This window comes from Lactuca saligna, chromosome 2 (genome assembly GCF_052625555.1).
Source record: "Lactuca saligna cultivar CGN05327 chromosome 2, ASM5262555v1, whole genome shotgun sequence".
NCBI lineage: Eukaryota > Viridiplantae > Streptophyta > Magnoliopsida > Asterales > Asteraceae > Lactuca > Lactuca saligna.
The window spans coordinates 122,151,160-122,223,248 of NC_136418.1; the positions used below are offsets into that span (position 1 = coordinate 122,151,160).

General features: G+C 35.8%; 4 protein-coding genes across 4 annotated transcripts; 3 read left to right on the forward strand and 1 right to left on the reverse strand.

Moving 5' to 3' along the window:
- The first annotated feature begins 15,085 nt into the window (after positions 1–15,085).
- On the forward strand, positions 15,086–16,264 carry LOC145031464 (excitatory amino acid transporter). The gene is made up of 3 exons (XM_078980021.1): positions 15,086–15,234; positions 15,308–15,445; positions 16,030–16,264. Exons 1-3 carry the CDS (start codon positions 15,144–15,146, stop codon positions 16,044–16,046), a joined length of 246 nt encoding a protein of 81 aa, XP_078836147.1. The 5' UTR covers positions 15,086–15,143; the 3' UTR covers positions 16,047–16,264.
- Positions 16,265–16,838: 574 nt separating this feature from the next.
- GSO1 (Leucine-rich repeat transmembrane protein kinase) lies at positions 16,839–21,294 on the reverse strand. Its single transcript, XM_078980022.1, has 2 exons — positions 17,464–21,294; positions 16,839–17,363 (listed from the first exon to the last, which is right to left on the reverse strand). Exons 1-2 carry the CDS (start codon positions 20,870–20,872, stop codon positions 16,993–16,995), a joined length of 3,780 nt encoding a protein of 1,259 aa, XP_078836148.1. The 5' UTR covers positions 20,873–21,294; the 3' UTR covers positions 16,839–16,992.
- A 27,040-nt stretch (positions 21,295–48,334) lies between these two features.
- Positions 48,335–49,021, forward strand: LOC145030040 (uncharacterized). Its single transcript, XM_078978476.1, has 2 exons — positions 48,335–48,593; positions 48,756–49,021. The coding sequence occupies exons 1-2, from the start codon at positions 48,335–48,337 to the stop codon at positions 49,019–49,021; spliced, it is 525 nt and encodes a 174-aa protein (XP_078834602.1).
- A 10,404-nt stretch (positions 49,022–59,425) lies between these two features.
- LOC145029045 (Peroxidase superfamily protein) lies at positions 59,426–60,860 on the forward strand. Its single transcript, XM_078977692.1, has 3 exons — positions 59,426–59,709; positions 59,821–60,163; positions 60,316–60,860. The coding sequence occupies exons 1-3, from the start codon at positions 59,443–59,445 to the stop codon at positions 60,720–60,722; spliced, it is 1,017 nt and encodes a 338-aa protein (XP_078833818.1). The 5' UTR covers positions 59,426–59,442; the 3' UTR covers positions 60,723–60,860.
- The last annotated feature ends 11,229 nt before the right edge of the window (positions 60,861–72,089 follow it).

The window sequence follows — 72,089 nt, forward strand, 5'->3', positions numbered from 1 at the left end:
AGCGTGGGTCTAATCCAATACAAATCTTATTTTAGGAGCATTCATGAACACCGCATCAAACATGTGTTATGTCTAAACGCTTTAGAGAATCTACAGTCGCATTCATGACAGTCTTACCCCATTACCTACTTCCAAAGTATGATTGACTGTGGATGGTTTGAATAATCTTATTATTCTGGAAGTCAAAACATGCGAAGTGAAACACAAGAATAATCGAATCCAATATGGCCTCAAACTTGTGAGTATAAATAAAACACATTTTATTTAGTCACCATATTGATTACACATTATCCATTGTATAATGTTTCGAGTAATCAGCTTAATACTTGAATTGAAAAACAATAGTCATCCCCATGCTCCAAGCATGTATACTATGTTAACCTATGGTCCTTACTTTGTGAAATAGATCAATTGAATGCATTTCCAATGATACTCATTTCATAATTCCTAAATTCCTATCATAAGTGTACGAATACCAAATTCTTGCTACTATCATAATGTGTTAGATTCTAACATTTTATGCAATGATCATTCTGGTCCTTTTTCCCTGTTAATGCCCTAGGCATATAGAAAATTGGAATGGTTGAATATTACAACATATGTTATCGATCCTATACCCAAAGCGTATATGATATGATACATAAAGACTTGATACTTTACCAGTCTCTTGCTGTAATATCTTGATATATATATAATTCCTCTATGTTGAATCCTTTCAACATACCATTCATATATGTTCTTTGACTAAATCTGATTAAAACTTCTTGATCTAAAATTTTAGATTTGAAATGAATTATAAGTTCCTCTCCCTTAATTATAGAAAAAAAATTTTCAACCTTTGCAACTTTGCGAATTGAAACTTTTTGTTTTTCTATAATTAATATTGCTAACTTCCAACATAATAATCATGCTCCCACAAACATGATGATTATATCTTTACCAGCATAACACTTATGCTCCCACTAGCTTTGACATGTATTCAGAAAACAACTAGACTTCTAGAAATCAACACCTATTGAATTTCCTTCCAAGGTTCATAATTCTGATACGCGATGATTCGATAAAACTTTATCTAAGCTCATACAACTTTTATTAGAAATCTCATGTATGTGTCTAAACTATTTCAGAATTTATATCAATAAGTTCCAAATGTTCAAACTAATTACCAATCTCACAATTCGAACTATGAAGAGGGATGTCATAATCATAATCGAATTTGAGAATGCAATTTACACAATCACAATCTCCTTAAATCTTCCTAGTGAAAGCATTTCCTCACAATCATTTTCATGAAGGAGAGAAACCTTATGTCACTTAGATTTTATGGCGAATATGTTCCTATCCATGTGAATTTTTCATAACCATAATCATAAGACAAGGTTTGTGGAAAATCCAAACTCATATGGACTGAACTTGTTCAATCTTTATTTCTTGCCATCTGGCAGCACAAGGGCCTACCATGTCTTCCAGGTAATCAAACAGCTCACCCATACATATCAATTTACATTCACCAATCAATATGCTTTGCTTTATGCAAATAATTGAGAACTCTTAGAACTCACATGCATAGTTAAATTCACTGGAATGACATAAGAATATGTCAACACGATAAGTAATAAAGCTCAAGTCATGTGCTAGTTATGAACGACTAGGTTTATTCTTGATTTGTTATTGAAACTTTTTCAAGATCATTAAGACTCCCACTGACCTCTTGACATATAAGATTCTCTTGTCAAGAAACATTCCTTGACAAACAAATATTCAAGAGTTAGTGTGGATTCTTATCAATACACACACTTAACAAAATTGGTCCTAGTTGGTCTTTTCCTATCCAAGACATCGCAACTTACCAATTTCAAATGTGCATAAGTAAGAAACATTTCTGCTCCACATTTGATGATGTGTTATAAACCTAATTATGACATTTCACTCAATACACAATCTTAGAGTACGACTCTAAGAATTGATTTTGGAACGAAGTATGATTCTCATTAATTGATTTAACCATTTTAACAATTTTCAATTCCTCTTCTTAGCCATACAAATGCACTAAGGCATCCTTAGAGGATCAATTGAGACACGGTTTCATAATCACTAGGTTAATCATAAAATATGATAATTAGGTACTCTCCCTTTTTTTCAGATTGGAGAAACTTTTATCTTTCTACCTGATTGATTCTTCCTATTCGTTCTGCTTTACATTGAAACTTTTTCAATGATTCTGAATCAAACTTAATCTTGTAAGTATAACCATGTTTACTAAAATTTTAGTAAATCACGATGAATAGTCTTATTGTTCTTTGTGGTGGACCTGACCAATGAACAATCTTGTGTACTGGACCCTTTAGTTCTTCACTTGACTCACATACTTGTGTGAACAAGGAATTAGTCTTAAGTTTCCAAAAGATGAAGGTTCTCATTCATCATACAATACAAGTCGTATAATTCCATGTTTCTTTCCAATTGAAACTTGGGTGATGAGAATCATTCCCTATTTGGTAAATTTTCAACACTACCACAAATAACATAACTAAGAATCACATCCACTTTGCTATTAGAAACATACTAACATCAATTTTCACAAAATTCATTTCAAGGATATATAAATAAGACAAAAATCAAAATTTATTTTATTTATAAAAATGCGGAAAAACATTTCCTTACAATGCAATTACAAATGAAAACTATGTTACTAAAATGTTCCTAAGCAATCTATCATAACTCCTATACAGCAGCTCAAAAATCTGATCATCGAACCATGCAATCGAAATCCATCTCTTCGTGATCAGACTAACCTCACTCTTCCTTTTAAGCTTCCTTTCTTTTCTTCTATCCTACAATGCATCAAAATGTAATCTTATCAAATCATGTATTAATAATCTACAAATAGGAACTTAATAGAGTTAGATAGTGAATTTACCTGAAGCAGATTCATACATCTTGACTATCCCATCCTTACGATCTTTCATGTATATATGGTAGCTTCGCATCCAATGCCCATTCTCTTGGCAGTAGAAACAAACAGACTCTTTTCGAACAACACATGGGATAATTTCAGATTTAGCCTTTTTCTTTACCATTTGATCAAACGGTTTGACCGTGGCCAATCCCTTTCCATTAAGAAGAGAAGACTTTACTAGACTTCCAATGTTGCCATTATCAATGTCCATGGAAGTTTGGGAGGTTGATCTTCCTAAGAAATTTTCTTGACCAGTGTGCCAAATCATTGTTGATTCAACAACACTAAGCAAATAGGTCAGATCAATGAGGGTCTCATCATGGTCCATCATATAGTACTCTCTAATGAACTCACTATATGATTCGGCAAGTGATTGAAGAACCAAGTCAACAACCAACTTTTTTGATACAATGATACCCAACATTCCCAGCTTGTCAATGTGTGAATTCATCTCCAAGATGTATGCACACACAAACTTTCATTTTCATGTTTACTTGCCAATAAGGCTTGAGTAACCTTGAACTTTTCAAGTGTTTGAATACGTGGGTCAGGGAGAATTATTGGAGGAGGTGGAAGTGAAGCATGATTTGCATTTCCATGATTCAATCGCGGAACATCATCTTCATGTGGAAAGCCTTTTCCAAAGGATTCAGGAAGACCATGGTTGTTAGATTTTAACATCTACAAAACGGGAGAAAATTCAAGTTAGTTAATAAGAATCCTTGATATAACACCCAAATGAAATATCAAGTCTAGGATCCAACACAATAGTTTGCAATTAGGAAGAGGGATGCCATAATCCAATTGCAAAATATTTGAAGGAAGGTAAATGAGAATTTACCAATTTCCACCATGAAAAACAAAAAGAAAATTTAGGTTTTAAATGTTTTGAAGCTCTTAAATCTTTTGAGATTCATTGAAATTTTCAATGGCATGTTTAATCTTGATTATGCCCTTCAATTTTTTGACTGGGATACCGAGGATCACAAACAAGGTGTGGATAATCATGCAAATTAGCCTAGTACTCTCGATGTTGATCACCACCCAATCAATGTGCCGGTTAACCACACATGCTCCACTGATCAATGATAATCTTACGAGAAACCCATTACCATCCTTCATTGGTCCTATATTAGTTTGTCGGTTAACCACACATGCTCCACTAACGACCAACAAGGTGCAATGTGCAATTTCATGGATTAGCACCAATTCTACATTTTTCCTAAAGTACCTAAAATTTGGGAATTTGTAAAAGTGTTTAGTTACTTCGTATTTCATTATACTTATAATGGAAGGTTGTGTCCTATCTTACCCGTTCGGATAACGACCCTCCACTAGTTAAGAGTGCGGTGGATAAGAGTGGATACCTAATGACAGTCATTTTACAGGCCGCTTCCTTAAACACCCTTTATAGACCAGCTTTGTGAATGAGGCCTACTAACGGTAGGACTGACATTTACTTATACATATATAATATTAAATTGTTAATTCTATATAGTATAAGGGTGTATTTTATACTTTTAAAATACTAGGTGGTTTAATCTATTAACAAATTATACTTTTAATTTGATTAACCTTTGAACCATATTATTATGGATTTATTAATTCTCTCTTTTAATTAAACTCTTAGTTAATTTAATAAAATCCATAAGGGTGTAATTTAAACAATTCAAAATACTAGGGTTCTAGAATTTAATATTTCAAAATTAATACATTTAAATTTAAATTTTAAATTCCAAAACTTGAGGACAAATTTTGAAACTTTTCAAAATATTAGGGTTTAACTATTTAAATTTCAAAAAACTAAAACTTTTAAGCTTAATTTTAAACTATAAAACCTAAAGGGTGTACTACACACCATACACATAATCATGCTACTGAGAGATACATGCCCCGCCTACACTCAAGGAGATACGGGCCCCGCCCACACTCCGCTAACTAGGAGATACAGACCCCACCCACACTCTACTGACTAGGAGATGCGGACCCCACCCACACCCCGCTGACTATGAGATACGGTCCCTGCCCACACTCAAATAATCATGAGATACGAGCCTGCCCACACTCGAATAATAATGTGGTACGGACCGCACCCACACTCATATACATAAACATACACATACAAGTATCACACAGACAACAAGTACACAACCTACCATTATACCAATAACCATACTCAAGTAATGATAAGATATGGGCCCCGCCCACATTCAATTAATGAAGAGATATGGGCCCCATCCACACTCAAATAATAATGAGATAGGGCCCTGCCCACACTCACATACATAAACAAACACATACAAGTATCACACGAACAACAAGTATAGCAATCTAACAATCTGATTGAAATCTATACTCCGATAATAATGAGATACAGGCCCCGTCCACACTCAGATACTAACATATCACATATACGGGCCGACCTTGGTGCCTTAGGCCCATTCCTACTGAAGGAAACTCACCTCGCACTGCTGAAGTCCCACGAATAAATCTCGGGCTGCTGGCTGACATATCCCCAAGTTGTCAACATCAAACAAAACCCAATTAACCATCTGGGCTTCCTATGCATAACTCTAAAAATCCCCACTTGGGGTAAAAGGACCATTTTACCCCTAACCTAACTTGGTCCAAGATTAAGGCCCAAACTCATAACCTGAAGGCCCAAAAGTCAAATAATCAACCAAGGCCCAACTGTAGCCCAATTTTCCAAATTGGGCCCAAACCCCTACATGGTCTTCCTTAAGGCCTAACCATTTATTCTGGTCCAAACACTTGGCAATCCAATGGTCCAATTCCTCATAATCATCAAGGCCCAGTTATGGCCCATCTATGACCCAATTTTCCCAATTAGGCCCAAGCCTATCTAATGGGCCTTATCTTAAAGCCCAATCCACATATTTTAGTCCTTATACTTGCTAATAATTGGCCCATCAAGAGTCTAGATATCTAGGCCCAACAGAAAGACCCAACTCAAAACCCCACACGATTAGGGTTTTCACATGAAATGAAGATTTAGATTAATTAGAACACTTAACCCATTAAGGACTTAATCCATTAAGTCTATCAATCTACTAGTTCAATCATACAATGTAATTAGGTATAATTTAAATTTCAATTCTAATGGCCCATAACGCGGGCCCCGATAGGTCCAAACCAACAAATCCAAAATTAGGGTTTTCTAAACCCTAATTTGGGTTTCTAGCCCAACCACCATCCAACCAAGTCCAAAATTAAGCTTTTAGGTCCATTAGGGTTCCACTAGGTCGGGCACCATCCACTGCCACCTCGGGCAGTGGTGGTCGGCGGTGGCAGGCGCCGATAGCCACCATTTCCAATGATGGTAGTGGTTCCTGCCAAAAAATTACATAAATAACTTCACACATAATACACACACAGCCACCTACTACGGTGACTGGTGGCGGCCAAGGGAGGCAGAAAAACGACAAGGGGTGGCAGTAGGTTTTCCAGCCACAAAAACGCACACAATTGCAAAAAATACATTAACAACATATACCATCGAACACCTAACCATCCAGTCACATCCTAAATGGCTGGCGTCGCCAGAAACGATGACTATAGCAACCCAAAAGCCATTAGCGGTGACAATGACATCCAAGACATCAACATCGAGAGGGACGACATATAGGAGAAGAGAGAAACAGTTAACCTTACCGATGACTTCCTAGTCGCACATGACCCAAGCATAACGAGCATGGTTGTGAGCTCCCTCAATGGTTCTCTGGTTATCCACGACATCCCGCAGCAAGGTGTAGTGGCAGCTCTTCGATGACAATGCAACAGATGGAAGGGTGGCGGTCACCAGCGAGGCAGCAGGGGGTATGCGGTGGCGGATGAAGAGGGTTCACATGGTGGTGATAGCTGGAGAATATGATATAGGTTTAAGGTTTTCCTTGAGATGCATTAGCAGCCGAGTAGGGAAATGACGAGTCTTAATTTCCATTCCATAATAAAGCTTTGCCCAAACTGACACATTCAACCCCTCATCCACAATTCATTGCAACATAACTCTAATATTTATAATTTAACCCTTTACCTTCAAAATCCTTTCATAATAAGTCTAAACAAATTACCAATCATACCCTAACTTCTTAAACTCTTTTCAAATTAAATCCATTCTTTACCAAACAACTCTCAACCTTCAATTTCTTTACAAACTAGTCCGAAAATTACATTTTAAATCCCTGAATAATCCAAATTATAACATTTGGCCCCCAATACCAACATCCCAATGAATATTATGGATTTTAGGGCTACTATTCATTCATAAATTTTATCTATTTATTTATTAAATAAACGAGATGTTATAATGCTGAAAAAGATGGCGATCGAGGATGAGATGATTTAGTTTTGATTGAGGATATTGACGCAAAGTAGATGGGATCAAAGGAAGGAGGCATCATGTGCGAGGACTTTGACGATTCAACATTGACCATTAAAAGGAGCCAACGATTCAACTAATCAATTTTGAGTATTCCAATTGCCACCTATGTCTGATGTATTCTGCCATTAGCACACACACACACACACACACACACACACATATATATATATATATATATATATATATATATATATATATATATATATATATAAAAGAAGAGCATGAATTTGAATAGTTTCGGTTTACCGGTCATTTTATCCCCACTCCTGTAGGTAATCGATCTTCCAGTTTCTTCCTTCCACCCTTCCTTATCCAAACATTTTGTTCTTTTCATCACCACAACCATCCAATCCACCGACTCCACTTCCTGCACCGATAATCATCATTCATTTCTTCAAGATTGGAGTTGTCTCCCCCCACCGATACTTTTAATGGCTGTTCCCGACAACGAATAAGGTTGGAAATGGTTTATATTTTAGTGCTTTTCAAGGAGAACCCGTCAGACTGACAATAGCGAGTGTTGCTGAGGAATCGATAATCGTGTCAGGAGTTTTTTTCCTTGAATCGACATGCTTCAACGAAACTGACCTCCACTGCGGCCCTCCGCCTTCCGTCTGCGTCGCCTTGGTAAGTTCCATTTGTTTCTACTTTTTTTTATTTTTGTATAAAGACCTAAACCAATACTTTATGCGTGTTTCAGACCATGTAGACCATGTCATAACCTATTTCTATTAATGAACTAAGTCCGTGATGCGTTTAGGGAAGTTGCAGGGGTTAGTTTTTTTTTGTAGATTTGGCAATGGTCGGTTCTCACGAAAGGATCCTTGCCTCCCCTACGCCTGATGCTTAGCGATTGTGGCCAAGAACTTCCCGATTTCAACCCAGAAAGTCTAGCAAAAACTTTGTTGAAACCTTGGTATGTTCCTTACAAAATTTTCCTTTCCTTTATTCAATTTGGCATCATTATCTCTGACTAATTTTTTAACACCAAGATTCAAATTAATTCACATTTTTTATTCATTTTTTGATGCTCTTAGGTGATAAGCACAAGGTAAGAAATTGGTCTAATGGACTCTAAAAGTGGCAAGTACTTTCAACTTCCTTTCTATCTATGTCTATCTTGCATCTCCACCAGTTTTGAAACTTCCCTAATTTCCTGTCTAATTTTGTCCAGAGCTTAAAGAGAAGTTGCATACAGATTTGGGAAATGGAATGGCTTACCTATACCCCTATGTGGGTTGTCGTTTGATTAAGAAAAAGCAGACGGGGGAACAAATTGAAAATTTCCTTCTTCTTATTTGACTATTAGTTTCGTTCTCACATCTTACACTTCTGGTGGATTGCTAATATTTGATATTATTTGATATTAATGGTATTCCAGCAATACATCAATATCGTTAAGAGGACAACACAAAATTTGTAGGTCAAATGAAACAAGAAAGTCAACCCTTGCCTAATCAACTGCAAATAAAGGCAAATGAAAACATATTCCAGATTATTTAAGTAAGCTGGTGGTTTGACATTAAGATTTAAAAGATGTTATTGTTTATTTTTAGTCTTTCAAACATGATTGCTTCTTAAAATGGGTGGTCAAATATGTGGTCAGTTCTTTTTTTTTTTTTTGACAATTCCATACTCCAATATAGGTAACCAAAATATGGTTAACATGTTTCTATTTTAGATGCATATGAAGTGTTCTATGAAATGCCCAAATGAACCTTCTGTTCATAAAAGTATTTTTGAAGTCTTAAGAAAAGACATCATGTAGTGGCATTTGAGAAAAGACATCGTTAACTTTGTATCATATTGTTGGTTGTTTGTCTCGATCACAAAGCTTCTGATCCACTTTCTCTCAAATGCAGAATCTCGTGTCACATATTCCCGAGCCATTTGTTTTTTTATATAGAAAACATTTTTATATCTGGAACATTTTTTTAATTTGTAATTTATCTGATGATACTCAATTGAGTTAGGATAAATAGCTTGCAAGAGCATTACAGGAAAGTCTGAAAGTTGAGTTACTATCTAGAAATAAACCTGTAAATGGAAATGGGAGCGGAAATAGGAATGGAAATATTTTTCAACCTATAACCTTCCTGTATTCAATAGGATTTATGTAGCTTTTGTTATTTTATTTTTGTAATTTCGTTTTTTTTTTTTTTTAAATCCTTCTACCCTTATATACCCTTACTTTTTGTGTGTGTGTGTGTGTGCAGGTTTTGCTCATCACTCTGCCAAATGCACCAACAGGTATGTATTGGTATGATCTGGAGTTATTTATAGAGGTATCTCAATCTACGAAATAGAGTTCTTATATATTATGTCCCAAAAAAATGGTGAAAGCTAACATCTAGGTTTGTTTAATTTGTTATGGACAACCTTGAAGGGAACTTCAAATGTGGCTTTTGATGGTACTTCAATAGTGGCATTTCAGGTCAATTATGAAGTTTGGATATTAGGGATTTTAAGGACTTTTTTTGAAGAGAACAAGATTAAGGTTTGTTGTTGGTAATGGATGCTGCAAATAGAGAATGCTTGACAGAATTGACCAACTATGGTATATTTCATTTTTGAGGTTTTCTTGCTTAAACATTAGATGGGTTAGGTCATTAGCTGTTTGAAGCTTCAGTTTTTGAAAGGCTAAATAGCTTAGAACAGATTCAACACATGTCACTTCTATTTCATTTTGATTTTGAGTTTTAACGATGTTGTAAGAATTTTGTAGGATAACTTGGAAGCAGTTCATCAACCATGATTGTTCTTTGCATTTCGACGCTGAAAGATTTCACAGAGGATAAAAGGATTTTCAAAGCATACTATGGGATTTCGATTGATGTATTCGAATGGTAGAATACCTAGATACAAATTGTATTTGGATATCAACATGCAATTACATTTGTCTTCTAATCATGAAAAGCAATCACCATCTCAAAATGATGTTGGGTAACTTGAAGGTCTGCTTACCGAATTCCTTCCACAGACTCCATCTTAAATATATCAACTCCATTACATATTTTAAAATTATTGTAAAGTTAAATACTAAATATTAAAACGTTAACTATAACAACAAATTTTAAATGGTAAAACTAAATGTATATATTATGTTTTATATATACTGTATCTCATAAAAAGATTAAAAGCTTTTATTAGATTAAGTAATTTGATTTTTTTAAAACTTTAATTCTATATTCTAAACAGCTAACTAATGAGTATATATACTGAAGTATAAGATCTAAAGTTAAGGTGCCTCCATGCCACTAACTAAAAGAAAGAATTAAAACTTCTATTCAAAAATCATTTACATTTACAAAGGATTAAAACTTCAGTTAAAAAAATCATATACACTTAAGGATTAAAAAAAAAAAAAAAAAAAAACACCAGGTACCCGAAACCGGAACCAGTTCCAGCGGTTCCAAGATCGGCTCCAAGATATTAAGAATCGGTATAACCGGTTCTGATTCTGGTTCGAACGTTCTTGTAACATCCCGTTTATTGAGTAAATGAGTAGAAAAAGATTTATAAATGAATAATAATCCTAGAATAAATAATATTTAGCAGGGTGTTGGTGTTGGGGAGCTAATTGATATAATTTTTGGAGCTTAGGGTTAAAAGAGTAAGTTATGGATTCAAATTGAGAAGGGTTTCAGAAGTCAGGATGTGTATGGTAAGTTTTGGACCTGATTTGAAAGGAGTTTATAGAATCAGGGGTTAAAGGGTAACTTTTGGAATTACATTGAAAATAAATTAGTGGGGAGGGACCAAAAGAGTTTAATTTGCATCATAGTTTGGGAGGAACACGGGTTAATCCCGTATACTTGTTTTCCTTTTGTTCGGATGAGATTAGGAACCCTAGCACTACACTATTGCATATCGGCCACCACCATGCCTTTGAAGCACCTTCAGCTAGGGATGTTATTCGGGTCGGAACCGAATAAACCGAAAACCGAATAAGGCTAATTGTATGAACCGAAAACCGGACCAAATAAGCAATACGGGTTCGATTCGGTTCGGGTATTATTCGATTCGATTCGGTTCCGACCCGAATAACCCAAATAACCTGTGCAAGATGATTAAGGAGTCGAATAACCCGAATATTTTGTAGTCGAATAACCCAAATAACCCTAATAGCCCGAATAACCTGAATAACCCGAATAACCCAAATATTTTGTATTACTTTTGAATCTTATGATTTCATAAATATATAACCCGAATAACCCGAATAACCCGAATATTTTGTAGTCGAATAACCTGAATAATCCTAATAGCCCGAATAACCCGAATATATTACGATTCTGGTGTAATTGGCGATCAAACAAATTAAATGTCGACAGCAAGAAGTAGAAGTCGGCACTTGGCAGCAAGAAGTAGAATGTTCTTCGATTCGGCAGCAAGAAATTTTCAATGTTCGGCTATTAGAATCAGTCGAATGTTGATCAAAGAAATCGGCAGCAAGAAATTTTCAATGTTCTTCGATTCGGTGTAATTGTGTTCGTCGGTTCGATTTGGTGTAATTGTGTTTGGTTTACCCGCTATTAGGATTAGGGAATCGAATGGGAGAATCGTTGAGACGTCGACTGTGAGAGGGAGTCGTATAGGATAATCGATTCACGGCTCACGCAATTGAAAATAGACGCTTCATATTCGGTTCGGTTTTTTGGACCGAATAAGTCCTTATTCGGGTAACCCGGACCGAATAACCCGAAAACTAAATAAGCCATATACAGATACCCGAAAACCGAATCGAATTGCTTATTCGGGTCTTATTCGGTTCGGTTCGGTTCGGTTCGGGTTTTCGGCCCAATTTCTCATCCCTAATTTGAACTCGGGTCTCCTCCTAAAAGATGGTGGAGAGGCTTGCGTTGTACTAACCGCCAGTTCCAAAAAAAATGTAATGAACAAATCAACAACTTTTATGGATTTAATGAATCCAGATTGCAAATTGGTTATTGGCGAATGTGTCATTGTGCCCATTGTCAATATCCTCATTTATTTTATAAGAGATAAGAAATACAAAAGAACTTGCTGAAAATATTTGAGGTATTAAAAGGAGAGAATTTATGCAAATGTTTTGAAGTACGAATTTTGGTTTCTAAAGGTGAATTTATTTCGTTACACGAGAATATCAAGGGTGGCCAACTAAAGTTGAACTGATTATGAAATGAGATCACATATATTTCATCTATTACGTTCTTTATAACTTATTCAACAATGGGTTTTGCTTTTAAGGTTCTAGTTGCAGGGTAAAGTGTCATTTTTTGGTGATAAACAATATTTTAATAAACACAACATTCGTGGAAAGATGTTGGTAATTTTGGACTTGAAGACTTGGTACCCGATGAAAGTCACATTCCATATCGCGTAGATTATATGTAAACATCATGCGATTTGGTTTTGACATGTAAAATAGGTTCCAAAGTTCAAAGTGGTACCACATTTTTGACATGAAGGATGGCATCATAAAACACACCATGTCTAGTGTCCCGTATGCCTATGAAAAAAATCACATGATTTGTCGCTCGACTTGCAATTCTCATATTATCTACTAGTTGTTACACCCATGTATTACATGAGTCTATTTAAAAAAAAAAAAAAAAAAAAAAAAAGAACCGTGAAGATCTAAAATATAGAAAATTTAAATTTATAAGAAAAAAATAAAATATTAATTATTAAACTGAAAGTACTTATTTATTTTTTAAATTTAAACTAATAATTTAAATAAATAAACAACTAAAATAATTGGATTCAATTTAGAAATTTAGAAATTATAAGGAAAGTTATGTTAAGGAACTCGATATATAATTATTATTACATTTAAATATTATATTAAATTTAATTAAATGGAAAAAACAATAAAATAGCATATAAATATAATTTAATTTAAAATTACCACAAAATAACATGTGATATAACACATAAGAATATTACAATTAACAAAATTATTTTCATTTATAAAGATTTACGAGGAAGGAATGTGAGTAAAATGTTTAAAATTAGGCTTGTTTCATTAGCGACAAAATTGCAAAAATGGTCCCTATGGTTGGTAAATTTATGTAATTTTGGTCCAAAACGATATATTGGTGCACCACTAGTCTAATTTTGGATATTTTTATTGTTTTTGGTCCTAATCTTAAAAAGACGATTATGCCGTTATAATTTATATTATTCATTTTTTTAATTGTTGAAATACATAAATTAAATTATTTATATTTTTTATTTATATTTTGTTTGTCTTTTCTTTCTCAAACACACACACACACATACAAGAAATATATCACCCCTAATAGATGCCATCATAACCACCGACTGCAACCACTAACAACTACCACTGTCCGCTACCATCACCGTTGGCTGCCATCATTGATAGCTACCACCGTTCGCCACCATCACCACCGACTACCACCATCGTCTACTGCAAACATCTAATCCCACCATCACCCTATCTTTCTTTCCTCAGACCTCGATGAAATTTCCCCATCGGCACCACCCTTCTGATCGGAGTTGTCCCTACCTAAATACCGCCACCTCGATCTTTCAATGATTTGGGTTTTTAGCCGCCACCACCACCGTCACATAAGATGACGCCATCGTCATTTACCATCATCGCCGTTCTCCACCACTATTCGCCGACAACCACCTCCATCTCACCCCACCCTCAACTTTTCTTCCTTAACGAGATGATCCTTCACCACCGACCACCAAACATCGTTCATCAGACTTATTTTCCAACTGCCTCTCCCTCCAAGAAGACCTAAAACACCAGACAATCAATGGTTTATAAAAGACGAATTCGATTTGAAGGGTTTTATCACCTCTCTCTTCTTCCTCGGGTTTAAATTTGTAGATCGACATGTTTAAAGAACAGATCAAGTATGATGCTCTCGTTTTCAGATCTGGAAACGAATATCTAGAGCTACCATAGAAGACAAAGGGGTGGTGGTAAGTAGGCAACGTCACTTGAATTTACATCTGGGTCACAATCCATCGTCACGGTAGTTTGCTAAGGGTAGGAGGTTTTGCACAAGCACGGGGTGGAGAGAGGCATGTTGGTCTTCGATTATCAGGAGCGGGTTAAAGTTTGAGAAAGATTGATGAAGACGGGTGGTGGGTTCTATGGAGATTTGAATATGGAGAAGAAGGGGTTGCTTCTGATTCGTAAACACTAAACAAATTCCAAATCCAAAATTGGCAAAAAAAATTCATTCACATTTCTGTACTCAAAACGACTGTAGTTTGGGAACAAGGATATGGGTCGTGGGTGTGAAGAACATAATAACAAGGGAGAGAGAGAGAGAGAGAGAGAGAGAGAGAGAGAGAGAGAGAGAGAGAGAGAGAGAAAAGCTCCAGACGGAAGGGATAAGAGGGGTGGTTTGGGGTTTTTTTTTAATTAGAATAATCAGAAAAGAAATTAAATTAAATTGAAAAGAAAATTATTTAAGGATAGATTTGTCATTTCAGTTGGAGTATGGACCAAAACTACATATAAATGTCAACAACTATAGGATCAAAACCACACAAAATATCCGAAATTGAACCGCTGATACACCACTAAACTTTTTTGGACCAAAACTGCAGAAATTTGACAACCACAGGGACCATTTTTGCAATTTTGTCTTCATTAGCTCTTCATTCTCCATACGTACTTCAAGGGCTCTTTTGTTATGTTTGAAAGTTAGAGGGGGCTTTTATGATTTTTGACAAAATTATTAGTTACAAATATCGTCAAACCGAGAGGTAAAATCAGAACGAAGAGAGAGGGAGACAACGCAAGAGAGAAATAGAGAGATGCCGGCGTCAGCGACGATGATCGGAGCTTTACTGGGTTTGGGCACCCAGATGTACTCCAACGCCCTACGAAAACTCCCCTATATGCGGCGTAAGTTGTTAATTTCTCTTTGATTCGTAATCAAATCAATCGAATGAGTCCTTTCAATTCAAATCTGTTACAGATCCATGGGAGCATGTCCTGGGAATGGGTTTAGGTGTGGTGTTCGCTAACCAGCTAGTGAAATGGGACGTTCAGCTTCAAGAAGACCTCGATAAAATGCTCGATAAAGCCAAAGCCGCTAATGAGCGCCGTTACTTCGGTATTAAACCTAACCCTAACCTAATTTGTCTATCTGATCACCATCTGTACAATTACATCTGTGGATTTTATAATATCATGTATTTCGATTCTGCATTCGAGTTTGGAAAGACGTTATTCATTTATCTGTTCACATTTGCAAACAAACATAGCCCTATGCTCTCCTATCAGTTATGTTTAAGGGGGCATATTAAAAACAAAAGCCCCCAATTAAGAGAGTAGAATTTGTTCGAGTTTAGAGTACTGAATTCCATGAAATGGGTTAATCATATTCTTTACAGAGAGTTTCCTTCTTTCTTACAATGTTTTTCTTTCATTTTATAAGTTCTGCAACTGCTGTTACTTATTGCTCCTTTATTCAGTGAACATGTTACAATAAGAGAGTAGATTACTTCATTACCCTAGGGACAATCTTGGTAGAGGATAATGATTTGTTCAATTGATGTTTTGCTTTCTGCACACAAGAAAAATGAGAACATAGAAGTAATATATATTTAAATACTAGTTGAAAATAAGTGACATTTAATTTAAAGCTTCTTATTTCTTGTTGCAAACATCTAATATATCCAAATCTCTTACACACAGATGAAGATGATGAGTAGCATGATGAAGAATCTTTGGAGTCCGGTCTCTTTAGAGTGCAGTTTTCATTATAAAGTTTGTGTTTCATGACATTCTTCTTCTCTACTTAATTCTGTGCTTTTGTGATTGTAAGAATAAATCATTGTACTTTGACACACATGGCTTTGCCTTGAGAAGTTGTCATACACATTTTATTATTTTTGATATGTTGAAATCCATCAAAAGATGCAGCTCTTAATGCACATGAGTCATAATATTATATATTTTTGAAAAAAAATGCTTTACAATAGATGATCACAAAACCCAACAAAATGGACCTTAGAAGCTTTAGATACATGTCATCAAATATAAATCATCAGTTAAGTGTCAAAACACACGAATGTTTGATTGACTAGAAAGAATGAGATAAAATGTTTGTTATCAATAAATAGAAAACTAAACCGAGTAAAATTGATAAATAAAGAAAAGAATGTTCATTTATAATAATAAATTTTAATAAATAAAGATTTATTGTTCAATAGATTGCATATAGGCGTATTTAATTTCGTTCAAGATACATGGCCTATGGTTTGCAAATAGTTAAGAATTATTTGTGGTCTATAAAGATTTACAAAGTATATGGAAATAGATACCGTTAAGTTTTAAAATATTGTTATAAGAAAAATTAATTTATTATTATTTATTTAAATAAAGTTTTTAAAAATGTAACACGACTTTTATAAATGTATGGATTCCTAGCCTCTTAGACAATATGGTGAAAAAATTAGTTTAGAAACAAGTATAATTTTCGGTAACTATAAACAATATACAAGTGACATTGCTAATCCTTTATCATCCAATAGAAGTGATTTTTTAATGATGTACACTCGTTGCTTATGATATTACTCAACAAAATAAACCTTTCATATAATCTACAATCAGTCAAAACTCAAAACACACCCATTTTCATTAAAATTCACTACCAAACTACACATAAGGTTCACGACTCATTTTTTCAGCATTCGAAACTCCATCCTTAACTACATGCATAATAAGATCACAAACATGTCTTGAAGATGGCCTTTCACTAGGAACAGTTTTAGTACACTGAAGCCCAATCTCAAGAACTTGAAAAGCAGCATTTTCTTCATGAGGAAGTAACGGTTTCAGCCCCTCATCTATCAGTTCTTCACGTTTTGGTCCCTCCATTTCGATTCGCGACTCCACCCACCTCACCATATCCACATTTTCACCAAACGTCCCCCCTGTCGGCATCCTCCCACTCACCAACTCCATCAACACAATCCCCAAACTGTACACATCACTCTTCTCAGTCGCCTTAAAAGAATACGCGTATTCTGTTAAAAAAACACATTGTCAGTATACTGTATATAACTGTATAATACTTCAGTCATCTGATATCAAACGTTATAGAAGTAGAGATATTTATTGTAATACCTGGAGCAATGTATCCATAAGACCCTGCAAACCACAAGGAATCGTTAGTGGAAGACTCATGGTTCTCGTGAATAGCTTTTGCAAGCCCGAAATCGCCTAAATGGGCATCCATGTTTACATCAAGAAGAACATTAGCTGATTTTATATCTCTATGAATGATTTTAGGGACACAATCATGGTGAAGATACTCCACACCTTGGGCTAACCCAACTGCGATGTTTAACCTCGTGTCCCAATCAAGGGTCTTCTTTTTCTTGATGTTTTGTGGTTCATGGTGCAACCAATCATAAACCGAACCATTCTCCATGTACTCATAAATCAATAGGTTCGACCCTGCTCCTCGGTTGCTACAATACCCGAGTAATTTCACTAATCGTCTGTGTTTTATCCGACCGATCGTGTTCAATTCTCTTGCAAAACTCTTATCAAGAAACACATCGTCTTTCCACGGTATCCGTTTAATGGCCACAGTCTCACCGGATAAAAGCTCGGCCCTATAAATTGTCCCCGACCCGCCCGAACCGATTATGAACTCGTCACTTAGGTTATTCGTGGCCTCCATTAGGTCATCCCATCTAAAATTCTGCTTCGTGGAGCCTCGTTTGAAAAAATGCGTTCTTCTTTGCACGCGTGATGAAACCGACGAAGAATAGTCTGTACTGCTACACCCATCTCCAGCTTTTACAAAGCCGGACCGGTTTCTTCTGAAGAATAACAAGGCTGCGAGAAACATCAGTGCAATCGCGACTATTGTGGAAATAGCCGAGATTGTGATCACTGCTGCTTCACTCAGCCCTGGTTGCCGGTTTCTTGGAAACCGACAACCGTCAAGAGGCGGCCCACAAAGACCGTGGTTTCCAATGAAAACATCGGCCGGTAAGTCTGAATACCCGTCGTCTAGTTTTCCATTGAGATTGTTGTAAGAGAGGTTGAGTTTTCCCAAGCTACTCATTGTACCGAGTTCAGGCGGAATGGTCCCGGTCAACTCATTGTGGGACAGGTCTAGCACCTCGAGTTTCGATAATGTCCCGATTGACCCCGGGATTGTTCCCGTTAAGTTATTGTAACTCAAGTCCAAAACACTTTGTAGATTCTTGAGGTTTGCAATTTCAACCGGGATTTCACCGGAGAAATTGTTTCCGGAGAGGCGGATTTCATACAGCTTGCTTAAGCTCCCGATGGAATCCGGGATTTCGCCGGAAAGTTGATTGTTGTTCAAGTTGAGGACATTGATGGACGAAAGCTTGCTGATTTCTTTAGGCAGTATTCCGGTGATGGAATTGGAATCAAGCAAAAGGACTAAAAGATCGGAACAGTTGAATAAACTCAACGGAATCGAGCCTGTAAACTTGTTGGATGAGAGCTTCAATTCCCCTAACAATGGTAAGTCTCCGAGCCATACCGGAATTGGACCCGAAAGAAGGTTGTTATTTAGATCGATGTGAGTTAAGTTTTTACACTTCGATAACTCATGTGGTAAAGATCCTGTAAGTAAATTACTAGACAAATCCAAGAGGGACAACTCTTTAATTTTTCCCAATTCCGAAGGGATTCGCCCTGTGAACCGATTCCGTCCCAGCCGTATCCTCTGAAGGAATCGTGAATTCCCAAATTCCGCCGGAATCTCGCCGGAAAACTCGTTGTTGGTGACGTCAAATGAGAGAAACGAACTCGAACTACACAAAGGAGAAATGCTTCCGTTGAATTTGTTGTTTATGATGTTTATTCTAGTCAAATTTGTAAGGCTGGTTAGCTCTAAAGGAAGATTGCCTTGAAGAGAGTTGTTATAGAGCATGAGCTGTTCTAACGATCGCAGGTACCCAAAGGTGGCCGGAATTCCGCCGGAGAGACTGTTGTCGGCGAGGTCTATAATGGTGAGGAGATGACAGTTACCAAACGTGGCAGGGATTTCGCCGGAGAGGTCGTTTTGTCTCAGGTGGAGAAAGTTTAACTGGCTGAGCCGCCCGAATGTCACCGGAATTTCACCATTGAAATGGTTCCCATAGAAATCAACCATTTGTAAGCTCGAGCAGTTTCCGATCTCCAGTGGGATTCTTCCTGAAAATTGATTCTCGTACAGGAATATAATCTGGAGCTTCTGAAGCATCCCGATTTCCTTTGGTAATTCGCCATTGAATTTGTTTTGAAACAGAGATATTGTTTCGAGATTGGAGAGATTAGCTATGGCGGGAGGAATAGAACCTGTGAGCGTATTGTTATTGAGCCAGATGTCTGTCAAATTGGTTAATTTGAAAAGTTCGATCGGAATTGTTCCGTTGAGTGTGTTGTTGGAGAAGTCGATTTGTTTCAGAGCAATGCAATCTCCCAATTCTTTGGGTATTTCACCGGAAAACATGTTCTGTGAAATCATCAGGTGTTCCATGGTGGTGCTGGTGTTGGAACATATCGTCGTCGGAATACCACCGGAAAGACTGTTGTTTGAGAGGACAAGGTATTGGAGTCGACCCATGTTCCCTACGTCTCCGGGAACTTCACCAGAAAGCTTGTTCGCGGATAAATCAAGATTCCATACATTCCCGAGCAGACCCACCGACTTCGGAATTTCCCCTTCGAGCTGATTCCCGAGCAAATTCAAATATTCCAACTGATTCATCTCGCCGATTCTTCTCGGAATCTCCCCGGATAACGAATTATTTGCCAAGTTCAAAGTTTGGAGGTTTTTCAAATCACATAACTCATCTGGGATTGAACCGTTAAGGTGGTTAACGGCGGCGGTGAACGCTACTAAGCTCGAACAGTTACCAATCTCCGGCGGGATGGGTCCTTCCAGTTCGTTGTTTTGTATAACCAGATTCTCGAGGCTCGTGAGCTTTCCTAGCTCCGGTGGTATTTCCCCGGAAAGATAACACGACGCCAAACCGAGAACCGTTAGATTCTGGAGGCCACCGAGGGAAGGTGGGATAGGGCCGGTGAGGCGGTTGTCACCGATACGGAGTACCACAAGGTTAGAGAGAGAACCGAGCTCCGGCGGAATGTGGCCGGAGAGTTGATTGGAGAAGAGGAGGAGAGAGGACAAGGAGCTGAGAGTGGAGATATTAGGTGGGATGGGACCAGAGAGCTGGTTTGACGAAAGATCAAGGTGGAGCAGGTTCTGTAAAAGTGAAATCGACGGCGAGATTCCGCCGCCCAATGATGCACCGGAGAGGTTGAGCCCCACCACCTGAGATAACTTCCCGGCGCAGGTAACACCATACCAGTTACAGAAACTCTGGTTTTTCTTCGACCAATCTTTAAGAACACTCCCCGGGTCTTCAGTGAACGATCGTTTAACCTCTAAAAGAATTCCAAAACTCGTAGCGGAATCCAAATTCACACACTCAACATATCCAAACGACAGAAGAAAACCAACGAAAAACAGAGCAAGAAATTTCAACACCTGTTTCGCCATGGAATTCGAGTTGCACAAAGGTTATGGTGATGGACGCTCGTTTTTATTCATGAAGCTCGGTGAGTGCGTTAATGGCGGAAGAAAAGTCATAAGGTGTCAGAAAACCAGTGCATGGAGATATGATTTTACGTTTTTTGGTAATTGAAGAGGTATAAAAGCAAGAGATAAGAAAGAAAGAGAGAGAGAGAGAAATGGAGGTGTCAGAACTCCGAAGCATCATTAATGGCCACCGTATCGATTACCCATTCCCCACACAGCAGAAATCGTTGGGTGAAGTGATGATAATTAAATGGTTTTACAGAATGTGTAAAGGGTTTAAATTGAAGTTGCAGAAAAAAGGTCAACGATTGCAGTTGTTGAAGAAGAAGAAGAAGAAGAAAAAGGAAGAGGAGTGAGTGAGTATGGTTTTGTTTCGATAAAAACTATCGAAAGTGATTGGTTGAGTTTCCATAATCTGCATGTTTTGGATTTTAAATTTGAACAGTTTTACAAAGTCAAAATAGGGTCCACTTTCGAGTTTCCATTCTCCAGTCTATATAATTTTGTACAATTTTAATATATATATATATATTCGAGAATTATGGATATTTATTCTATAATCTATATATAAAATTATGGTCCTTTATGGTACATGATTAGTTGATTAGATAGAGATTAGTTTGCTAAAGTGTTATATTCCATTTGTGTTATTGGGGTTGAGCCAACAAATCCTATTGTCCTTTTTAAACTCCATCGACACCTTACCAAAATCCAAAACTTTATCCTTTTGTTTAATTAAGTTCGTTCTTTTATCCAAAGTCACCTAATAATTGTAGTAATTAAACTTTTACTACTTCTTTGGTATGGAAATTAACAAACATTTGATTTTATATTAGACGCATTTGTCAAAATTAGCTAGAATATGATAATTTATAGTTTGACATGTAGTTTTTTATTGATATATGTTTAAAAGATTTTTAAAATATCCAAAATTAAATAAAAGAACATCTCTTTTATATATTTGGATAACTCTCAAATTGATTAAAAAAACTCAATTATTTAATCTTAAATGCTAGATGGAGTAACTTTTAAACTTTGAACTTTTTTTTTAAACGTTATTATTAGTTACAAACCAAACATTTTGTTTAAAACAATTTTTTTATTAAAATGTAAAAGTTGTACTCTCAAACGCTCGCTGCAAAGACGTATTATATTCAATATTATTTGGTTTAAAGGTTTTTGTAACATTTGTCATAACTATACAAGAATGTTACAAAATATTATCCAAACTTATTTAAAAATGGTTTTTTCAAACGATTATTTGAATAAGGTCTAATTCGTAGGTATTAACGTTAACTAAAAAGTCCAGTCAAGAAAAAAAAAGTTACGATGATGCATGTAATTACAAAATGTTAAAACTTGCAATAATACATATGAGTTTTAAAATATGAATCACTTTTCTTGGGATGATTAAATAGCTAATAAACAAGATACCTTTACCCACACTCCAAATGAATATGACAATTACCTACCATTATTATAAAAAACTTATTCCAACCCTAAGAATTAAATCTATTCTTTCACATAATATATATATTTGGGTTGTTTGGATATAATATTTTGAGGCAGATAGTTCCAATTCTTGGGATAAAATGTCTAAGAATGCAGCCAATTTTGTCAAATTATTCATCCAAACAATCTTTGCTGTCTTGTACAAGTCTCATCATCATGATATTAAAATATTCTTACTTATCTTGAGTCTTCAACATGACTCAAACATACCCAACGGAGTCAAGAGTTTTGCTTACGTACTTCTAGATTCGATATCACCATAACCATGTGACTGATAACAAAATAGAAGAAGGGTTTATCATAAGTAGTAATGAGAATCATAGTTGATAGAAAAAGGTTGATCCTGCTACTGTAAGTGTGTATGCATGTTACCCTTGGTCATTCATCACTGTGGTCCACCACTTGCATGGGTAGGATGTTAATTACTCTTAACCAGTAGTTTGACAAGAACTAATTAATACATGGGGTAATAGACTTATGAAATATCGCATTTAAATGCATAAGTAACGTTTTATATAATCAAGCCGTATATTGATTAGTTGCACCATGATAAACCACAAAAAATGAGCGAAGGTAAGGCAAACCGAAAATATCATGTCCACATTTGTTTGGATTTACTTGGATGATGTAAATAATTAAATATGAATTTCGTGCAATGTGAAAATTATGAAACGCTGATCGAGTAGGAACATAGCTCCCACTTGGTAAAATCAGCCCGTGTCGTGGATGGTGGTTGTGTAGGGTAGGAATCAACAAAACTTCAAAATTTTGACATCTTTACGAAACCATACTAAACTCTTCGTGGGTGTATATATATATATATATATATATATATATATATATATATATATATATATATATATATATATATATATATATATATATATATATATATATATATATATATATATATATATATATATGGTTAAGTTCATGTGAGACGACTTAATTTTATGAAACCGTGAGACGCAATCTTAGTTACTCATTTATGAGATAAAACAAAAACATTTTTAAAATGCAAAATATTTGAAAATTTTCGAATTTTTTTTCCAATATTATTTTCGGAATATATATTTTCCAAAAATAAATAAAAAATAAATACAAAAAAATACATTTTTTACATATTTTAGTAGAATATTTAGAATATTTTATATATCTGGCAATCTAGTAGAATATTCAAAACATTCTAAAAATCATATTAGAATATATACAGTGTAATATTCTATTAGAATATTTCACGTATTTTTCAAAAAAACGGTATTTTTTTTATTTTTTATTTTTTATTTTTAGTTAAATAAAGTTTCGAAAATAATAATTAAAAAAAAAATTTGGATTTTTCTTTTTATTTTGCATTTTAAAATTATTTTTAGATTTGATCTGAATGGTCTCACAAAATTAATATGGTCTTGAATGAACCCGAACATATATATATATATATATATATATATATATATATATATATATATATATATATATATATATATATATAGAAAGAGAGAGAGCTAGGTTCAAATGTTTCTAACAAATATTATGTGCATATATGCACCAATGAGAATTCAAGAAATAATTAATTATTAAATAAATTAAAAAATGGTATAATGGTAAACTTAGTATATCTAATTATGGTAAACAAAAAAATTCAATTAATTTATCCTTAATTAGTTAAACCCTACAAAACCATATCCCTGGTCAATCACAAAATCATTTCGTCTCAAAACCCTAAACCCCTCCTTCGAATGTCTGAAATTATAGAGGTGTTGCGATCTCCATCTTCAACGCCTCCTTCCCAATCGCAGACCACCATTGCCACCTAATACCACCACCAAGTACTAAAATTGAAAGGATGTGTTTGCAGTGACGAGAGGTGGTTCTTTTTCTACATCTGCATTTGAAATGAAGATATCAATCCCCATTAGATCAGAGAGTCCTTTAGTATTGTTCTTGGTGGGTTTGAATATTTGTTTGAGCACATAGAGATCTCTGGATTTGGTAACTAGGCAAAGCTTTAGAAGTTGGTCGAGAAGCCATGATGATTATCGAGAAGCCATGAGAGAATGGTGGATCTAAACCCATAAACTGTTGAGGTATTTTGATGGATTCAGATTCCCCTAATTTATTCTTGACCTTCAAATATCAGTCTGGTCCCCCATAATGATTTTTCTTGATTTCAATGATTTATGTAATCTTTTTTTTATCTCCTACAGTGTCGATTTGGGGGAAATTGATCATTAACTCTCGCATTTGTTCTTATGTTTCGCTTCAGTAATGTCAGTAATCCCTCCATCGATACCCTCATATCGATCATACCATGGAGCATGAACAATCATAAACAGTCATGGTGTTTTACTCCGCCAGAACCACCGAACCACTACAAGAACCACTGTAACACCGCCAGAACCACCAGACTGTCGCATCTACACTCCAGATATTCTTGTTCACCACCTTTCCTTCATCTACCTCCACTCATCCCGAACCATCACCTAATCTTGCTACATCGACCACTGTCACCGAATCTCATCTAGTAGCCATCATATCTCGTTTCGATGGATCTAATCGGATCTGAAGTAGAAATCATTCAACTCATCACTAAACTTGTTTGTCAAAAGGCTTTTGTCTTCATTTATGATAGTCTGAATGATAGTCTAGCAGGTGAGAATGGAAGGAGGATAGAGGACTTGAATATATGAATATGAGCTTTGAATTCACAGAAACAAAAACACATTTACATGTTAATCAGTCGCCTCCGATGAGATATCTCCACTCGATATCATATTTCACAATATCATTTCACTGACGACCAGGTTTCTACCGGATCTGAAGTAGAAGGCTAGCATTTTCCAATCACGTTCACTGGATATGAAGAAGGCGACAAGATCTGGTTTCACCGACCGCCGCCATCGAATCTGCCGACGACAAACTCTTATCAAAAATCATGGAGTTATCACCGTTTCGCTGACCGTTGCCGCCGCCTTCGTTCTCTGCTAGGCTTCGTGATTTTCAGCAACAATCAGCTCCTTTCTCCTGGTAGCACTCTCTCCCTCTCTCTGAAACGACCCAAAAACACAACCCAAAAATTTTCGTTTTTCAATATAATCAAACCCATAATATAAGTATCATAGCATAAAACATACGCGATGAATCCCCAAAACGTAATAAAATATTGTGCGGAAAACTGTATCATACTACATCAATCCAAAACATCAAAAGACATCCCCAGGATAAAAGCTATGCTGTGGTGTGTGCGATGCTGTCACCCCGAGCTCTTCCCTCTGCTTGCGGAAGTACCTGAAACCAAACTGAAACTATAAGCACGAAGCTTAGTGAGCTCCCCCAAACTACCACATACCATACAATAACATATAAACACATATTGGGCCTTGCCCACTGCATCGGGCCGAAGCCCGGAAACTGCATCGGACCGAAGTCCGGAACTGATTGGGACCTTGTCCCCTGCATCGGACCGAAGTCCGGAACTAACTGCATCGGACCGAAGTCCGGAACTGACTGGGACCTTGTCCCCTGCATCGGACCGAAGTCCGGAACTAACTGCATCGGACTGAAGTCCGGAACTGACTGGGACCCTGTCCCCTGCATCGGACCGAAGTCCGGAACTAACTGCATCGAACCGAAGTCCGGAACTGACTGGCTGAACATGGCATAGCATAACACATCAACTAGCATAACACATATACGACATGCTACATCGGCCCGTGGCCCGGAACACATAACACATAAAACATAGCACACAAATCCTGTTCGAACCACGAAGGCATCGAACATACTAACTACTGCATCGGACCTAAATCCGGAAACTACTGCTAACTGAACGGGCCGGCATTGTGGCCTTAGACCCGTTCCTACTGGAAGGAAACTCACCTCGTAAGCTGGCTGCTGAGTGTGTGGCTCGGAAAGCTAACGGCGGCTACTCCTGAATCTCCTCGGCTACAAGTCCATAAACACACTCAATCAAATACTAAACACTGCGCTTGGGGTAAAATGACTCTTTTACCCTAGGTCAAAGTCAACTCTCCTTTGGGATGACTCGCCGAGTTGGGCCACCCAACTCGCCGAGTCCTACTCTCACTTTTCACTTTTACTCACTGCTACTCGTCGAGTCTGGCATCGACTCGACGAGTACCCCCTTGATCCAAGAACTCAGACAATCTTCATCCGACTCGCCGAGTCGTATGAACAGACTCGACGAGTTGTTCTTGATCCCAAGAAGATTGCCTTGGACTCGCCGAGTTGATGAACAACTCGCCGAGTCCCTCCATCACTGAGTTCACCCTCAACTCGCTGAGTCCACTCTCTAACTCACCTCGTCCACTCGACACTGATAAAACTGAAGAACTCGGGACTCGCGACCCAACTCGTCGAGTCGTTCTTCCGACTCGCCGAGTTGCCGCCATGCAACTGATTTTTACTTGATTTTGTTTGAATCCAACATATACAATTGATAGATCTGGGTCCAATAAGCTGATTTACCACGTAAAGTTTCCAACTTTACGTGTACAACCTCATGAATAAGGGAAATAAGGCTAAAAGATGCACAAAATGGGTAGATCTATGGTTATCATGCAATATAACTCCAAAAAGACAGTAGATCTGGGCTCTACAACACCCCAACATTCAGATCCATAGATATTTCGACTTAATAAGACGTTCATGCAAGTGCAAGGCTTGGAACAAGCATCAACTAGCTCTTAGGAGAGCTCTAATGGAAGTTTAAAGCATATAACAAGATGGAACTCCGAAAATACCTCAATTAACTCTGATTTGGCCTTGGATCTTTGCACTACAACACTTCTCCTTGCTTCTTCCTTCTTCTCCTTCTTCACACCTTCACAAAATGGCACCAAAACACATATAAGCTCTTCAAGGGAGGATTAGGGTTCTCTCACTGTGTTCTCAGGGTGAGGGAGGCGAGGATGGGGGCTATAAGGTGGTATAAATAGTGGGCAACCCGGGAAATTTAGGGTTTCACCCAGACAGATGGACTCGCCGAGTCAGGGATATGGACTCGCCGAGTCCCCGGCTCACGCGTGCCCTCAGGCGCGACCCTACTCGGCGAGTCAGGCTAGAACTCGCCGAGTCCCTCTTGAAAAACTCACTACAATTACCAATAAATCAACATACCGGGAACGGGTCGTTACACTCTCTCTCTCTCTCTCTCTCTCTCTCTATATATATATATATATATATATATATATATATATATATATATATATATATATATATATATATATATATATATATATATATATATATATATATATATATATATATATATCTTTGTCTGTGTATGTTTTTCTCTTCCTCTAACTATGTCGAATTCGGTCTATCATCATCATCCTACTTACTATCATCTTTATCAGATTTACACTTCACGTTTGGAGCCAAAATTATGTGAATGATCTTCAACAAATTATGAATAAAGCAATCAAGCATCTCAACCCCATTTCCCTTCAATTTAGCCTCGAATTCATCCACTGTTGTGTACTTCCTGCCTATCTCAGTAAGAAAATGCGCCAAAGCTTTATCCACAAACAAAAGGTGAGATTCAAGCTCAATACAAACCTTACATACCATCGAAAGATATTCTAGTTTTTTTTTCAAACTCGGTTCCTTCGTCTATGATTCAATGGGAATTAAAAAATACACATATATGTGGAAAGATAGTTTGATAGATTAAAGAGATGAAACGTTGGATTTAGGCATCGTGACTCGTGAAGCAACCTTTGCCGTTCAAAAAGAAATAGGTTAAAGAGATAAGAAAATTTGAATTTAAAAAGCCATTTAATTACTTTGTGAGTTTGACTTTTTATTTTAATAAAAAAACAAAACATATCAAATTTTATAATTTTTTTCCTTTTAGTTAACCATTATCGTTGTAACTATTTTTTTGGTAATCATAAATAAAATTTAACAATGATTATAAAAATCAATTTTATTCAATATTTATATTAAAAATGTTGATTTTTTTTTATAATTTTAAAATAATAAAAACATATTATACAAAATATAATTAAATAAATTTTTGGCTTAGATTGGATTATTATTAAGTGTAAAAATTAGATTTAGTTAGATTGAATGGGTGGAAGATAGAAAAAATAAATTTTTAATATATAACTGTATTGAATTTACTTGTTGATAAAAAAAAATTCTAAATTACACAAGAAAAATTAATGAGCCAAAAATAGGAAAACAAATATTATCTATATTAATCATATATGATAAACTACATAGAACCACATGTGATTATATACATAGAACATTATTAAATCGAGAATGCAAAAAAAAATATATATTTAATGGAAATGCGAAAATAAATCTTGTTCCTATAAATAATTTGTGATTGTATACATATAATCAGATATGATTAAGTAAATGAACATAACTTTTGAATCGAGTAAGAAAAAAATGAATTTTGTCCATATAGATCACATGTGATTAAATACGTTGGATTAACTATTTAATTCGGAAATTCGAAAATAAATATTGTCCACATAAATCATATGTGATTATATATGTATACATATAAAAGCAATTATTCAATCAAAACAGCAAAAATAAATATTGTTCGCATATATCATATGTGATTAAACGTATATAATCACATGTGATTACATGTATCTAATCACATAGAATTTATGTGGAAAATATTCATTTTTACATTCTCGTTCAATAGTTGTTCTTGTACATTTAGTCACATATGATTTCTATACACAATATTCTTTTTCATGTTTTGATCCAATTGTTTTTCTTTTTCCACATTAATCATATATGATTAATACATACAATCGCATATGATTAAATACATAAGAAAAAAAAATATTGAATCAAAAATGCGAAAACGAATATTATCAATAGAAAACTCATATGTAATTTGATACATATTATCACATGTGATTTAGTATATTAGTACAACTATCGAATTCAGAAAGAAATAATAAATCTTGTCCACATAAGTCATATGTGATTAAGTACATATAATCACATGTGATTATATGTATTCAATCACATATGATTTATGTGAAACATATTGATTTTTGCATTTTTAATTCAATATTTGGTCTTATGTATTTAATCACATATGATTTATGTGAAAAATATATGTTTTCATGTTCTTGATTCAATAAATCATATGTGATAAAATATATATAATCACATGTAATTATATACACGAAAACAACTATTGAATCAAGAACATTACACCAAATTTATGTTCTCATTAATCATATATGATTAAATACTTATAAACACATGTGATTAAATATATGAGAAAATTATTGAAACGAAAACTAAAAAATAAATATTGTTCATATAAATTATATGTGATTAGATACATATAATCACATTTGATTATATGTATCTAATCACATATGAATAAAGTTGACCAAAAATAATTACTGAATCGAGAACGCAATAATGACATATGTGATTAAATATATCTAATCGTATTTGATTAAATATATCTAATCAAATGTGATTATATGCATCTAATCACATTATTTATATGGACAAAAAAGTATATTGTCCGTATAAATCAGATATGATTAAATACAAATAATCACATGTGATTATATACACATAATCATATGTGGTGGTGATAGTGATGGATGGTGGGTGGGTATGGGTGGTGGTGGTGATGGGTGGTGGAGGTGGGTGGTGGTGGCGGGCGGTTCTGGTTAGGTGGTGTCACAACTAGCATTTTTAGCTAGGAAATTCTGCTTTCATGTAACCATCAACTATTGTAAAACTTGTAATCTAAGTGTATATAATATTCTGAGTGAAGTCCAAACCTAACTTAATACATCTCATATACTCAACTATGGGTTTGAAACCCTAATAACCCGGTTCAAGCATGGACTAGGTTCCTCATGTTGGGCCTAATGGGCCAATAAACTCTCAATTTGACTATTTTGGCTCGAGGAACCTTATTTGGACCTTAAATAGACCCATATACATGAAATAATATCATTTTGGGTCATAAGACTTCTCATGGACCTTATTAGGCCTAAAATGTTTCACCTTATCATCATGAGCCTTAATGGGCCGTAAATGGGTTCATAAGCCCTATTGGGCCGTAAACCCCATTCCTTCATCATTTTGGGCCGTAAACCCAAAAGAAGAACCCAATGGACCGTGAACCACTCTTTTAAACAATGATGGGTCGTAAACCCATCTCTTTAATGTATTTGAGCCGTCAACACCATCCCTCCGCATTCACAACCCACACTCAGAAACAAAAAAAAAATGAGGGAAATTATGGGGAAGACACCTCACTATTTGCATGGTGAATATCCATGCATAATACCCACCATACAACTATGAAATCTCATACATCTAGGGAAGTCTCATCACACACACACACATACACACACACACACACTCTCTCTCTATCCCCTCTCCTCCTTATTCACGACCAAGGACTCCCACCACCACCTTCAATCTCAATTCTAGTTACTTCAAACACTTTCTAGCACAAGAACTCCTCTCCTTCATCCGCTAAATTCTCATGAGTTTTAGGGTTATATCAAGGACTCTCCATCAAAGCTAATACATCCTTGGTAAGTCATTACGAAAATCTATAACATTTGATTCAATTTACTCTAGAAATCTCTTCTTAACCCACATCATTTCATAATCCATGCTCTAGATCCACCTTAGGTTCGAAATCTACTCAAGAAAGCTTGCTAAGGACTGAGATCTTTCCATTTCTTCATCAAAAACCGAAACTCCAAAGCAAAGTGAGTTCATACCTCATATTTTCGGTTTTTACTATGTTTTGGGGGAGAATATAAGTTGTTTTGTGTAGATCTATGTGTGTATGCATGATTTTGTGTGTTTTTCATGATATATATATATATATATATATATATATATATATATATATGATTATGTGTTATAAACTCCATAAACTTGAAGATCTACTAAAATTTGATGCTATTTGTAGAACATAACACTCATTTCAACTTATCATGCAAATAAATGGTTTTAAAATACATCAAAGTTCCTTAAAACTAAGAAAATTGCATAAGAGGGCCAAAAGTGACAAAATAACCAAAAATGGGGTATTTTTATGTAACTCACTATTTTTAAGGGTTCAAAAAGGATTATTTTGATAAATATGGATATTTATGGCATTTGGGACACTACAATGATAAAAATGTAAAATTTTTCACAATTGGGCTTTATTTGGGCTTCTCGCGGCCTTGGGCCAAAATTGTAACTTTTTGGGCTTTTGTGGGCTTAAGTGTCATTTTCAACATAGTTTTGCCAAAAATGTAAATTTTTGCTAAGACATACTAAAAATGTGCATTTGTTAGAACTTGTGCTAAAAAGATAAAATTATTTATAAATAGGCCAAGAATGCACATTTTCATAAAAATCAAGCCCAAAAAAAATAGTTTTGACAAAAGGGGAGTTAAAAATATTATTTTTACACAAACTATGTCACACCCCAAAACCAGGAACGGCGGAAATGTTCTGGGGCGGAGGACGTCATGTATAATATCAACAACAATGTAAAGTAGTAAACAAGCAACAACATCATCCATTGCATTAATAATATAATTATTATACAAATGTGTTCTGTCAAATTTTGATAAACACTAAAGCATAAATCAAAATGAAAGATAAGTCTTGAACAAGCTCCATCTTCCTTTCTCCTTGCATCGGTACCTGTCTATGATGACCTGAGGATACAAGTAATTTTGAAAGCGAGTATCAGCTTTAAAGCTGGTGAGATCATAAGTATTTAGTGTCTTAATTTGTATGTGAGAAAATGTAAGTATATGTACTTAAAAGTATTGAAAGTGTATATGAACTGTAAGTGTTTGAAAAACCCTAGAATCCCTATGATTCCTATTAATAACAAAAGGAGTCTTCTACCAAGACCTAACTGTTTTGAATGTAGTCTTCTACCAAGACCTAACTGTTCTGCATGTGTGTGTCTCTTGTAAGAGGATGTATTTTCCAAAGTATAACTATCATTATCCAAAGATATAGTTTGCACATTTATGTTTAAGTGAGGTTATCACTAAAAATATGTAAATGGAAAAATTACCGTAGTACTAAAACGTAGCTCTAAAAGGACTACTACCGTACTAACTACCTTAAACCGTATTTTAGGCTAAGGCATTCTGTGATAAATTGCACCATACTATCGACTAGTAACAACGACAAATGAATGGTCGTAATAACGGAATGACGTTTGGCACCCGCAGACCTGCAGGTCCGGCTGTAGCTAGCAACAAGGTGTAGGATTGTCAATCTAGTATAGATCTATACGCAAACTCACGCTCTCCCTTCAAGAGAATTCTGGCCGCAACTCAAGTCATGAGGTTTTAAGTCATGCTCCGATTTAAATCACAATAACTCACGTATTCTCGTATATGTAATGTAATGTACTGTTCTAGCTGTAATGTAATGAACTGTTCTAGCAAGTATAGTAATGTAATGAACTGTAATGGTCTATGTGTGCTAGCTGTAATGTGTGTTCTCTCTATCTAACAAGTATAGTAATGTAAACGTTCTAGTATAGTTGTATATGTAATGTACAGTAATGTTCTAGAAAGTATTGACTCATGAATGAACTGACTCATTGAATGATATCGCGTTCTAGCAATGGTTCTAGTATCTTCCTGAACTACCCATATGGTAGCTTTCTAGTAATCTAAGTGTACGTATGGACATGGATGTATACCCTTGCTACCCAAGGGCATAGGATGAACTGGAAGGACCTTTTATGACTATATATGTGTACATGATATATAACTAATATTTAAACGACCTTCGGACGAATACCCAAAATCCCACCAGACCACATCTCAAGGCGCGAAAAGGAAATAGGGTGGATAGCCTTCCTAAGTCTTTTAAACATTTCTTATATAAGTATACATATAGAGGCATGCAATTTATAATATAAAAGCATAAATAAGATTTGTAAGACATTTGAAATATAAGTATTATTTTAAGAAAAGATCGACTTGGTGTCAATCTATAAAACAATTTGAAGGCATAAGTTTAATAAAACAGTTTAAGTATAAGGAAACATTTGTTTGAAACACAGTTGTAAATAAGTTTGAAAGGAAATGTACGGAGTAAGTTGTACAGTGTAAAAAGGAGTTTAAAACGTATAAAATGTTACAAAAAGTCATTTGAAGGAAACTGTTTGGTAAAACGGCTAATGAGTAGCCAAATCATTTGATGCTGTATATTAATCACATGTGATTGATGTAATAAGTAATATAATCCCACTTACTAATCACATGTGATTGACATAATAAGTAGCATGATTCTACTTGTATCCCCCCCCCCCATAAAACATTTAAAAAGAGTTTAAAACATTAGTTAAGGGGTATGAACTCACCTGCGGTAAGTGACTGGAATTGAACGGACTGTTATCGTACGGAAGGATCGGACAAGTGTTTGGTGTCAAGTGGAGACTTAGACACACACAATGATCCTAATTACATATGAAAACATATGTATATAAATAATTAGTGATTATAACACTAATTATACAAGTAATAACATTTAAGCGCGAGGTCAACACTTTTGGTCAAGTGCTAGGAGGCTAATGGGTTGCAACAAAGAAGTGCAATGCCCCTAATGGAAGTTTAAGGTCAAAAGACCATATTCATTAGAGTTTACGGCCCAGGGGAGTAAGCTCCTGGCTGTAAACTCCCAACCAAGTCATGAAATGGAGTTTAGAAGTACTACAACCTTAGAGGGGAATTGTTTCAAGGCTATACAAGTGTTTGGGCACCACATTGACTCCTTTGGGGAGTTTACGGCCCAAAGACCCATTTTCCCTTGGAGTTTACGGCCGTAAACTCCCTTGGTAGGGTTCTTATTGTCCTTTCAAGTCTCTAATAATTCTAGGAACAAGTCTAGGCTTCAATACTTGGATTAAGGAAGATTTATGGCACTAAATGGGACCATTTGATGGAGTTTACGGTCATAGAACTCTTTGGGCCGTAAACTCCCTCACACATGAGGTCCTAAGAATTTTAACTAGTCCATATCTCATCTAGGTACTTGCCCTAAAAGTCTCTTGGCCTTAGGAAGTGTTTAGGGTGCTCTTTGACCCCATTAAAGGAGTTTACGGCCCAAGAAATACTCTTGGCCATAAACTCTTCAACACTTATGCTTTTCATGTGTTATCTAGGTCCTAAACACATTAAGGTACTTGCCAAAAATGAGACTAAGCCTTAGGAAGAGTTTGAAGTGGTTTTTGGCACTAAAAACTTGGAGTTTACGGCCTAAGGAGCATCTTGGCCGTAAACTCCTTTCCAAAGTGGGTTTCTAATTGTTTTGTTGGTCTAAAACACTTGCTTAAGGCTTCTAGGTTCTTGTTCTAAGGCTAAAGGATCACTAGGCACTCATTTGTGCCCTTTACTTGGAGTTTACGGCCCAAGAGGTTGTTCCTTGGCCGTAAACTCCTCAAACTAAGTGATTTTGATTTTTTTTCTAGCCTCTAATGATCATACACTAAGTCCTTAGTTAGTTTCCTAACACGGAAATGGGACTAGGTGGCCTTTAGGCTTGATTTTGGAGTTTACTCCCCAAGAACGTTCTTGGGCGGTAAACTCCCGGATCTTGTGTTTTGGACATGTAAACAATGTTATAACGCATATAACAAGTATTAAAACACATTTAGGGAAGTAGACTCACAATCTGGGATGAAAACCCGAAGATCCGTGAGAGAGTATTTGGCTTTTCTCTAATTATAAATCAAATAATGAACCAATTTGGTCCAGAATTTTATTTATAGTCCTGAGATTTTTGGCAGAAAATATTTCTAATCTCGGAATGGATTCTAATGATTCTAGGGTAATGGAATTTACAGTGTTGCACAAAATCCTAGTGCAACCACTCTCCTAATACCCCTTTTGGTGTAAAACCCTAAAACTGCCAAACTTATGTTCTAAGTCTGAATTTTCATTGTAACTGCTCTACTTCTATTGGATTGAAATGGTTTGATTAGAATGGGAAATTTCAGGTTGTCACAAACTAGCCTTAAACGCAAATTTTGTCCTTAAAGGACCTAAAATGTCATTTTACCAAAAATGGCGTAATTGTAAATTTTCGGTTTTAGGACCAAAAATGTCCTTTTTTTAAAAAAATGGGCTTTTCATGTCAATTTGGTAACCAACGAAGCTTATACCACCAATGTAACAGACAATGGATAAATTACGTCATTCTTTCTCTTTTGGGCCTGAAATTAATAAACATGTTTAGTGGACCTTAGTAGTCCACTTACATGTTTATTGGGCTTGTGATACTCCTTATATGCTATTTAGGCCTAGAAATAATATACATGTTAAATGGGTTTTAGTTGTCCTTTTGCATATATATATATATATATATATATATATATATATATATATATATATATATATATATATATATATATTAGGCCCAGGATATATATTCTCATTCCTTTTAAGCTTGGAAATAATTCACATGCTTAATGGGCATTAGTTGTCCACTTACATGTTTATTGGGCCTGTAATACACCTTATATGTTCTTTTTTTTTTTCTTTCGCGTAAATTCGATTAAGGATCTAGTGAGACGTTTCGTTTGGCACCAAATGAATGTACAAACGTAGACTGTAGTTATAACCAGAGTCTCTCAGAGTGAGAGCGTGAGTTTGTGTATAGATCTACGGGGGTGACGCCCCACACCTATGCTGTTCGCTACAGTTAGACTAGGCCGGTCTAGGGTGACAAACCATACCTTAAACAAGTCGGCGTCTACCAGATGTCAAGCCAGGCGAAATTGTCATTATCAAGTATGGTTATAACGACTCACTTAGAGGAATTAACGTTATAAAATTTACAGGAAACCATCTTTTGTGGATAACACGGTAACATACTCGCGTTGATACTTAAACTCGGGTGTTGAGATTCCAGCATTCTCTTACGCAAACAACATCGAGTTGTCTGGAGTTCATTCTCTTTACATTCGAAAACCATCTCTTGTGGATAACACGTTATTATACTCACGCTGGTACTCAAACTTGGGTGTTGAGATTCCAACATTCTCATAAGCAGACAACATCGGGTTGTTTGGGATTATTCTCTTTATACTCTCACAAACATTAACACACATGCATTAATACAAGATCGGACACGAAAACATTTCAACTATTTCAAACTGTATTTCATAAAATATCCGATTTTCTAATGTTTACTAAGCAATAAAAAACATTTTACTCAAACATGCTTATGAACTCACCAACATTTTTATGTTGACCTTTTTAAATTAACTTGTATTCTCAGGAAACTTTGAGCAGGTTGGTCAGCAAGACTACATGGATATTTTGTTATGTTTTGTTTTCATCATACTTTGAATATTTTGGCCTGTAATATTGAAATACAATACTTGATGTAAACAATGAATGTTGTAATATTACATGTGTGATGATGATGATGATGTTATGTTTCAATTATATACTCTGTGATGATACTACAAAAATGAAGTCACCCAAACTCCCTGACGTTTCCGCCAGTAGGGGGTACATCCCCCATTCAATATGAACCGGGACTACTACGACCTGAGTCACGGTGGACTTGCAGACCGAGCCCTGCCAGTGATGGTAAGGAGGACACGCAAAATCGACGAGTAGGCACAGGCAACCGCCGGCCAAATGGTTGACATAAGAGTCGCGGTCGAGCGTGCAGAAAGGATGACACGTGAGGTAGTCAGGGACTACCAAACACGACATACTTCATTGGAAGCCCGGCTTCGGGCCGCCGAGCATCACCTGGCCAGACTGCAAGGTGCATCTACCTCATCGTTAGCACCACCAGACCCTTCCCACCGCTACTAAGATCAGTTTTCACATACCACCACTACTGTTAGGACTTATTTTATTTACTACTCTATGTACTACTGACTACATGATTAAGTGATTACATTACTCATGGGTTCGTTACGCTGCTAGATTTTATTCCTTTCATTTATTATATGCCTTATAAAGCCAAATTTTCATGTATCAAAAGATTATTATTAATGAAAATTACTATGTATTTTCTCATGATGTTGTTATCTATTATGTGTTTTATTACTTTTATTACATGTTGATTGTATGCACTCATTTACTTACACACAACCAAATCACCAACATTGTTCTATAATTAAAGAATCGTGAAACTAGAATGCACTAGATACTCAACATCTTTCCGTTCCATGAAAAAAGATGCCTCAGAGACCAAATTGCGAAACAACACGACACCAACACCACCGGAGATAAACTCAACTGCGTTCCAAGTGGCGATGTCAGCGGTGGTCATCGCAGCACTGGCACAGATTCACAATGGGAATAATAGAGGAGGTAACGAGCAAGGGGCTGGAAGTTTAAATCAAAGGATGAACCAAGGACCTACAAAGGTCTGTACTTAGAAAATGCTATGTCATGGTAGGAGCTTAAGGAAATGCAGCTTGCTCATTCATCGATCAAGCTCTTTCTTGTGGAATGGTCACGTGGAGGCCACGACACTCCCGGTGGAAAATGCTATGTCATGGTAGGAGCTTAAGGAAATGCTAATGGCCGAGTATTCTCCAAGGAGAGAAATGCAGAAGATGGAGCAGGAAGTATGGAATCTCACAGTCCAAAATTCTGACATCGATGCTTACATCTCGAGGTTTAGTGTAACAACGTAAAATTTCCAATTTAATTTTTCATTTTTAAACCACAAAATATGTATCATATCATAATCTCAAATCCATAACAACATTGTTTTGAAAACAAATCCCAAGATCTCTCTAGCATGAACTCCATCGGTTTGGGTGTGTACAAGTCAAGCCGTCGCCTTCCCACGATCCTCGTTGGTACCTGAGACATCAAACACAACAACTGTAAGCATAAATGCTTAGTGAGTTCCCCAAAATACCACATATCACAAATATGCCACTCAAGGCTAAACCCGACCGTCCGGTCAAAATGTCTCAGTGGGACCCTCCAATCCCGCAGCTCGTCGGACCCTCCGGTTCAGTCATAGCTCGTTGGGCCCTCCGGCTCGGTCAGTATCATTGGGCCCTCCGACCTGGTCTATATAATCATGCAACATACAAATAACACATAGCACGAAATCTCTAAGACAGCACATAAACTCATACATAGCACATGAGACCCTCTGGTCAGCTCGAAATACCTACTCAAGGTAATGTATAGTGAGAAGACTCACCTCGCGTATCTCGGAATCACTAGCGCTCGATCTTCCGAGCTATCGTCCTCCTATAACACAAGCATATCTCTACTTAATACCACCTTGACCCTGGCTGACTAACACTACAAAGTCAAACTAGTCAACTCTGGACAATGGTCAAAGTCAACCCCTAACTGACTCTACTCGCCGAGTCAACCCGATGACTCGCCGAGTCCCCAAACTCAGAACATCCCTCAATCCACGACCTGACTCGCCGAGTCACCCTGAGACTCGCCGAGTCCAACAACTCTGAGTCCACTCGCACCCAACTCACCGAGTCATCCCTTGACTCACCGATTCTCGACTCAACCAGAAAATATTGGGACTCTTCAACAAGACTCGCCGAGTCTAAGGCTATCTTCAACCTACTTGCCGAGTTGTTCATCCAACTCGTCGAGTTCCAGCTCACCTTCAAGCAACTCGTCGAGTCCACCCATGTGACTCGCCGAGTACCACCGGGTCTGAATCCATACAAAAGCTTTCCAAGCCATGCAGATGATCCAAACCATAGATCTACTTCTCCTAAGGCCATCCATCACGTAAAGTGGCAATCTTTACGTGAATCCAAGAAGATCTAGGCATTTTTACTCTTGGATTTGGGGTTTGGGACTAGATAGCTTCATCAACAACACAAGAACAAGGACTTTAATGCTCTTAAGACCTTCTCCACTCCAGATCTGAGGTAGCTACCTCAGATCTATCCTTCAAACTCAAGATGCCACAAATCTAAGCTTCCCACACAACCCCAAAATGATGAATCTAGAAGAACACAACCCAAGAACGAGATATTACCTCAAAATGAAGCCTCCAACAGCAAGAGATCCGAATCTAAACAAAGCCCTTTGATCCAAGCCTCTTTTCCTTCAAGATTTCTTCAACAAACACCTCCCCAAGCTCCAAATGCACTCCAATCTTCCATAATCATGCTTTCTAGGGTTTCTGGACTTCAAGGGGGATCAAAGAGGCTGGGGAGAGGGTATAATGTTCTTTAAATAGGGCTCATTTCCCGGATTTAGGGTTTTCTCCACTCAGCACCTACTCACCGAGTCCATCTTTGGACTCGCCGAGTAGGCCACTTGACACGCGACCAAAGTCGCGACCTTACTCGCCGAGTTGCCTTTCAAGATTTACACTTTTAGCCCTTCAACTCTACTCTTGATATTTCGGGGTGTTACATTTAGTAAGTTGTCACTCCTGTGTCCAAGCATGATCACGTCTGAAGGAAAGAATATTGAAAGATTCATTTGGGGATTGACCTCTCCAATTCAAGGAAATGTAATCGCAGCAAACCCGGAAATGTATGCCAGTGCTAAAAGGCTAGCCTTGAAGTGGTACGACCACGACAACAAAAAGGCTGACAAAACTGGAGAAACTGAAGGCAAGAAAGAGGGGAAGAATAACAAGAAGAGAAAAGACAACAAACGAAAGGGGTGACAAAGCCAAGATTCATCGAAAACGCAGCAAACTGTAGCATTCCACGCTGCTACCGCTCAGGTTGCCTCAACACCACATGATCCAGCCTCAACTATGCAAACTACTACCAGACAATACTCAGGAACCCTACCCAAGTTTAACAAGTACGACTTTCACCGACATGGAGAGTGCATGGAGATGCATTGCACAAATTGCAACTGGAAGGGCCATACTGCCCGATATATTAGATCTTAGCTCCAACAAAACCAGCAGCCAAATAACAACTGCAACAACAATAACAACAACAACAACAATGTTGGGGCTAGTCTCACTTGTTATGGATGTGGAGGAACATGTCATATCCGAAGAAATTTCCCCAAATCCAACAACCAAGGGGCGTGAGGATTAGGAAGGATCCTAACTTTGGGTCAGGGTGAGGCAATTCAAGACCCAACAATTGTTACTGGTACATTCCCACTTAATAACATTTCCGCATGCTTCTTATTCGATAGCGGAGCCGAGCGGATCTTTGTTAGTAACATATTCAAACACTTACTAAACCAACAAACCCAAAAGCTAAAAGAAGCCTTCACGGTGGAGATGGCTAATGGGAAAACCGAAACAAGCAAATATGTTTACATACGGTGCACATTAACACTAAACAATTATTCATTTAAAATAGATTTGATTCCAGTAAATATTAGGAGTTTTGATGTGATAATCGGCATCGATTGGTTAAGCCCCCACCATGCTGATATTATATGTCACGAGAAGGGTGTTTGCCTTCACCTCCCTAATCATGAAACCCTAATGCTCTATGGTGATAAGCTTGGCACCAATCTTCGTCTTATCTCGTGCATCAAGTCACATAAATGCTTGCATAAGAAGAACTATGCTTTCATCGCCCATGTGGTGGACAAAGCCAAAGAAGAAATAAACCTTAAAAACATCCCTGTAGCTTGCGATTTCCTAGATGTTTTTCCTGAGGACCTTCCAGGAATACCCCTGGAAACACAGGTTGAATTTTGAATCAACCTCATACCGGGGGCCACATCAATTGCCAAATCACCCTACGGGTTAGCTACCGCCGAAATGTAGGAGTTATCCAGTCAATTAAGTGAATGGTTGAGCAAAGGATTTATCAGACCAAGCCTCTTACCCTGGGGAGCTCCAGTCTTATTTGTCAAAAAGAAGGACGGATCCTTCAGAATGTGCATCGATTATAGGGAATTGAATAAGCTCACGGTCAAAAACCGATACCCACTCCCTCGGATTGACGATCTATTTAACCAACTTCAAGGAGATAGTTACTTCTCCAAAATAGATCTGAGATTCGGTTATCATCAACTTCGAGTCCGAGAAGAGGACATTCTAAAAACTGCCTTCCGAATGCGATACGGTCATTACAAATTTGTTGTGATTCCCTTCGGTCTAAAAAATTGCCCTCGCCGCATTTATGGACCTCATAAATCGAGTTTGCCACCCTTTCCACAATAATTTCGTGATCGTCTTAATCGATGACATCCTCATATACTCCCGAAGCAAGGAGGAGAATTGTCAACATCTCCGTCAAATCTTGGAAACTTTAAGAGCTGAAAGATTATATGTAAAACTCTCCAAATGTGAGTTCTGGATTCGCAGTGTAAATTTCTTGGGTCATGTAGTCAGTGAGGAAGGGATTCACGTAGATCCTTCCAAGATCAAGGCCATTGAAGGCTGCATAATTCCGAAGACACCAACATAAATTCGACAATTCTTATTACCGAACATTTATTCAGAACTTTTCTAAGATAGCCAAGCCCCTTACCACCTTGACACAAAAAGGTGTATTTTTCAACTGGACAGACAAGCAAGAAGTTGCCTTCAAAACCTTGAAACGAGCCCTCTGTAGTGCACCCATGTTGTCCTTACTGGAGGGAACTGAAGACTTCATAGTATATTGCAATGCTTCGAACCAGGGGTTAGGCTGCGTCCTCATGCAGCGTGGAAAGGTGATAGCTTACGCATCCAGGCAATTGAAGACACATGAATTAAATTACACCACCCAGATCTCAAGCTTGGAGATGTGGTTTTCGCTCGAAAGATTTGGAGGCACTACCTCTACGGTACAAAGTGCACCATATTCACGGATCATAAAAGCCTCCAACACATTCTAAACCAAAAGGAGTTGAACATGAGGCAACGAAGGTGGATTGAGCTGCTAAATGATTATGAATGCAAGATTAAGTACCACCCAGGCAAGGCTAACGTGGTAGCTGAAAGGCCCTCACTTTCATAATACTAAAATAGTTGTTACTCCAAAACATGCTACATGCATATTAACAAATAATATTTTACATTGATAATTTAATTATTTACAAACGACTGGATACAAAACGGCTAAGTTTAAGTTTATTACGAAACTAACCAGGATATTGTATATTTTATACATACTAAAACTTAAATACAAAAGTAATAATATAGACTATTTTAATTCTTCCAACGGTATAAAGCTATATTGGGTGCTTATTGCCTGCAATATATTAAAACATTGAGAGGGTAAGCGGTGGTGCTTAGTGAGTTCAGTAATAGATACAATATAACGTTATATATATATATATATATATATATATATATATATATATATATATATATATATATATATATATATATATATATATATGGCAGAAGCAAGGAGGAATAAGGAACAACAAAGGCATATGTGAATCATGTGACAAACTTTCCATATTAATCAATGACTTGATTCAAATATATACAATCAATGAGACATAACAATTTCCAAACTTGATATACATCAATAAAACTTCGGCCCAAATGGCACAGAATACATACAATTTCTGATTAACATTTTGGTAGATTTCAGACTTATAACCCTATCTAACCATTTGCCAATATCATAGAATATAAGTCATTCTCTTACGGAGACATGCTTTACATGGTCAGAGGCTACATACCAGTACCACCGTAAATCTAAGTCCTTTCACTAATCAAATGGTCAAAGGTATAACTTTGTGATCATAAATAGCAGAAATAAAAACAACTGTAAAGCACATAACACATATAACACATAACATACAATTGTTCCTATATATTGAAACTCACCTTGAAATAACCGGGGGTTAAAATAGTAATTTGTGCAACACTTCGTTACTATAAATAGCTTTCTTCTATAAAACCCGAGAGATATATTGAAAATCAGGCTTTGCGAAGGTTGAGCTTCAAACCGAAAAGATAAATTTCTCAGGGTCTCCAGGCCCTTCGGGACATGTTTCAGGTGCAAAAATTGATACCGGGGCTTCGGGGAATATCAAAATAGTGAAAATATTGAAAAGGGGGTAAAAAGTAGCAATTTTCCAAATTATCCCAGCAAGTCTCGCAACCCCTATATATACATGTGAGGCTCGGATCCGGAGCAAGGAAGGAGGGACACGTGGCGGCTGGAGAGAGCTTCGGATGCGAGGAGTCGGACGGCACATGCGCTTCGGAACTTCAGACCTGACACGCGTTGGACGTGTCATCGGCTGGTCTTCGGTTTGGACACGGGGCGCCACACGGCATGCTTCGGTTGGGCCTCCCTTCAGTCGTATCACAATCCGACACGGGGCACGCATGCGAGAATCTGGGTACTATTCATGCGATTTTTCTCGGTTTTCGCAATTATTCTCGATTTTTGTGCTAAAATCTTCTAAAATTCATAACTTTCGCATACGAGCTCCATTTTTACGTTCTTTATATGCAAGCGTAGGTAAAACTATGCTCTACAGCTTTCGTTTAGACTTCATCAGCTAATTTTGACTTTAATTTTAATAGACCGGGATAGGAAAATTCGTTAAAAATTCGTAACTTCTTCATTCGACGTCCGTTTTTGTCATACTTTTTACCATTGTAATACTATTGACGAGACATTCAATTCTCGTTTAGGTTGTGTTGGCAAAATATCGCTCGATCTTTATTTCAAGTTTTTAACTATCTACTGCTATTCCAAAACTTAGAAAAATTATAACTTCCTCATATGAAGTCAGATTTAAAAGTTCTTTATATGAAAGTTTATTATTTTAACGAGTTCTACAACTTTCATTTAGATCTCTAAGGCTAAAAAGTACTTTATCGGAAACTCACTTTTTACGCGACATAGTGTTTGTCGGTTTTATTGCGAATCTTCGATTGGTCATAACTTCTTCGTTATAACTCGGATTTCGACGAGGTTTTCGCCTAAACGTTTCTAACGAGATTCTTTACAACTTTAAATAATAAAATTTTACTTATTTCAAATTTTATATTTTCGCTAAATTTCACTATTTGGTTTTCGCCTAAACGTTTGCAATATTTTAGCGAAGGTGCGGGGTGTCAACCCTGTATAGATCTATACACAAATTCTCGCTCTCCCTCCAGGAGATTCTGGCTATAACTCCTTACAGGACTTTAGACGTACACTAATATTTTTATATCTAGGTACTTTTGAGATTTGTCTGACTAGAATATTAACAACCTTTTGAGCAATCGTTATAGATCCATTATTTGTTAGATAAATAATCAAATTCATACTTATTGAATAGAAAATATTGTTCTCGTTCCATATCGTTAATAGTGCTCGTGAACTGGGTACTCGTGTTCGTTCCTTTTCGTTTATTGAAAAATAAGTCATTTTAGTCAAGAGAAAAAGTGTCAAGTTATAATTTGTATAAATTTATAACTGCCAGTTATTACACGCATTTTGTGTTTTATGACATATAGAACATTACTTATGTTCTTGGAGGCTTTACGACAACAATTTATGACATGCAAATATCTTTGTCATGAAAAACTCTATTTTCGTATATTGTTCTTGATAAAGCTATTTATATTAAATTATATATAAATAAACCCAATTAGTCAGTTGATCTGATAAAAGTCATGAGCATCAATTAATACTCCAAGATAACCTTTATATTTATGTTTGACCAACAGTGATTTCAAAATATTATTATTTTCATATTTTTAATCACTTTCCAAAATATTTTATCTAACAACATGTTTAAGTGAAGCTTGAAGTAATTCCTCATAGTTATTGTAAAAAAAAATCATGACTTATACTTGGCATATACTAGTTCTTGATTCTAAACATGTTTTGTGAAAAATAATCCAAACTCTGGAGACTTAACCAAAAATCTCGAGTTTTTGGACTAAGAGTAAGAAATTTCATACTTAAGCACATGTAAGATGGAATGCATAAACAATAAGCAATTAGATCATGATTTACACAAGACTTTGAATTGTACTCTCCCCCAAAAACAATAAAAACTTGGAAAAAGTGGGGTATGAAGCTCACCTTGAATTGGTTGAGGAGTTGTTTGGGGTTATGGAGTGAAGATCTCAAGCTTAAACTTTTAGCTGAGATGAGGAACTCCTCTGGGAAGAATGTTATCATAAGGTTGATTATCACATATTATTATGAATAAAATAATATGGATTCATTTTGAAAATTATGTAAACTCTTAGATGAGTGGAGAACTTACTTTAAATTCTCCAAGAAGAAGTTGAGAATTTTTGCTTTCAGCAAGGTTCTTGTTCTTGCCTTTGGGATAAGCTTTTGAGAGGAAATGGAAAGCCAAATCTATCTTCTACTGTCATTTTTTTAAGAGTATAAGAAAAAGGGAGGAATCTTTGGTGCATGGGGATCTGCTGGTCCATGCATGGATATTTGGTGGGTAAAGCATGGGATACTGTGATTTGCATGGGGAATAAGAGTTTCATCAAATTACCAAGTCACATTCCCTGTCCTTATTTTATTTAGGATAGGATTTTCCTAAATCCTAAACTTTTTATTTTATGAAAATATGATTTAAATAATCAAATTTGGCATAACATAGCGGTTTTAGGGGTCTCAGTTAAGAAAAACATGAGTTTGGTGGGATTCCTGACGTTAAAATACCCCAAAATGGAGAAAAGGTCCGAAATGGTCAAAAATCTGGAGCTAAGAGGTGAATTCCGGAGTCATTATGCGAGTTCCGAAGCTATATCACAATTTTTGGAGTGGAGCTTTAGGTATGTGGGGACCCGAAGTACATATAGAGAAGTCCCGGAGGCGTTGGGCGAGTTCTAAAGTCAATCCTCACTTCAGGATTCAGGTGCGAAACGGGTAAGTCTGGACCGAGGCGGGGTGAGGCTAGGTCTTCCAGAGCCAAGAAGGTGTTGGGCTGCGAAATTGTTCAGATCCGGATGCTTCTTATGTGCGAGGTCCGAAGAAAGGCTTCACCCTTCCGGAGCAAGTGAGATCCGAAGCAAGGAAGGGAGTTCCGAAAATGTGCCTCCTCTTGGCTTCTAAGAAGGCATTTCGGACGAGTGGTTCAGGACCAAAAGGGTTCCGGACGAGAGTTTAGGATCAAGAGGGTTCCGGACGAGAGGTTTAGGACCAAGAGGGTTCCAGACCGAGAGTGTCCTGTTGGGGTTTCCTCTTCCGGTTTTGAGCTGTTTTCGACTGAGGAGGGTACTGAGAGAGATTTGAGATACGTGGAGAGATTTGGGAGAGATTTCACATACTTGGAGAGATTTGGGAGAGATTTCACATACTTGGAGAGAATTGTGAGAGATTTCACATACTTGGAGAGAATCGGGAGAGATGGAATATACTTGGAGGTGGTGGCGGCAGTGGTAGTGGTGGTGGGTGATGGTAGTGGTGGTGGAGGTGACGATTGTAATGATGTTGGTAAGGGTGGTAATGGTGGTGACGATGGTAATGGTGGTGGGTGGTGGTAATGGTGGTGATGACAATGGTTTTTGGTGGCAGGTATTGGTGGTGGCGTGTGGTGGTAGGTGGCGGTGGCAGTGAAGATTGGTGATTGTTAACACTAGTGGTGGGTGTTGGTTTTCTAATAAGTAAATGATGTATTTTTGTAATCTGCCACTTTCCTTGATGGGAAATAAAGTTTTTCATCCAACTTTGGAAGATATTCATTTTCCTCCATATTGTGGAAAATTTATTTCATTTAGGAATCATTTTCTTCTTTAAGTCCAACCAAAGATATGAATTCAAAAAAATTAAAATCTTTCCCCCCTAATTCTATTACTTTCCTACTAACCAAACGTTCACTAATAATATTATTTTGATATTTACTTTCATATGATGATGAGATCTATGCCTAGAGCCTCCTTCGAATTTTAGAAGGTCGTAGCTTGTTACGGTTCATTTTAATTTTCTAATGATATTTTATTGTTCCTCGTATTGGAAACTATGATTTTGAACTTAAAACTGTTTAAATGAGCTTTAGGGACCTAATTCAGTATTAATGACTTTAAAATGGTGTTATTTCCTTTACCCATACGTGTGGGGTGTTTCTAAAAAATATATTTTTACAATATTAATTAATTGTTCATCACCTAACCCTTTCTCAATAAATGAATGCGAACAATGTCATTTCTCATGGAGAAGTGGCCATTAGAGGACCGGGTGTGGGCAACGTCAAAATGGCGTTATCTGATGTGCAGCGCCATAACGGGGAACACCCCCTCTCCCATTATTAGGTGTTACGTTATGGTGTGTGATGGTGGTAACGTGTGGTAACGCGTGAAAATTCCGAACGTTTGCAAATTCAACCGTTTAAAAACGGTAACTTTAATAAAAAAAATTACTAATTACATTTTCCTTATATATATATATATATATATATATATATATATATATATATATATATATATATATATATATATACACCTCATTCTTTTTACTACACATATTTGTCTATATCTATCTCTATTTCTATATCACTCAAAACATAAACACAAAAATCAACCAACTATGAATGAATTTGATCCGGCTCATCCGTACAATGATGATAACGACGAAGACGATTTGTTCGTGAGTATGATGTACCAGTATTACACAGACAACCTACTACAGCCAGATCCAGCTCCACTACTCACGCGAAGTGCGGCGTTAAATAGAGATCGTGAGGAAGGGCATCGATCGACGGCTAGTTAACGATTACTTGCGGAAAATTGTGTCTACCAGCCAAGCGATTTCAAAAGAAGATTTCATTTGCGAAAAAATGTCTTCGAAAGGATAACCAACGCTATGGAAGCAAGGTATCGTTTGATTCAACTTTTATAATTTACAAAATATCACTTTTAGATAAAATAAATACAAATTTACATGTTTAATATTTAATTAGGTATCGTTTGTTTACTATATATTTAGGTATCGTTTCTTTCAACTTTTTTAATTTATAAAATGTTGCTTTTAGATAAAAATAAATATAATTTTTACATGTTTAATATTTATTTACATATGAATTTTTCCAAATGAGATATGATGCTAGAGGCAAACGAGGCTTCACAGGGTTGCAAAAATGTGTTGCTGCAATTAAACTTATGGCAATGGGGGAGTCACCCGATTCTGTTGACGATTATATGAGAATGTCTGAGAGGACCGCACGAGAAAGTTTGTATTTATTGGCAAGAGGTGTTGTCGAAATATTCGGTGACCAATACTTGCGCAAACCTTCGTTGCATGATATGCAACAATTATATGTGACGCATGAAGAAAGACATGGTTTTCCGGGTATGCTTGGGAGCATTGACTGCACATACTGGAAATGGAAAAATTGTCCCGTGGCGTGGAAAGGCCAGTATTCGAGCGGTCATCATGGAGCACCTTCGTTGGTATTAGAGGCTGTTGCTTCACAAGATTTATGGATTTGACATGCTTTTTTCGGGGTTGCAGATTCTAACAACGACGTCAACGTTCTCGATCAATCACCGATATTTGACGATCTTTTGTCAGGAAAAGCCCCAGATGCTCCTTTCACAGTGAATGGAAATGAATATAAGTTTGAGTATTACCTTACAGACGGAATATATCCACAATATTCTACGTTTGTGAAGGCGTTTTGCCACCCAATAGATCCAAGGGACAAATATTTCAAGAGACGGCAAGAAGGAGCACGTAAGGACGTTGAACGTGCTTTTGGGGTTTTGAAATCAAAATGACACATTGTTGAACATGCGGCAAGACCTTATGAGTTAGATACTCTACGATATATCATGTATGCATGTATCATAATGCATAACATGATTGTTGAAGATAAAGGACGCAATATTGCAACGTATTCTCCTACGGAACCAAGACATGTGCAATTTCAACCAGGGACATCATAATATTTACATAGAGTGGTTGATATTCAAGATCAACGAAAACACAAGCAACTCCATGAAGACTTGGTGGATTACATCTATGTTGGTCACGAAGATGAAAATGAATAGTTTTAGGGCAAAAAATGCAGGTTTAATCATCTTTTTTTTTTTTTTTTTTTTTTTTTTTTTTTTTTTTAAATGTTTTTGTGTTTTGTTGTAATTTTGTTAATGTTGTTTTTAATTAAGATTTATTAAAAATTTTATTTTTTACTTTTCAAATATAAATAAATAAAAAAACAAATTCGAAATATAGAAAAAAACATCAAAAAAAATGAAAAATAATTGGTGTTATTAGATGTTGCCCATTTCCACCTTAGGTGTTATAACATTATGTATGAGTAGGATGCTGACATGATACCTTTTAGGTGTGGTAACATGTTGCCCACACCTAGTAGTCTTAGGCATAATTTTAAATGGTTCAAAAAAACTCTTAAAGTGTTTTTAATTTGAGTCGATTTAAATTCAAATTTTCAAATGTTAGGTGTTTGTAAGAAATTCATCACTAAAAGATTTCGCATATAACTCACATTTCAAATTGCTCACATCAGAACATGCTTTATTCCGAATAACTTATATGGGGCTACCGATGGATAAGACTATGTCACTTGCTACAATTTAGAAGTATGATATACGGAGTATAACTTTTTTTTTTGAAATTTTTTTCTTCTTGCAAAGGCAAATGCATGTCGACTACTAGTTTAAAGGCTATCGATATTTTGTTGGCGGTTAAATGATGGTGGAGATATAAAATGGATGATATAACTCTTCGGCCTAGTGTTATTCGTGCCATTCATGGAAATGGAGCTTTTTTGTACGGATATTTTATTGAAATTTGAAAAAAACTTAATGAAGAGCTAGGAGTAAAAAGACCATGGAAGTGGAGCAGAGAAGTCCCATTTGGATATTGTATTTTTTTTTTTTTTTTTGCCTCTTACAAACCGGGTGTCTAATGCAACATCGCCACAATTTAGACAACTTTTACCAAGATTTATGTCTCTTAATCAGCATTTTTCAAGAAAAATAGGTTACTATCATAACATCTTATTTTAGAGGGATCTTTGGATTGGTAGGACTCATATTTTCTCTTATTTTGGAGGGATTTGTGGCTACGATTTGGATATTTGGAAGTTTTTAAATGGGATGGTTTTAGTTTTGGAAGTCGTGGAGAACCTTCAATTATTATTAATAAGTTGGTGTCCTCTTCCAATTCTAATAAAAGGGAAAACTTTTAGAGCTTGTGGCTCTTTGTGTTATTGGTTCTTATGGAAAGCTAAAAACTTGAGTATCTTCATAAATGCAAACATCTCCACTCCGATGTTTTTAGAAGATATTCAACTTCGCTCTTTTGTTGGAACTATGTAGGTTTGAGGTTGTCTAGCTTTAAATGGATTGGTTGGTGTTGTAATTATGAGCTTGTTTAGGTTTGATGTAGTTCTTTTTTAGCCATTGTGTCTTCATTTCCTAGTTTCTTGCTATTATGTTGTTTTTAATGAAATTGTTGTTTTAAAAAAGAGTTATTCGAGTTTTGGAACCGTAGGCTAGACCCTGACATTTCAAATGTTTTGTGCGAAATTGAAGGAAGGCTTCATAAAAAAAAATCTTGTAAAATTTTATTAAGTAAATTCCTTACCATTAAATTCAAAACATTTAATTGATAACCATCCCGTAAATTCCCTATCTCAATATCATATACGGGGTTCACTTATTAGTAATAAACAACCAATATATTACTATTTTCAAAACATCAACTTTCTAACATTTTAGAAATGACCGCCACCTTGGTAGCCTAATGGTGGAAGGTTGGAAAAATCTCTACATAGGAGCAGGGCTGGTCCTGAAAAATGAAATATTCTTAAAGACCTAGGACGAACAAGAAAAAAAATACCCTTATCTTTATTATAATTTTGCATTTCTAAATAAAAATATATAATGAAAAAAATTGGATCCTGTACAGCTGCCCACTTTACCCCCTCTAAACCCCACCATGGTTCGATCGCCGTTAGGTTTCAATTTTGGGGTGTCCACCGGCCTCCCAAGTGGGTTCTTTGAATGGTTTACATATATTACCGGGTGGACAAAGAGCACGTAGGTTGCTTCATCTGGTTCATCGAAAGGATTGGCCCGAAGGGATCCTCCATTACAAAAAAACATTTTTAAAATTAAATTTATATAGTACATTTTCATAATCTATATATGCAAGTAATTTATTGTCAACCAAAATGAATTCATTTAAATAGTTAACATATAAGATTTTAGAAGTTTTCGTTTTAAAAAGTTTCTTTGCAGCGATGAAATTATAATAAAAACAATTAATAATATTATTTATTATAGATAATAAACTAGATAAATGTTAATTCTTTATAAAATAATTAGTATTATATTAGTTGTATTACATTTAGATGGTAATGTTTTGTAATAATTCTAGTTCGTTAAATAAATCACCACCACCGATATATGAGATAAGGATATTTTGTAACATATTTTCAATATTTTGCAACATGCGTTAAGTTCATTAGTATTTAGTGATTTCAACTTTTCAGTTGTGAATAAGAAACCAAACATGTCTTTAGAGGTTATACCGGGTGTATTTTTCAAACATTGACCAATAACATGATTAAGGTCGAACGGAGTGGGTGAGGAAAACTTCCCTCACTCCGTGGGTGAGGGAAAGAAACGCGGGAAAAGAGATGGGGGGAGGGGGATGCCACACTCTCTCTCCTCACGCTATTGGCTAGTTTTTTTTTTTTTAAATATTTATAAAATTATATACTTATTATAAAAATATAAAAAGTATATCAAAATTCATGATTTTAATTCTCCACAAAATGAGTATAATATATATATGAAATATATTAAAAAAAAAAGTGAGGGAAAAATTTCCCTCTCATTTCTTGGCTTTTAGGCGAAGAAAAGGGAAGTAAGGGAAAGAAAGGTACGACCCACCAAAGTGAGGGAAGAGTCCCTCCCACACCCTCTTTTCTAATTATGTATACAAAATATTGAATCTCGATTGTTGAGGTGAAAATTCATATACTAATTTCGATGGCTAAACGTCACTCTTGTAAAAAAAATATTTTAAAATTTTCATTCTTTTATTATTTTTCTAGAAAACAACGTATCAATACATAAATTATAAGTTACAGGTATGACACAATTCAATGTCTTCTTAAATCCATGCTTTTTGGTAGTCTTTATAACAACTCAATAAGTGAACTCACACAACTTAATGTCTTATTAAATGTGCATGGTTTCATAATATTGTAGCTGTATGCTCATATTATTTTATTTTAGCCAAGATATGATATCATTAATTGTACCAGTGATAAAGTCAAATATTTCAAGTTGATAGCATACTAGACAAATAACTTCACTTTTGATTTTTATATCGGTCTCTCATCAACAAGTTCATTCATAGTTTTTACTATTTCATGAGTTTGAGTCACTATTTTTACTATTTAGGTCTCTCATCAACAAGTTTATATAGGTCTTTCATACTTTCAATCATATTTTTACTATTTCATGAGTTGAGTTACTATTATTTTCATACGTTTTCATGTTTTAGGAGCTAGAGTCATTATTAATTTTTTATTTTAAATCCATTTTGCAAATTTTCTTGTATGAATATATTTTTCTTAAATTGTTGATAAACACAACGGTTTTAGGATTTGTAATGTGATTTTGATTTATGTTTTTCGTTGGTTGCTTTATAATTAAGATGAATTAAAAAGTGACATTATGTATTAGTAAATGTAACAATATTGTTTTTAGAAATAATACATAAAAAAATATGAAAAATTATATATATATATATATATATATATATATATATATATATATATATATATATATATATATATATATATATATATATATATATAGAGAGAGAGAGAGAGAGAGAGAGAGTCAAGATCAAATAAGAAGAAAATTTTTGATAGGAAGGTAAGAAGTTTTTTTTCTACATATTTTTTTCGCGAACAACCAAAATGAATCATTAGATGGTTCACAAGAAAAAATTCTCAAAAAAACATCTCGATGATTCATTTATACAATGATTTTGTTGTTATTCACTAAAATTATCATAAAAATGATTTTTTTTAATTTACTTAAAAATAAATCATAAAGATGTTTTTTTGAGAATTTTTTCTTGTGAATCATCTTACAAATGAATCATCTAGTGATTCATTTATTTTGTTCGTCAAAAAGATATGTAGAAAAAAGAACTTATTACATTCCTACCAAAAAAAATTTCTTACCGGATCTATATCCTATATATATATATATATATATATATATATATATATATATATATATATATATATATATATATATATGTTCTTGAATTCGGAGGGCCCTTACGATTAGAGGCCTCATAAAACCACACTACTTGCCAGTGTTCTAAAAGGCGTGCCATAGCGCGCGCCAAGGCGTGCCATTGCATGACTCGTGGCTTCGCCGTTATGAAAAACTTCATAACATTGTTGTTAGGCGTGACACATGGCAATGCGTGATATAGTGTGCCATGATGTGTTATGTAACGCCCGTAGATCCCGGCTAGTCAATTTAGAGATAATAGGGGTCGAAAATGACTTTTCGACAAAATATTATTTAGAATAAATAATTTGAACCAAGTTGTAGTATATGTCACAAGGTGTCCGTACATATAAAGAACGTTGAAATCCAAGTTATAACGAAGAAGTTATGACTCGTCGAAGTTTCGCGACGGAACCGGCACGACACCGGGAAGCGTCAAAAGTGAATTTACGATAGAGCGAGATTTAGCCTTAGTGATCTAAACGAAAGTCATAGAATATGTTAAACCGAGAAAATCCATAAAAAGAACGCCCAAATCTGACTTCGTATGAAGAAGTTATGATTTTTCTAAGATTCGGCTTAGTAGTGTACAGCCCGAAACTCGAATTTTAGTTCGAGCGGTTTTTGGCTTATGCGACCTAAATGATAGTTGAAGATCTCATTAATAGGAACTCAACGGTAAAAAGACAGACGAAAACGGAGTCCGTATGAAGGAGTTACGAATTCTTCGCGGTCATTTAACAGTCTAAACGCCTCGTACTGTTAAATTTAAGATCGGTCGAGAATTAGCCGACGGAGTCAAAATGAAAATTGTATATATTATTTTTACTTACACGTGGATATAAAGAACGTCAAAAACGGAGATCGTATGTGAAAGTTACGGATTTTAGAAGTCGGAAGTGTGATGTGCGAAAATGGGTGATGTGGCTCAATCTTGGCCATTGCTTTCTCCCCAAGTCTTGCCACTAGATGGTGACATGTGGCACCAAGTTCAGCCATTTTCACTAGGAATGGCAATGGGGCGGGTTCGGGGCGGGGCATGGATTCCCAAACCCGCCCCGATAACTTTCGGGTATCTTATCGGGGTGCCCCATTGGGTTTCGGGTTTCCCCGTCGGGTTTCGGGTATCTTATCGGGTTTACAACAATTGATAACGAAATCTTTATTCTTTTTTAGGGTACCCCAATGTCTTATAAAATATACATATTCTAGCAACTCTTTTAAATTAAAAACATGATGCATCACTTTAATAAAAAAAACTGGACGTTATATAAAAAATTATTTGATTTAAGTTTTGTTTAATACGTCAAAACACATAAAAATGATCATTAACACGAGATTGTTAATAACTAAAAAAATTGTCCACGATAAGTATTTTATATTTGAACGTGTACAATTAACAGCAAAAATTTTTGAACATATTATATATATATATATATATATATATATATATATATATATATATATATATATATATATATATATATATATATATATATATATATAATCGGGGCGGGGCGGGTCGGGGTGAGGATAACCCACTCCCTGCCCCGAACCCGCTAAAAAACCCGATAATGACCCGTTACCCGACCCGAAATGATCGGGTTTCGGGTTTCCCCATCGGGTTCGGGTTAATTTGCCATCCCTAATTTTCACCCTATAAATACCACCTCTCTCACCCTCATTTTCTTCACACCTTTCCCATTCTTTCTTCTCTTTACTCTCTCTCTAGAACCTCTCTCTAGCCCCGAAATCCCTCGCAAAGCCTAGGGAACCTCCCTAGCACGAGGCGGAAGCCCCGGAGTGCTCGACGGCTCCGAGAAGAAGAGCTTTTCGGCTCGGAAACGCTGCTCCAAGCAAATCTTGGTTTTCTATAAAACCCGCTGTAAGTGAGCTACGCCTACGCTATTTTTAATATAGTTTTTATTTAATTATATTAACGTTATTAAGAACATAGAATAAATACTTGGGCTATTATTATGGGTTATATAAGTATTTTTTTTAACGCTTATATAATAGTAATAATAGCTAGACTATTAATTAGTCTCGGCGAATAATAGACTAAAATTTATTGGTGATAATACTAGGTTTCGTCGAAGGAAATTATTTTAAAGTAAACGAAGCGTTGTCCGAGTACCGAGTCACCACCTTCTCAGGTGAGTGCATGATCCCTTTCATCTTACACATAGATATGAAGTATTTTAATATAAATTACGTGCTGTGTGTGCATATTGTCTGGATACTTGCTGTCTATGCTGGGTTAAAGATTTTTATACATGTTTTAAATGATTTAAATTGTATATGTATTTTATATCTACAAAATGTGTTGGGTAAAACATGGGTAGATGGAATAGTTGTTTTGTCATAACACGATGGGAGACATCATTGTTGTCAGTGATCCAGTCATCTAGTGGAGTATAGATGGCAACTATGGATGATACTAGACGGTCCAGTGGAACGATAGCAGGTTCGTAACATGTAGGTATTTTTGAACTAGGTGCTCATTAGGTATTTTTGAACTGAGTGTGTTCACTACGTATCTTTGAACTGAGTGTGCTCACTAGGTATTTTGAACTAAGTGTGTTCACTAGTTACTTTTGAACTAAGTGTTTACCAGATGTTTCGGACTACGTGTTCACCAGATATATTCTATAAGCCTTGGTAATGATGGACTTCGTGTCGATTCCTTAGGATGATCCTTAGGAATAAATAAACGAGGAATAGCTGATTCTTAGGGTAGATCCTTAAGACTAAAGAAAATAATGGGGATGGGTAATTGGGTTGATTGTTTGATTGTTTAAACATAATAATTATATTATTGTGGGCTGAAAACCCTATGTACTCACCAAGTTTTCCAACCTGACCCACTCAGTTTATTTATATCACAGGTGTTGATACGAAGTCACTTTACACTGAGAGATTTAAAGAGATGTAGATTACTAGTGTAAATAAATGTAAGTTCTGTTTATGCTTATGTTCCTGTATTGACGATGACATCCCAAACGTTTTAAAATGAATAAAGTACGTTTCTTCGAAAATGTTTTAATAACATATTTATCATGTTTTTCTGGGAACAAATTCCGCAACATTTTTATTAAAAGAAGAACTCTGATTTTTATAAAGCATAAACAAAATCGATCTTTTCTGGCCGTGAAAATGGGGATGTCACATGTTATAGCACGTGTTTTTTCGTTTGAGACATGTTTTTTTTTTTTTCACTTTATTATGTTTTTTTTAATCGGGAATACAAGTATTGTGTTTTTTGGTAATCTTTTGTTATTAGTTATTGATATAATATTTCTAAAAAATAGTTATATTTAATATAAATTTATATTTATATGGTAATATAATTATAAATTAATACAAAATCGCCACCTTACATCACGCATTGAAAAACATCATGGCTCGCCATGCCTCGTTAAAGTTGAGACTTGACCTTCCTGTCACACCAACCTTCACGCCATTTACAACCTTGCTACTCGCATACTAGGGGTGGTCATATGGAGTAGAACAAATACCCATTTGCTGATTCTTAGGGTAGATCCTTAAGACTAAAGAAGATAGCTGATTCTAAAGAAGATAGCTGATTCTTAGGAATAAATAAACGAGGAATAGTTGATTCTTAGGGTAGATCCTTAAGACTAAAGAAAATAATGGGGATGGGTAATTGGGTTGATTGTTTGACTGTTTAAACATAATAATTATATTATTGTGGGCTGAAAACCCTATGTACTCACCAAGTTTTCCAACCTAACCCACTCAGTTTATTTATATCACAGGTGTTGATACGAAGTCACTTTACACTGAGAGATTTAAAGAGATGTAGATTACTAGTGTAAATAAATGTAAGTTCTGTTTATGCTTATGTTCCTGTATTGACGATGACATCCCAAACGTTTTAAAATGAATAAAGTACGTTTCTTCGAAAATGTTTTAATAACATATTTATCATGTTTTTCTGGGAACAAATTCCGCAACATTTTTATTAAAAGAAGAACTCTGGTTTTTATAAAGCATAAACAAAATCGATCTTTTCTGGCCGTGAAAATGGGGATGTCACATGTTATAGCACGTGTTTTTTCGTTTGAGACATGTTTTTTTTTTCACTTTATTATGTTTTCTTTAATCGGGAATACAAGTATTGTGTTTTTTGGTAATCTTTTGTTATTAGTTATTGATATAATATTTCTAAAAAATAGTTATATTTAATATAAATTTATATTTATATGGTAATATAATTATAAATTAATACAAAATCGCCACCTTACATCACGCATTGAAAAACGTCATGGCTCGCCATGCCTCGTTAAACTTGAGACTTGACCTTCCTGTCACACCAACCTTCACGCCATTTACAACCTTGCTACTCGCATACTAGGGGTGGTCATATGGAGTAGAACAAATACCCATTTGCATTCATCGAGTTTGTTATCTGTTCGTGTTAATCCACATGTCCAGAAAACCAATACCCGTTTGCGTTTATCGGATCGATTATCTGTTCGCGTTAATCCATATGTCCGAATCCGTTTTTTATTGGTTCCGGGTAAAAACCGAATTTGGACCGAACATATGACATGATATTTTCCCAACATATATATACTATTTGTACTTCATTTTAAACTATAATTTTACTTTATTTGATTGTATATTCATTAAATTACAGACCCCTGAAATGTTTGCAGCTTTTCTGCATAGAATCTTTGAAATTTTTTACATTGTTATAATTCTTTCATTTGAATCCAAATAACATGATATTTTTCTAAAATGTAGTTTATCTTTGTACTTCATTTTAAACTATAATTTTAATTTTTTTGTTACACATTCATTTGAGTTACAGTCATTTGAAGACGGGGTATCATTATAAAAACACCATCTTATGATTGCATGATACACATTAGTAACAACATTTTAAGTAAATTATGTTTTGGTTTTAATGAAGTCGGTAATCACATTCAAGACGAAAATTCAAATAAATCATCTAAACTTGTGAATGTTCAAATAACTCATCTAAACCGTAATAATTGTTTCATCCCCTTGTATTGTACCGGCATTGGCTCCAACGTATGCTTAACGGTCCAATTATCGGTCCATCCATTCCCTTTAAACTGGTTCTGATCCGGTCAAAATGCTCACCTCTACCGCACGCACCATGACTACCATTGTACACCGGTGAGGTAGATAAAGAGCATAGATACAAAAGATGGTTGTTGTCAACTGTTGGTAACGAATGTTGATAAGTCTTAGAAACTGGATCATCTAAAATCTATGATAAAAAAGGTGGTGATGTTGCTGGTGGTTGTACGGGGGAAGGGAAAAGCAAGGAGATAGCAGTGACAAAGAGGGGAACAGGATTTGGGTGGGATGGGAATAATAATAATAATAAAAGTTTTTTTTTTTTTACTAACAATTGTTTTCTTCGTCATAAGAAAAGTCCACTTTATCAAGTTCAAACCGGTTTAAAATTTTAAATTTGAAAGTCAAAACTATGTAATGCTCTGCCTCTCGTCCTAATATTTCTTTTCCTAATGACTTTTTCGTAAAGATGGGAAATAAATGTTTTCTTTTATGGCTTTTGCACAAAAAAATTGGTTCTACTAACTAATTTCATTATTTCATGAAAACGATGCTCCATTGATGTCCCTTTTATTTATGCCAATGTTTTTTACAAAGTCTTATTTTGAATCCTCCCACTAAAATAAAAATGTGAATATGTGATTATTCTATTCAAACAAACTTGTTGTCTGAAAATGGAACCAATAGAATCTTAGAGATATTCATGTTGCACGTCGTAGCAATAAGAGTGCGCCTCACGTACTACGATTTCACCAAATTGTTATCTAATATTTACATCTATATATACACATACTCACATATCATTATACAACATGAACCATAACCTATACACCATGAATGTTTCTAGCTTCATAATCACCATCCTCCTAATCTTGTTTTCAGTGTCATGTTTAGCCGATGATTACTCTTCAACAAGTCTCAAGGTACCATGCCTGTCAGACCTCTCCGCTTTAGAAGATGATCTCTCCTACTCCTTGTACCATGAGAGTTGTCCCGACCTCGAAGGCATCATCTACAGAAAGGTCAAGGAATGGGTTGCTAAAGACCCCACCCTTGCTCCTAGTCTCCTAAGACTCCATTACCACGATTGTGTTGTTCGGGTATATATCTAATATCTGTCTAATTTTCAATCAACACATATCTTTATTGTTCGATATCTTGAAAAACTGAAGTACCATATATATGATGATGATGCAATGGTTTTGTTGTAGGGATGTGATGCGTCGATTCTTTTGGATCATGAAGGAAGCGAAAAAACATCGAATATGAGCAAGTCTTTAAGAGGGTTTGAAGTCATTGATGACATAAAAGCTGAGATTGAGAAGAAATGCCCGAAAACTGTGTCATGTGCTGATATCTTGACTACGGTGGCTCGAGATGCCACAGTTTTGGCCAGTGGACCATATTGGACGATCCCTTATGGTCGGAAAGATGGCCGTGTTTCACTTGCTAAAGAAGCCATGATAGTGCCCAAGGGCTCTGAAAGTGTTACGAGTCTTATCGAGTTTTTTCAGTCAAAGGGTCTCAACGTGCTTGATTTGGTTGTCCTCTCAGGTAGTTAGTTAAACTTTTTGACTTTGATTTAATTACAAGAAAATGAGCATATTAACAATGGTTGCATATCATTGCTCAAAAATGGAACGTTATAATGGATTATATATCTTTTGTCTCTTAAAACTATATCATGTGAAATGTTTGATTATTAGGAGCTCATACGATTGGGAAGACGACATGTGAATCTGTGCAACATCGGTTATACGACTACAAAGGAACAAAGAAACCTGACCCATCTTTGGATCCGAAGTATTTGAACTACTTGAGGAGAAAATGTAGGTGGGCATCTGAAAACGTGAATCTTGATGGCGAAACACCAAACACATTTGACACGCAATATTACCAGAATCTTAAGAAGAACATGGGACTCTTGTCGACCGACCAATTGCTCTATCATGACTCAAGGACTAAACCTGTGGCCAATGGTTTGTCATTCGAACCCTCACTCTTCAAGAACCAATTTGGTGTGTCAATGGTGAAGCTTTCAAGCATTCTGGACTTAACTTCCCAAGATGATGGAGAAATTCGTGTTGATTGCAAATATGTCAACAAATATTGATAAGCTCGAATGTAACATGATCTAAACAAGAGGATTTCGGTTTTTGGTTATAACATTTATACTTTCAGTTGTAATTTTGTGTTCATCTAAAACGCAACTATATTTTTAATATAATTATAGCAATTATCTTATTTTTCATTCGTTTTAGTCAAAATATGAATCCGTATTTTGGATTAATTAAGTTAAGGTGCAAAATTTGGGTCCATATGTTGAGATGTTGACATTAAATTACAAACTATTTAATACCTAAGGATTTTTTTAGAACAATGCATGTTTAGCAGACATGTATGTTTACAAATTGATAAACGAACAAGAGACCAATATGGCTAAGGTTTTGAGACCGTCTTATGCATTTCTTCAATAGAATATCTTAGTTTAATATGTGGCTTTAACTATTAAGGGTAGTTTTGTCTTTTTCTGGTGGAATTGTATGTTAACGAGGGTTCGTAATTTTGGAATAACTCTCATTACACGAATAAAATTTGCATTACATTTTTTTTTTCTATTCTCTTCTCATATTCTTACAGATTCATACAAATTGGTATCAGAGCCTAAGATTACGACATGATAGATGATTCTCCTTCATCTTACAAGTTAATCGATATTGTCTTCGTTAATCGATTCTAGAGTTTTGTTCTCCAATTGATTGATTGTGTGATTCCGCTCATATAACCGTTTTTTTATTTTCTCTAAATAGATTTTGTCTTGGAATTGGTTTATCGAGTCTTTTTTTTTTTTTTTTTTTTTTTTTGTTATCTTGTTTAATGAATCATGATTTATGGTGTGTGATTCAAGGAGGAGCTGATTGAATATGAAGAAGGAGAATTCTCAATTGAAGGTGTCGATCATGCGGCTGCATTACAATCAAATGATTTTGGATTCATTGATTCTTGGAGACCAATTTGAACCTATCGATTGTTTTGACTCTTAGAAGTCGATTTGTTGTTTGATAGTACATGGTTACCAGTTTTGAATCAAGAATCAATGATTATTTTTAGAATTTAAGAGAAACTGTAACATCCAAAAAATCACAATAAATTTTAGTTTTTCAAAAACAACCCATAACCATACATATTTACAAAACCATTGTTTCAAAAATGTATTTTAGTAATTAGAGTATCCTAAAATCCGAACAACATAAAAACCAAAGGATGTACACGATCACGTCTTCACCTTGTCTCGATCATCTGAAGTACCTAAAATAAAGAACTTGAACTGTAGGTCAAAGCTTAGTGAGTTCGTTGAAAGTATCGACACATACAACATATAACAACATATATTGGGTCCACACCTAAAAGACTGGATTACCCCTGAGCCCATAATATGAGTCTGGCTTGCCCTTTAGGCCTACAACTCATATTTTGCCTGCTTCCGAGCCGACAACCTAAGTTTGGCTTACCCTTCATGCCCAAATCTTATGTATGGCTTGCTCTCAGGTTTGTTGGCTACCACACAAAGTAGTACTACATCAATCCAACCATACTATGTCGACGTATACATAATATATAACATATATCCAGGAAACAGATAAACATATAGCCAATCATCAAACAAACAGGCAGATCTACAAATCACTGTCGCATACTACATCTCATTTACAAGGATACCTATTTACCAGATCACTATAACATATCAACATCCTCCATACTAGGATAAATAATCTAGTAGGCCGAAAATCCTACCTTCGACCCACAAGTATAGTGAGAAAACTCACCTCTCAGTTTGAACAAATAGTTGAATAAGTCAAAGTCCAAAAAGTCAAACCTGGTCAACAGTACTGAGTACGCCCAACATATTAAGTTTGTACGCTTAGCGTACACATCTTGACTGGAAAACGAGCTGGTTGACCTTGAACGCTAAGCATTCTTGGGCAATGCCTAGCATTCACGAGGGGCTTCATTCTTTTCTTATTAAGAGCTTAATCCTTAAACTCTTTTGTCTATAATCTAGATCCAAACCTAAAATAACGTGCTTAACCATAAAGTTTCTAACTTTATGGTCATTCATGACTTAAATAACATGCTTAACCACAAAAACCCTAACTACTTAACCCATTAATGTCACACCCCCGAACTAGGACGGCAGAAACGTCCCGGGGCGGATGACGTCATTGTATAGTATCATAACAATTGAATATAAATGAAACATAGCAACTAAACAACATATGTTGAGAATACAAACTTACATAGTTTACATAGAGTCTTTGTTCAAAAGTTACACAAAAGTGACAGAAAAAGTACAATTCCATAGTGTAGCATCATTTGATCTCAAATGAGTTGATTACCTGTTACTGGTTCCCTGAGAATACAAGTGATTTTGAAAAGCTTCAACATTGAATGTTTGTGAGTTCATAAGCATATTTGTATGAAAAGATTTGTATTTGCTTTGTTTAAAAATGGTTTGTATATCTCTAGAAAATAAGATATTTTCTATTAAAATGAGTTGTAAGTCTTACACCAAAGATTAAAAATGTGTATATGCATGCACTTTGTTTCTTTTCCTTGTAGTTGAAAAATGTGAGTTCCTAGAAAATCTAATATTTTCTAATGTATGAAAACGGTAGTCTTCAACCCTAAGACCAGAAATATAAACCATAGTGTACTGAAAGGTAGTATATAGTTTTATATTTTAAATAAAACCGGTGAAGTGTAAGCTCCTCGTAAACCAAGATAGTATTGTTAATCCCTATCTGAGTTATTAAACCATGCTTGATGTGACTGTTATGTCTGTACGACGCTCTTCAGGCATTGGAATAGGTAAGATATCGGTCATCCTAGACTAGCCCATCTAGCTGGAGCGAACAACTCAGGTGTAAGGTTGTTATATATGTGAGTTATTAAACCATGCTTGATGCTTGATGTGACTATTATTAAACCATGCTTGATTCACTTTCAAGTATTTTCATACCAGTAATGATATCTACCGCCGCCCTGGCCTCCTCTGTAGTGAGCTGGAAAGCATGACCTCGAGCCCTCGGGGGCTCGAACCTACCCTGGCATCCATCAGTGATCATCAATTCATCCGGTGCTGGAGCCTCCACTGGCCTCGTAATGAGCAAGGGACAATTGGCCTTTACATGGCCAACCTGCTCACACTGATAAAAAATTCGGGTACTTAGTACTGGGGCCTGCTGACGACAATCCTTGGGATAATGCGCCTCCTTGACACATTTTTGGCATCCAGATGAAGATCGACAAGCACCATCATGAACCTTGCCACACTTTCCACATGTGCGACCCCTTTGTCCTCGAGATCTTGAATCAGCAGGCTTGAACCACTTTGCTGCAGGCTGTGACTGAACAGGAGCCTGCCTCAGCTCCTTCGACTAATGCTCTATCTCAATCTCCCGCTTCCTTACGGCCTCCTAAAGCTCGGTGAGGGTACGATAGATTTGGGTGGACAAGAATAGATGAATATCCGTCTTGAGCATGCTCAAGTACCTGGTCATCTGAGCCTTCTCAGAAGTAGACAAATCAGGGTAGAAAAGAACTCTCTCAGTAAACATCTTGGTGATCTTCTTAACCGTCTCAATCACTTGCCTCAGATCCAGATACTCCTGAGCCAACCACTTCCTCTCCACCAAGGGAACATACCTCATGCAAAAACATCTTAGAGAAATTCTCCCAAGTCACAACAGCCCTCTACTCAGGAGTGTATGAGCCAGTCACCAGTCTACACCAATCCTTCGCCTCTAACTGAAGAAGGTTCAGGGTGTACGTGACCTTCTGTCCAACAGGGAAAGAGCATGTAAAGAAACACCCCTACGCATTATACAATCACCTCATCGCCACAATTAGGTCCTGAACTTCATCGAACACTATGGGCTTCTTATTGTCGAAGTCCGGGTATAGAAAAACTCTCTCCTCACGAATCCTCACGATAGTAACAGTCGTGGTAGTTGCAATAACAACAGCCTCAGAAAGTACATCATAACAATCATCAAAGAACTCAATCATAACGGTCTTGATAGACCTAAATGTATTTAGACTAGACTCTGAACACCAACAACCACCTCAACGACGATGATCTCTCGAATCTAATCATCTATTAAACATGGCCTATCCTGGTCACCCGCCTCGGATCATGATCCTCTCATCTCCACTATTCTAAAATTAAACCAAAACACATCAGAAAATCCACAATACACTTTACTATAATCACAAGACGAGACTAAACCCTTGGGGTTTATGACTTTCTTGTTACGTGTATGGTTCCTATGCTTTCAGTAGTACAGTCCCATACTACCTTCCACGCCTACCCGTATTTTTCCTAAGGATCATGAAAATCACCAAACACAATACAACATCTAAGATATGCATACATCCTATCCTCGCTGTCTCGAGAGTAGCTAAACATTCCTCATCTGGCAAACTACTCACACATATACTCATCCATAAAATTTCCATAAAACTTGCAGCACTCGTGTAATTATGCATAACTTTGGATCCTATAGATAGTCGAATAATTGATTCGACCCTAAGCCCTTCATCAGACAAGAACGTGAAATAATGATAAACTAAACATTCTCAGGCTATAAAATCTTGGTTATGTACAACTATCATGCATGCAATAAGCAACTACAGTAATGATGTCAACTCCAAGTTTGTCCTGAAGATCCCTAGCGTACCAATAGCATGTTGTTCTATCATAAACATCATATCACATAATAGTGTGGTAACTTAGTGTGTAGTTTCTTGCTTCGGATGATCGTACACATCACATCCTTCCTTTGTTACTTTTGAAAACATTTTTAAAACTTTTGAAGTTCCTTAGTTTGAGTCTGGATTCACACAAATCTTCACCAAATTCCCTTAAACCGAGAGCCTGATACGAATTTGTTGTTGGATTAGTGTCTAAGTCCATAACTGTTTTGGTATGTACTTGACCCGATTATGAGCATGGTCCTTTTGGGTTGCCTTCACCATAGCAATATGTAGGATGATTTAAGGAGAGAAAGGTTTAAATATGATTTATTAATATATTATGAGAATAATATATTAAAGGAGAAATCATATTGTTTAATTAATATTGGTCAAGAATTAATTAAGAATTAATTTTGTGGTTAAAAGAGATTAATTAAACTTAGGGGACCGAAGTTGTAATTATAAGATAATTATAATTGGGCTATGGATCACCTAATAATATATAGGTTGAACGAATTCTATGGGAAGCCCATTAGAAATCGTCCAAGGGATATGTTTAAGGAGTCCATGGGCTGCTTAGGGCCTAAGCAGTCAGATTAGGGTTTCCTAGTTGTAAACCCTAATAGCCTACATGTATAAAAGGGACCCTTAAGCCACAAAAACGAAAACAACACTTCCATTAGGGTTTCCAGCCGTTTTTGGTGCCTCTTTTTTCTTCTCCTCTTCATCCAAGTTGCATATGGTGTTTGTGACTCCATTAGAGGTACTACACTTGTGGTACTTGCTTTCAAGAGCTAAGGAAATTCAAGGAACTAGTTGTTATTGCTATATAACAACAAAAGGTATGTATTCTAGCTTTATATATGAATTTCGAAAATTATAGTAGCATGCCAGGTTTCTTTTTGTGTTCATAAATTGTATAACTAATAGTGAAAACATAGATCCAATACTAGGGTTGCATGCACACATAGGATTGTTTGTATAAGACCCATCAGTGGTAGCAGAGCCATTGGTTTTTGTTTTCAATTAGCTTTTATTCAAATTTGTGAACTTGACATATTAGGGTTTATGGCTAATAAACCCTAAAGGCTAGGTAATTTTCGCAATTAGGGTTGCAAAACCCTAGATGGCGATTTTTGCTAGGGTTTCCCAAATCCTTTCCTTAGCCTCCAAGATTTTGAAATCTAGGGTTATCCAACCCTTGGATTTCGAAATTACCTCCTTCCCCAAGGTTAGATCCTAAATTTTAGGGATTTGGATAATCCCATATCTTGTAATTATCTTTTAATTGTTAAATATGGTAATTAAAGATCTTGGATTATCCCATCCCTTTTTTTCGAGATTTAGAGAGGGATTCAAGGGATTAGGATATCTTAGATGTATAATTGGTAATTATCCTCATGATCTAGATAATCCCTTGTGATTTAATAATTTAAATTAATTGTTTAATTTATGGTAATTATTAAATCAAGAGTTTTAATATTTAAAATTTTAATTTAAATGTCTTAAATTCGAAAATTTTAAGTGAGATTAAAACCTAATTGTTTTGAAGAGTTTCAAAACTTTCCCTCAAGTTTTGGAATTTAAATTGTTGATTAAAAGTTAATTTTGAAAGTCTAAATTCCAAAACACTGATTTTGAAAAGTTCAAATTAAACCCTTATGGTTTTATTAAATTAATTAAGTGTATAATTAAAAGAGATTTAATAAATCCATAATGATTTTGGTTAATTAAAAGTATAATTTAAACCACCTAGTATTTTAAAAGTGTAAAATACACCCTTATACTATATATAACATTAAAAGTTTAATATTATATATGTATAACTAAAAATTCAGTCTTACCGTTAGTAGGCCTCATTCACGAAGCTAGTCTATAAGGGGTGTTTAAGGAAATTGCCTATAAAATGGCGATTGAATGGGTATCCACTCTTACCCACCGCACTCTTGACTAGTGGAGGGTCGTTAGCCGAACGGGTAGGATAGGACAGAAACCTTCCATTATAAGTATAATGAAGTACAAAGTAACTAAATGCTTTTTCAAATTCCCAAATCATAGTTACTTTAGGCAAAATGTGAAATTGTATGCTAACCCATGGAATTACACTTCGTACCCTTGTCAAACGTTAGTGGAGCGTGTGTGGTTAACCGGCACACTAATTTGGGGATGACATTGGTGGCAAAGGGTGGCTCGATGCTTATCATAGATCAATGGAGCGTGTGTGGCTAACCGGCACATTGATTAGGTGATAGTAGCATTGGGTGCACCACGTGATTCGTATGGTTATTTACACCTTGTTTGTGATCCTCGGCATCCCAGTCACGAATAGTAGGGCATAATCGAGATTAAACATGCCATTGAAGAGTTCAATGAGTCTCAAAAGATCTAGGAGTTTCAATTCATTTAAAACTTAAACTTATTTTTCGTTTTTCATGGTGGAAATTGGTAAATCGTCATTTACCTACCTTCAAATATTCTGCAACTAGATTACGGCATCCCTCTTTTAGGTTGTAGATTATTGTGTTGGATCCTAGCTTGATGTTTCATTTGGGTGTTGCATCAAGAATTCTAATCAACTTAACTTGAATTTTCTCCCGTTTTGTAGATGTCTGAATCTTACAATGGTCTTCCCAAATCCTTTGGAACAAGCTTTCCAAATGAAGATGACGTTTCGAGATACGATCAAGGAAATGAGAGTCATGCTTCACTTCCTCCACCTCCTCCAATTATTCTCCCTGACCCACAAGTTCAAAGGCTTGAAAAGTTCAAGCTCACTTAAGCCCTTTTGGCAAGTAAACACGAAGATGGGAAACCTGTGTGTGCGCACGTCTTAGAGATGAAGTCATACATTGATAGGTTAAACATGTTGGGTGTCGAGATTTCAAGTGAGTTGGCTGTTGACTGGGTTCTTCAGTCACTTCCTGAATCATATAGTGAGTTCGTTAGAGAGTACTATATGATGGACCACGACGTGACCCTAATTGATCTCACCTATTTGCTTATAGCTGCTGAATCAACAATGATTTGCCGTGCTGGTCAAGCAAATTTGTCTAGTGAATCAAACTCCCAAACTTCAATGGACACTGGCAACATTGGAAGTCCAGAAAGAACTAAGTCTGTGATTGTCCGATGTGTTGTGCCAAAGGAGTCTATTTGCTTTTATTGCCAAGAGAAGGGGCATTGGAGACGAAGCTGCCCTAATTACCTGAGAGATCTAAGAGATGGGAGAGTCAAGACGTATGGCTCTGCTTCAGGTAAAATCCATTAACTAACTCTTTTAAGTTCCTATTCTAGATTCTTAATACATGATGTGATAATATTACATTTTGATGTTTTGTAGGATCGAAGAAAAGAGAGGAAGCTTGAGAAAAGAAGTGAGCTGAATCTGATCATGAAGAAATGGATTTCGATCGCATTACTTGAAGAATGGATTCTTGAGCTACAACTTGGAGTTAGAATAGATTGTTAACATAGTTTTTCAGTTGAATTGCATTGTAAGGACAAGTTTTTTCCGCAATAAAATAAATTTTGATTTTGTCTTATTTATTTATCCTTACAATGAAATATATGAAAAATTGATGTTCATGTACTTCTATTATTAGCAAAATGGATTTGATTCTTAATTATGGAAATGTCAAAAGTGTACCAAATAGGGAGACTTTCTCATCGCCCAAGTTTCAATTGGACAGAAACTTGGAATCATGCAATGTGTATTGTATGATGAATGGAAAACTTTCACATTTGGGAAACTTAGACTAATTCTTTGGCAAAGTGTCAGTTGAAGGACTAGGAGATCAAGTACACTAGGTTGTGCGTTGATCAAGTCCACCATAAGAGTGACAAAGATATTCGTCATGATTTACTAAAGTTTAGTAAATGTGATTATACTTATAAGATTAAGTGTAATTCTGAGATTGATTGAAAGAGTTTCAATGAATAGTAGAACGAATAAAGAAGAATCGAGTAGGCAGAAAGATAAAAGTTTCTCTTTTCTAGGAAGAAGGGAGAGTACCTTTTATTGTGTTTTATGATAAGTCTTAAAGATTAAGAACCATGTCTCAATAGATCCTCTAAGTGAGTCTTAGTGCAATTGCATGTCTAAGAAGAGGAATCAAGTATTGTACAAATGGTTAAATCAAGAAGTCAATCATACTTCGTTCCAATATCAAGTCTTAAAGTCAAGATTGTGACATTGAGTGAAAAGTTTTAAGTAGGTTTATAACACTCATCAAATATGGAACTTGGAAAAGTTTTCTCATTCTTGTACATTTGAGATTAGTAAGTTGTGATGTCTTGGATAAGACAAAGACCAACTAGGACCAACTTGTGAAGTGTTCTTGTCTTGATAATAACTGCACTGACTCTTGAATATTTGATTGTCAAGAAATGTTTCTTGACAAAGAGAATCATATATGTCAAGAGGTTAGTGGGAGTTTTAATGTTTTGAAAAAGTTTCAAGAAAAAATCAAATAAACCTTATCGATCATCACTAGCGCACGAGTTGAGGTTTACAACCTATCGTGTTGACATTATTTTGATTCTGTGCCAATCCAATCGAGTTAATTATGCATGTGAGTTCTATGAATTCTCATTTGAATGCATAAAAAGCAAGGACCTTGATCAATGAAAGTACATTGATAAGAAAGGGTGAGCTGCTTAACTACTTGGATGACGTGGTGGGCAGCTGTGCTACCATAAGGCAAGAAATCAAGATTAAGAAAGGTCAGTCCATATGAGTTTGAATTTTTCATAAACTTTGGTTTTAACAAATTCACATGGATAGGAACAAATACACCATTTAAATCTAAGTGTCATAAGATTTCCTCCTTCATGAAAATGATTGTGAGGAAATGCTTTCACTGAGAAAGATTTTAAGAAGATAGTGATTGTAAAATTGCATTCTCGAATTCGATCATGGTTACGGTATCCCTTTCCATAATTTGAATTGTGAGGTTTGGCAATTAGTCTTAATTGTTAAGACACACATATGAACTATCTAAGGCAAAGGTGTATAAGTTCAAGAAGCCTTAATAAAAGATTATCAAAGCACTAAGTAATTAGAAACATGGACTTAAGAAATTCAATAGTTATTGTCTTTCTGAAAGTTAAGATGTTTATGAATACATGTCGAAGCTAGTGGGAGCATAAGTGTTATGTTTTATAGTAATCATCATGATAGTGGGAGCATAAAAGTTATGATTGTATGATTATTATGGAAAGTATTGCAAGTTAGCAATATTAATTATAGAAAAACAAAGATTCAATTTGCAAAGTTGCATGGGTTGAAAAGTTGTTTTGCTATAATTAAGGGAGAGAATATTATACTCCGTTTCAAAATCTAAAGCTTAGATTAAGAAATTTTAATATTTTCAGTCAAAGGATACATTGTGTGTTCTTAAAACGATTATGATTACGGCATCCCTCTTCATAGTTCGAATTATGAGAACATGACACATAAAATATTATGGCAAAAGATTGGTAAAGTATCATATCTTTATGTAGGACATTATGCATCGTGTCCTATACGCTTCGGGTATAGGATCGATTGCAAATGCTATAGTATTTTACCATTCTAAAATTTTCCAAATGTCTAGCGCATTTAGAGGAAAAAAAAAGGACTAGAATTGGTTTTGACTAAAATAATTAAACAATTATCAAAGGACAATCCAAAGTTCGACGAGGATTGTTCGCTTGTGAATAGTTAGAAGTATAGTATTGAAAAAAATATGGAAATGTTTCCATATTGGATGGACCATATCGACATCATTACAAATAGAAAAGATTCTATTAAGAATGGGTTGTCATGAGGGTAATATGGAAGCGTGTTCATATTAGGAAGTAAATATTGAAAATCTAGATTAGAAACTTTTATGCAAAAGGATGTTCAAAGGAATGTACTTTGAGTGAGAGACATCATATCTAAGAAATTGTCTTGTAACAATCTCCGATAGAAGACTTTGTAATATCATTGGCAATAGTGCAGTGACATTATGAAGGGATCGTTGCATAAAGTGTTAAGATCTAGCATATTCTATAAGTAGCGAGAATTTGATATTCTTACACTTATGAAAATGGATTTGGAGTTGTGAAATGAGAATGATTGGAAATGTGTTCAATTGATCTATTTCACAAAGCATGGACCATAGGAAACACGGTGTGCATGCTTAGAGCATGGGACAATTGTTGTTGTAATTCAAGCGATGAGTTGATTATCCGAAACATTAAATGATAAATAATGAGTAATCAATATGGTGGATAAATAGAAGGGTTTTATTTACTCTCACAAGTTTGGGGCCATATAGGATTAAGTATTGTTGTTATGTTTCAATTTGCATGTTTTGACTTCCAGAATAACTAGGTTATTCAAACATCCACAGTTGGTCATACGTTGGGAGTAGGTATGAATAAAGACTGTCATGAATCTGTCTGTAGATTGTCTGAAGTGTTTAGACATGGCACAAGTTTGCTGCAGAGTTCGTGAGTGCTTTGATAAGATTAAAGTATTGGATTAAACCCACGCTCACTTGGATCACTTCACGGTTTTATCACGAGTGATTAGTGAGACGATAATATTGTATATTCTTGAAACCGAGACGTGTGAGTTGTTATTTGTTGGTCAGTTACACATTGATAATAAGTAAACACACCAGTAACTTGGTGTTATAAAACTTATTGTTGTGTGTGATTCGATCAGTAAATGCAAGCGAGCATTTGAGTCGGAGTT

Coding starts and splice junctions, on each gene's coding strand:
- GSO1 (XM_078980022.1), bottom strand. CDS start 20,872: ATGGCGAAACAGGTGTTGAAATTTCTTGCTCTGTTTTTCGTTGGTTTT. Junction 17,364..17,463: donor TTATGGATACATTGCTCCAG/GTATTACAATAA, acceptor TTTTTTTAACAG/AATACGCGTATTCTTTTAAG.
- LOC145030040 (XM_078978476.1), top strand. CDS start 48,335: ATGAGATATGATGCTAGAGGCAAACGAGGCTTCACAGGGTTGCAAAAA. Junction 48,594..48,755: donor AGAAAGACATGGTTTTCCGG/GTATGCTTGGGA, acceptor TCGGGGTTGCAG/ATTCTAACAACGACGTCAAC.
- LOC145029045 (XM_078977692.1), top strand. CDS start 59,443: ATGAATGTTTCTAGCTTCATAATCACCATCCTCCTAATCTTGTTTTCA. Junction 59,710..59,820: donor ACCACGATTGTGTTGTTCGG/GTATATATCTAA, acceptor GTTTTGTTGTAG/GGATGTGATGCGTCGATTCT. Junction 60,164..60,315: donor TGATTTGGTTGTCCTCTCAG/GTAGTTAGTTAA, acceptor TTTGATTATTAG/GAGCTCATACGATTGGGAAG.
- LOC145031464 (XM_078980021.1), top strand. CDS start 15,144: ATGCCGGCGTCAGCGACGATGATCGGAGCTTTACTGGGTTTGGGCACC. Junction 15,235..15,307: donor AAAACTCCCCTATATGCGGC/GTAAGTTGTTAA, acceptor AATCTGTTACAG/ATCCATGGGAGCATGTCCTG.